General features: G+C 39.4%; 1 protein-coding gene across 1 annotated transcript; it reads right to left on the bottom strand.

Annotated features, from left to right (window-relative positions):
• Nucleotides 1-40,920: 40,920 nt before the first annotated feature.
• On the bottom strand, nucleotides 40,921-48,732 carry LOC149203934 (putative UDP-arabinose 4-epimerase 2). Its single transcript, XM_089403619.1, has 10 exons — nucleotides 48,106-48,732; nucleotides 46,733-46,857; nucleotides 45,053-45,166; nucleotides 44,777-44,884; nucleotides 44,587-44,678; nucleotides 44,293-44,434; nucleotides 44,029-44,123; nucleotides 43,725-43,854; nucleotides 41,617-41,761; nucleotides 40,921-41,512 (listed from the first exon to the last, which is right to left on the bottom strand). The coding sequence occupies exons 1-10, from the start codon at nucleotides 48,164-48,166 to the stop codon at nucleotides 41,271-41,273; spliced, it is 1,254 nt and encodes a 417-aa protein (XP_089259745.1). The 5' UTR covers nucleotides 48,167-48,732; the 3' UTR covers nucleotides 40,921-41,270.
• Between the last annotated feature and the right edge of the window lie 23,357 nt (nucleotides 48,733-72,089).

Below are 72,089 nucleotides of genomic sequence, written 5' to 3'. Positions count from 1 at the left end.
ATTTAAAGCACATGGAGGGTCATTTGTAGTGTAATCCGTGCATGAGAGAAACATATGTAAATTCTCATTCTTTTATTAATAAATTGCCTGAAGTGGCCGCGTTGGCTCAGGCCGTGGACTGTTTCCCTCTTTGAGGGTTTTAAGCACGTCAAAATACTGGTGTATTGATCTGCGATCTAGTTGTGAGCGGTGTCCTTTTGGTGTTCTGTATGAGGAACTTACCCTGTAAATTCCTACATGGTATCAGAGCTATTTGAGGGTCGCGTCCGTTGGTGATCCAAATCTGAAGCCGGTAGAACTGCATCCGAATGTCGTTTCCTAGATCTGTTGTTTCTGACTGCTTTCGGGCCGAGAGGATTGCTCTGTTGTGTTCAGAGCATCTGTTCTAGTGAGGAACCCCTTTCGTTTCACGCGAAAAGGTTTCCGGTAGCCCTAACTGCGTCATTTTTAAGATCTGGAGGTATACAGTGTTTATTTGCAGTTTACTGTTATTTTCTCTCTGTTTATTTCGGTTTCGGTTTATTTAGCCTTTTTATTACCGGATCTATACCTTTCATTTCTGCGTATGCTCTTTGCCCTGCGACTCTGTGCGATCTGGGCAAATCAGAAACAGAAAGGAAGGATTTTTCTCATGCGTATGCTCTTTTCCCTGCGCCTTAGGGTGATCTCGGAAAATCAGAAACATTGAGGAAAATATTTAGTTTCCGGCCAAAGCTAACTTTGAGCCGCAAGGTTCATTTTTGAAAATATTTAGTTTTTCGGCTAAAGCTAACTTCGAGCCGTAAGGTTCGTTTTCTTTGCATGTCCGTGTTGGGTTTTGTGTTTTTTGTTTTGTAGGGAAAAAGAGCCTTCTCAAAGCAAGCACGCAACCCAAAGCATCAACCCCCCCCCCCCCCCTCTCTCTCTCTCTCTCTCTCTCTCAAATTTTTTGTATAGATCAATTGGTTCAAAGCTATTCTAAGGAAGTAGAGGCCTTGGGTTCAAGTCTCCATTTTTTGTGGGGGCGGACTTTTTCATTTCCGCACATTCCCGCACTTCGTCGGCAACTTCAACAACTTTTTTTCAAAAAGCCATAACTTCTTCATCCGGAAGCCGTTTTCAGAGCCGTTTTTTTTAAACCAGCCTAATTTTTTGAGATCTATCCATTGGAACACTTATTTTCAGCATCTTTAGCTTCAGTTTCCATTGAAATGGAAAGTCAATGCCAAGTTACCCTTGACAGCACCAACTACTTCCAATGGTTGGCTTACATTGAGGATTTACTTAGAAGTAAAGGTATCTACAGAATAGCCTCAGGCCAAGAAAAGAAACCGAAGGATGTAGATAAGGCTGCTAAATGGGAAAATAGGCAAGATCAAGCACGTGGATTGATAGGGATGTCTATTTCTCCAGATCTTAGATTCCATATTGCAGAAATTGATACTCCTGATGAAGCAATGAAACAAATCAATAAAGTTTTTGGGATTAAAAATGAAATTAGAGCCCATCAACTTGAAAATGAGGTGCTTACATTGGACCCTAATAATTTTTCTTGCATTGAAGATTTCTTGTCCAAGTTCAAGACCCTTAGATATCTTTTGGAAGGTGTTAAAGTTAAGAAAGAAGATAGTAACCTTATCTATTCCATTCTTACAAAGTTGGGACCAGCCTACTCTGTGTTTGTTTCCACCTTCCATTCCACAAGAGAAGCCTTCATTTCTCAAGGAACAGACTACAAGCCCCCTTCCTTTGACTCTTTTTGTGATTCTTTAATAAGAGAACAAGAAAAACTCTTACACCTTGGTCTTCTTAATCTTGGAAACTCTTCCAAGAAAGCGTTAGCCACCCAGCAGCAACCAAATTCAAAGAATCCCAAGAAGTCATATCCTAAAAAGAATGGTCCTAAACCAAACAAGGGTCCTAAGCAATTTCAGCCCCAAAATGAAAAATCATTTCAACAAAATGATAAGACAAATAAAAACAAAGGGAAGAAGACTGAACACCAAAAGGACGCCGCTCACAACCAGATCGCAGATCAATACACCAGTATTTTGACATGGTTAAAACCCTCAAAGAGGGAAACAGTCCACGGCCTGAGCCAACGCGGCCACTTCAGGCAATTTATTAATAAAAGAATGAAAATTTACATATGTTTCTCTCATGCACGGATTACCCTACAAATGACCCTCCATGTGCTTTAAATAGAATTCATGGACCAATCGGGTGTCAAGCCACGGATCAAGTGTCGGTAATACCGAGGAGAGAATGAACCGTCGGATCACTACATATCGTGACCGTCGGATTGTAAGTTACAAAATGTACAACGGTAAAGAAACACACTTTACCTAACTCTATACCTAACTCTACACTAGACCAAGTTGTACTTAACTATTTCCTATGTGTCGGAATATCCTAACATCCCCCCTTAAGAACAACTTGGGATAGGATTGAAGGATTTAAAAATATGACACAATAGGAGAAGGAAGGAGGCACTAGAGCCTATCCCCCCTTAGTGACAACTTCCTGAACTCCAACCATAAATCGAAGTTTAGTGAACTTCGCCTCTGTGAGAGCCTTTGTGAAGATGTCTGCAACTTGATCATCTATTGAACAATATTTCACTTCAAGAACATGGTCGTGAATGAGCTTTCTGATGAAGTGCATGTGCAGTTCAATGTGTTTGCTGCGCTGATGTTGGACAAGATCTTTGCATAGCTGAATGGCACTTTGATTATCACACCAAAGTGTAGTCGGATGCTGCTGCTGAAAGCCAAACTCTGACAGGATCTGACGAAGCCACAAGGCTTCCTTACTAGCTTCTACGGCACCACGATACTCTGCTTATGCTGATGAAAGAGAAATGGCACCTTGTTTCTTGCAAGCCCATGCAATAGGTCCTGAACCAAGAGTGAACACATAACCGGCAGTAGACTTCTGATCATCAGGGTCACCAGCCCAATCGGAATCAGTGAAACCAACCAATAGAGGAGATGCTTCAGCACTGTAATGAATCCCAAACTGAACTGTACCTCGAACATAACGAAGTATTCTTTTAGCTGCTTTCCAATGACTTTCACAGGGGTTTTGCATGAACCGAGCAACAAGGCCAACAGCAAAGGAAAGGTCAGGACGAGTATGGGTTAGATACAAAAGTTTTCCTACAAGTTGACGGTATAAGGTAGCATCAACTTCAGGAGAAGTACAAGTGACTGAAAGTTTGACTCCAGACTGAAAGGGAGAAGGGGCTGGCTTACAGTCTTCCATGTGAAAATGACGTAGAATATCACAAGCATACTTGGACTGGGAAAGGGAAATACCCTCCTTGGATTACAAGACTTCAAGACCGAGAAAATAGTGTAAGTGTCCTAAGTCTGTTATTTCAAATTTCCTTTTAAGGCTAGACTTCACATGGTTTATAAGGTTGGGATCACTACCAGTAAGGATAAGATCATCAACATAAAGAACAAGGATGATAAGAGAGTTGCCCACTTTCTTGGTGTAGACAGTATTGTTAGAATGACACCTAGAAAAGCCAGATTCTAAAAGAAAGCTATCCATTTTGGCATACCAAGCCCGAGGAGCTTGCTTGAGACCATAAAGGGATTCCTTAAGTCGACATACAAGGCTGGAGTCTGTTTGTATGAAGCCAATGGGTTGTTCCATATAGATTTCTTCATGCAAGTCCGCATGCAAGAAGGCAGATTTAACATCCATCTGATGGACTTCCCATTTGAAAGAGGCAGCAAGGGAAAGAACAAGGCGGATAGAGTTCATTTTGGCAACAGGGGAGAAGGTTTCAGTGTAGTCAATGCCTTCAACCTGTGAAAAACCTTTAGCAACAAGATGAGCTTTATGTTTATCAACTTTCCCATCTGGTCCATACTTGGTTCTGTAAACCCATTTGCATCTAACAAGTTTTCGTCCCTTTGGTAGAGGAACAAGATCCCATGTATCATTTGCCAATAATGAATGATATTCTTCATTCATAGCTGCTTCCCAATCTGGATGGCCTGAAGCTTCTGCAAAGGTGTCAGGATCATAATTTACTGGAGCTTGAGCCAGTAAAGAAGAGGCTCTCTCGAACTGAGAACGTGTGCGTCGCTGATCTGTAGGATCATCGGCAAGATCACCTGCTGCATCTCGAGTAGCACGAACCCATTTTGGAAGCTCAGGAGCTGAAGGAGGATCCTGAGATGGTGGGGGAGGATTGTCATCCTCACTTTCATCATCTGAAGAAGAAATGTTTTCAAAAGTAGAAGAGATAGGGAGAGGTGGCACAACCGCCGGACTAGGCTCGCAGGCCGATATATTTTCGTCAAATTTTACATCTCTTCTAATGATAACATTTTTGGACTTAAATGGAATAAGTCTATAGCCTTTGACATCTTCAGAATATCCAACAAAAGTACATTTTTCACTCTTAGGTTCTAAAGCTTTATGCTTTTCATCTGGAATATGGGCCCACGCTTCACTTCCAAAAACACGAAAGTGACTTACATCTGGTTTGATTGAGCTCCATGCTTCTTCTGGAGTGATATTCTTTAAAGCCTTAGTAGGAGTGCGATTTATTATGTAATTTGCACAGTTAATTGCTTCTGCCCAAAAACTAAGACAAAGTCCTTTAGATTGTAGCATACAATTAGCCATTTCCTTTAAGGTGTGATTCTTCCTTTCAGCTACACCATTTTGTTGTGGAGTATATGGAACAGTATGTTGCATTTGAATTCCATTCTCAGTGCAATAGTTGATGAATGTGTTTTTAACATATTCTCCACCATTATCAGATCTTAACTTAAGAATTTGATGTCCAGATTGTTTTTCAACAAAGGCATTGAAGGCCAAAAAAGTGTTAAATACTTCACTCTTGAGTTTTAAGAAGTATACCCAAGTGCGTCTGGAGAAATCATCAATAAAAGTTAAGAAATACTTGCAGCCAGAGAATGACACAACTGGAAGTGGACCACATAAATCACTATGCACAAGCTGTAAAGGGGCTGAGGCATGCCAAGAGGCACATTTTTCAAAACTGTCCCGATGATGTTTTCCGAGTACACATCCGGAACAAACACCATCTCTGCAAGATACCATAGGAAGACCTGTCACCATATTTTCTTTACATAGATGCTGAAGGGAGCGATAGTTTAAGTGACCAAATCGCTCATGGCAAAGTTTGCTCACTTCATCGTTATGAGCAACAAATACTGAGGGAAGATTTGATGACCCAAAGTTGTGAAACTTATACAACCTTGTAGAATCATCAGCGATGCCAGTAGCCAAAATCTGTTTAGGATCTCTTAAGTCCTTGATTACAACATCATGAGGTGAAAATTCAACGATTTTACCTTCACCTGAATGAGTTATCTGATATACAGATAGAAGGTTGCAGGATAAGGTTGGAACACATAATACATCATTAAACTGACCATTGTCTAGATGAACAGTTCCAGTCCCTACAACATTAAGAGATCTATCATCACCAACATATATATTTTTGGCGTTACAATCAGTTAAAGAAGAAAACATGGCTTTGTTTTTGGCCATGTGATAAGAAGCTCCAGAATCAATGAGCCACTCATGAGAATGAGAAGAAGAAGATACATTTAATGCATAGCCAAACCGAGATGCTTGACAACCACATGCAGAAAGTGCCATTCCTGAAGATGAAGTTGAAGTTGAAGATTGCCCCAAATGGATGTTATGCTTCTTCATTGCTGCTTCCAAGGCTTCCATCTTCTTAAAGCATTTTGATTCTAAGTGGCCATCTCGATTACAAAAATTGCAATGTCTATCAGTCTTCTTCCCTTTGTTTTTATTTGTCTTATCATTTTGTTGAAATGATTTTTCATTTTGGGGCTGAAATTGCTTAGGACCCTTGTTTGGTTTAGGACCATTCTTTTTAGAATCTGGCTTTTCTAGGTGTCATTCTGACAATACTGTCTACACCAAGAAAGTGGGCAAATCTCTTATCATCCTTGTTCTTTATGTTGATGATCTTATCCTTACTGGTAGTGATCCCAACCTTATAAACCATGTGAAGTCTAGCCTTAAAAGGAAATTTGAAATGACAGACTTAGGACACTTACACTATTTTCTCGGTCTTCAAGTCTTGCAATCCAAGGAGGGTATTTCCCTTTCCCAGTCCAAGTATGCTTGTGATATTCTACGTCATTTTCACATGGAAGACTGTAAGCCAGCCCCTTCTCCCTTTCAGTCTGGAGTCAAACTTTCAGTCACTTGTACTTCTCCTGAAGTTGATGCTACCTTATACCGTCAACTTGTAGGAAAACTTTTGTATCTAACCCATACTCGTCCTAACCTTTCCTTTGTTGTTGGCCTTGTTGCTCGGTTCATGCAAAACCCCCGTGAAAGTCATTGGAAAGCAGCTAAAAGAATACTTCGTTATGTTCGAGGTACAGTTCAGTTTGGGATTCATTACAGTGCCGAAGCATCTCCTCTATTGGTTGGTTTCACTGATTCCGATTGGGCTGGTGACCCTGATGATCGGAAGTCTACTGCCGGTTATGTGTTCACTCTTGGTTCAGGACCTATTACATGGGCTTGCAAGAAACAAGGTGCCATTTCTCTTTCATCAGCAGAAGCAGAGTATCGTGGTGCGGTAGAAGCTAGTAAGGAAGCCTTGTGGCTTCGTCAGATCCTGTCAGAGTTTGGCTTTCAGCAGCAGCATCCGACTACACTTTGGTGTGATAATCAAAGTGCCATTCAGCTATGCAAAGATCATGTCCAACATCAGCGCAGCAAACACATTGAACTGCACATGCACTTCATCAGAAAGCTCATTCGCGACCATGTTCTTGAAGTGAAATATTGTTCAACAGATGATCAAGTTGCAGACATGTTCACAAAGGCTCTCACAGAGGCGAAGTTCACTAAACTTCGATTTATGGTTGGTGTTCAGGAAGTTGTCACTAAGGGGGGATAGGCTCTAGTGCCTCCTTCCTTCTCCTATTGTGTCATATTTGTAAATCCTTCAATCCTATCCCAAGTTATTCTTAAGGGGGGATGTTAGGATATTCCGACACATAGGAAATAGTTAAGTACAACTTGGTCTAGTGTAGAGTTAGGTATAGAGTTAGGTAAAGTGTGTTTCTTTACCGTTGTACATTTTGTAACTTACAATCCGACGGTCACGATATGTAGTGATCCGATGGTTCATTCTCTCCTCGGTATTACCGACACTTGATCCGTGGCTTGACACCCAATTGGTCCATGAATTCTATTTAAAGCACATGGAGGGTCATTTGTAGGGTAATCCGTGCATGAGAGAAACATATGTAAATTTTCATTCTTTTATTAATAAATTGCCTGAAGTGGCCGCGTTGGCTCAGGCCGTGGACTGTTTCCCTCTTTGAGGGTTTTAACCACGTCAAAATACTGGTGTATTGATCTGCGATCTGGTTGTGAGTGGTGTCCTTTTGGTGTTCTGTCTGATGAACTTACCCTGTAAATTCCTACACGCTAAACAAAGGTATTATGTGATTTTCATTGATGATTTTTCTCGTAGATGCTAGATCTATTTCATGCAGAAGAAGGATCAAACCTTCTCAAATTTGTGTGAATTCAAAGCTTTGGTTGAGAAAGAATCAGGAAAGAAGATCAGGGCCTTAAGAAGTGACAATGGTGGAGAGTATGTCTCTCAAGAGTTTAAGGGCTTCTGTGTAGCAGAAGGAATTAAACTGGAGTTGACAGTACCTCATAACCCACAGCAAAATGGGGTGGCCAAAAGGAAGAATAGAACAATTTTGGGGGCAGCTCAGGCAATGTTGCATGACCAAGGCCTACCACTTCATTTGTGGGTTGAGGCATACAACACAGCAGTCTATTTGCAAAATAGAAGCCCACATCGCATACTTGGGATGAAGACACCAGAGGAAGCTTTCTTTGAGAAGAGACCATATGTGAGTCACTTCAGGATCTTTGGCTCATCGATTTATTGCCATGTGACCAAGGACGCCCGGAAGAAACTTGAGCCGACAGCTAAGCTGGGGATACTTGTGGGATACACTGATACACCCCACAACTATCAGGTGTATTTTCCTACCAGTCAAACAACAGTGGTTTGTAGATATCTTAAGTTTGATGAGAAAAAGGCCATGCGAGTTTCCCTTGAGAGGGAGCTCCAACTATAGGCTATGGAGGAACTTTGGTTCCTAAGGAGGAGGTGCCTCAGATTGATGTGGAGCAGCCGCATGCAAAGGTCCTAGGAGTGGAGACATCCACTCAAGCAGAGTCTTCCAAAGATGGGCGGAAGCGCACGAGAGAAGTTGACAGATTGTTGTTGGATGCGAGAGAGAATGTGAGAGAACCATATTCTCAGCACAGACAGAGGAGGTCACCTGATAGGTACACTGGATACATGGCCCTTGTTGGGGAATGTGTTGAGACCTAGCCATCTTCCTTTGAGGTATCAGTGTAGCAGCCGATTTGCGTTAATGCTATGGTAGAGGAGTATGACTCCATAGTTCAGAACAGTGTTTGGGATGTTGTTCCAAGACTGGAGAACAAGTTAGTCGTGAGTTCCCGTTGGCTTTACAAGGTAAAGCAATCTTCTGATGGTAGTGTGGAGAAACATAAAGCAAGGTTTGTTTCCTGTGGTTTCTCACCAGTCGATGGGATCGACTATGATGAGACTTTTTGTCCTGTAGCAAGGTACTCATCTATCAAATCGATGTTGGCACTATTAGCACAGATGGGTTGGAAGATCCATCAGATGGATGTGAAGACTGCATTCCTCAATGGAAAGTTTGAGGAAGAGGTGTACATAGAGCAGATGGAAGGTTTTGATACCTTCGATCATGAGTCGCATGTGTGCCGACTCAAGAGAGCTTTGTACGGGCTGAAGCAAGAACCTCGTGCTTGGTACACCATGATAAACAACTACTTCACCGGGTTGGGATTCACAAAGAGTGAAGTGGATGCAAACTTGTACCACATCATGGTGGAAGGTAAGCAGTTGATCACTGTTTTTTATGTTGAAGATCTGATATTGACAGGTGATGATCAAATGATCATGTCTAGCAAGGAGGACCTTGCAAGAGAGTTCGAGATGAAAGACATGGGTCTCATGCACTACTTTCTAGGCATGGAAGTGTGACAGAAGGATGGGGAGTTGTTTGTTTCTCAAGGCAAGTATGCCAATGAGATACTTAGGAGATTCCACATGGAGAAGTGCAAGCCCATGCAGACTCCTCTAGCAGGTAACTGGAGGAAGGAGGATGCTACTTCGGGAGAAGTAGTAGAAGCTACTATTTATTGGCAGCTTGTGGGTTCACTGATGTATTTAGTGAACACACAACCAGATTTGTGCTATGCGGTGAACCAGCTGAGTCAAGCTATGGTTCAGCCTACCAAGCTGTTTTGGAAGGCAACGAAGCATGTTTTTAGATACCTCAGAGGCACATCTCAGTATGGATTATGGTACAGACGGTCAAAGGGAGTGAAGCTACATGGCTTCACAGATGCAGATTGGGTAGGGAGTCCATCAGATCGGAAGAGCACATTAGGATAATTTCTAAACCTTGGTTCATCTGCAGTTTCTTGGTACAGTAGGAAACAGAGGTCAGTTGCACTCAGCTCATCAAAAGTTGAATACATGGCTGCAAGTTAGGCAGCGTGTGAGGCCATTTGGATGCGGAAAATTCTAGTTGGTTTGTTTGATCAGAGGATGGATCCAACTGTGATCTATTGTGATAATCAGAGTTGTATCAAACTTTTGGCTTATTGGGGCCTAACCGAGATTCGAAAGAGTTATTAGCCAAACAAATCCCGTGCTACCAACCCTTTCGGCAACAGTCTGCGGAGCGTGGACTGAAGTCTCACCCGAGGTAGCAGGGGAGGGTGCTGGAACCAGGTTTCCGCACCCTTGGGATGTCTAGATGTGTTCTGGGAGGTTCGCGAACCGATCTGTGGCCTCGCGCCACTCTGCTTCTGCGTAGATCCGGAACAAGGCACTTCCTTAATACTTATTATTAATGAGTTTGTTATAGATCAGATCTACTTCTTACAGTCTTTAAGCAAACATTTAATAGAGATAACCAGTGCGTGCACCCAGAAATGTTATAGATTTGCATAAACTCAGAACATAAGCATAAGCGCATAGATCAAAACAGATATATAAACTAGAAATTAACCAGATCCACAATATTTCAGAACCAACTTAGCTTTATTGATATCTTTGTTCAGTACAATCCACTTTCCGCCCTACACACTTAGCTGCAGGGGTCCGCGCACATAGTTGTGGACTCTACCAGGCCTCTACGCACACAGCTGTAGAGCCTACTCCACTAATATCCAACTCGACTCCGACTTACAGACTCAGATCCATTATTTTCTTCACAAACCCATACATTCAAGATCAAAACCAAGAAATAAAAACTTTGCTCTAACCTTAGAGCCTTGCTCTATTTATACATTTCCATGGTTTGCGGACCATGGGCTGGCTGACTCACTTTCTATTTTCTTACATTATTTTCAGGCGGACAACTCTTTGACTTGACTCATTACAATTCGCACTCCATGCATCTTGTGGAGCCTTCTACCATACTATTACCAAAATTGTGGGCTTTGATCCCTAAAACCCATTACGTGAGGCCTCTACTACCAAACAGGCCCCCAACATAATCATCGTGACTCATCCTAAGTCACTTGGTTAGTACGGCAAGCCTTGCGCGAAGTTCCATCAGCAACTTCTACGATTCGCTGACGCTCGCAACAAATTCTTCTGCCATCTGTTGCACCCTTTGTACGCGAGCCACTGACGTATCTGTTTCAGGTGTTTGTCTGGGTTCATACACTGCCTGCATGTGTGCTAATTTCCCCTCAATGTTGGTGGAGACTGCAAATGCCTCATCAAGCCAAGGCTGTATGCATTGTTTAAGCACAGCTTCCTTCTGGCATGCAGTGTCAACTTGTGCCTTGAGAACCTGGGCCTCCCTCATTTTGGCCAACTGTTGCGTGATGGTGACCGTTTGCGCAGTCCCCCGGACTTGGTCATAAGCCTGCTGCAACTCCCGCGCTTCTGCCTCTGCCTGCTATAGCGTTGGGTCTTCCTGAAGGGATGTGAGCGTAAGGAGGGACTGATCCAACAATCCTGAGCAATCTTGGATAGCGCACCCTATTACTTCCAATCCTGCTTGAATTTCACCGTGGCATTGTTCCCGTACTTCTGGAGGTGTAGGTGGTTGCGCCTTCATCCTTAGTTCTGCAATTTGTAAGTTTAATTCCCACTGAGCTTTTGCTACTTCCTCTTGGGCCGTACGAAAGCTTGCTGCCATGTGATGGATCTTGTTGGCTATTGGAAGTTCTGCTAGCACAGCCAACTCTAGTACCATGCTACAAACCTCTGCCATGGCCTGTTCCAATTCCTTGTTGTGCGCAACCAAGTCATCACATTGTAGACTGACCTGCTCCAGATTTGTCCTGTGCTCAGTTAAGATTTGGAGGGCGCGACCTTCCCTGGCACGGAGCTCCGTGGTTACCCCATCCTGTAGTTGATATAGGGTTTCTCTAGGAAGAGCGGCCAAATTCAGCCCCCAACCCCTCATGTCACCTTCAACTTCTGCTACGACGGCACCGGCTAGTAATACTAAAGTGTGCATAGTGGAGGCACGCACCATCTGCTCCGCTGCAGTTATACCTTCTGCAAGGGTCGGAATCATTCCTCCTGGGGTTCGCACCTGTAACGCCTGCAACTATGCCCTAAGCTCCCCCAACATAGTTGTCTGCGCTATCATCAATTCCTTCACAGCACCTGGAGTGACATCACGCGTCGGTTCTCTGCTGTCAAGAAATTCTTTCTCCAAAGTCTTTACTGTTTTTTACTTTTTGCGTGGCTATGACGACTCATTGCTACGTGGCTTCTTGGCTTGGGTCGATTTTGGGGGAAGTTTTGTGCATTCCTGTGTCTCTGACTCCTCCTGTATGTCCTGTTCCAAAGACACTTCCTGATCGTCCCTGATCTCCTGGGTGGTTACTTCCTTGGTTGCCTCCTGCTGCGAAGCTACCTTTTGTCCCTGACGCGTCTTTTCCGCCAGTTTAGTGAGTCGCAACTGGATTTCCTTCTTTCACTGCTTGGCGGCTATCCTTTCTAACTCAGCCACGTTCAGAGCGCGCCACTCCGGAGGCCATACTGCCAATACCTCATAAATTGCATCGTCTGTGGCAATGAACGGAAGCTTTACCCATGTTCGCTGCAGATCCTTCCGCGCTCGGATATATAGGTTATGCATGTCCGCTTTGAACTCGGTTGTGCTCTGCAAATTGTTATATATTGTCAGGGACAACCACGGTCTACGACCAATCCATGTCTGGATACTCGCCTCCATGAATATCCAGAATACTTTGATCTCACGAACCCTCGTGGCGTCCTTTGTAGCCCAGAGCGAGTTATATTGCACGGCTTTAGGTAGGTTCGTCTCAATGCTGGGAAACCGACTACCCTGCGAGAGTTCTCCTGCAACCAGAAGGATTGATAGAAGCAACCATGGATAATGGAAAGTCTTACCTTTCTCCTGGGCTTCCTTGCAATTTGTCAAAAATTCGTTGCATAGAAACTGTGCCCAGTTGAACTGAACCCCTTCTGCACACTGCTCTGCAAGCGCAATGATAGGGGCTGGCACCTCATCGGCGCAGCATTTCCTCATGAGTTTACTGGCCAGTAGCTGGGTGGCGACTCGCACCCCTCGATCTTTGATGCTTGCTATTACATACCCGCACTTTCGCTTTTCCAGCTTATATTTAGCCTTCATTACTTCTGTGAGACCTACATTGCTACTTGTTCTAGCTATGTCTGTGGGGTCATTCCCTTTAATAGGTAGGTGGGTAATGCGGTGTACTAAATTGGCTGTGATAGGAATCGGCTCCTCCAACCAGAGATACCCATCATGTACCAGACATAGCAACTGTCGGATAACAAAAATGGTGATGGTCGCGCGGTGATAGTGGGGTATCCACCTCAGATTGAGTAATCCTGCCTTCTCCACACCTAGTAACCACTTCCGCGGCAATAATTTGTCTTCGGCCAACTGGGGGAACTTCTCGCTATCCGCAAGATCCCAATATTCGAACTTGATGCTCGGTACTCGGCCTAGCGGTAGACCATCAAACCTTATTTCATCCGAGGTCTGAAGGATACTCTTCGTAGTGTCCAAGTCCTTCGGTATCTTGGCCATCCCGTTCCATGGAGAGATATACGATGGTAGTGAAGGTATTTGGAAAGCATCCTCTTCTTCCTCATCCTATGCTTCAATCTGAGTGATCAGGGCCTGCAAGTCTTCCTTGTCCTCATCCATTTCAGTGGTGATTACTTTTCCCTTCGCGGCCACTGATGATTTACTGAGTCGCGGTGATGTTCGGACAGGTCCCATAGTTTGCTTGTTTTTCCAGGGTCACGGTGTGCGTGGGGTCTTTAGAATAGCAGTCGCTTCTTCTGGCTCCTCCTGGATCGGATACATCTCTTCCACGAACCATGCTCAGGTTCTAGCCATGGTACTCATGGGATGCCTTGTGATGTTCGGTACTAGATCAAATCTTGCATATCCCAGCATTGGCCAAGGGTTTCTATAAGGACGCATGATTTTGAATGTAACCCTTCCCTCCACTTCTACTTCATTAATATCTTCTGGGCGGCAGATCTTTTCGTATCTAGCTCGGAACTCCTGTCTTAATGGCCCACCACCTGCTCCTCTTTGCCATAACTCAAACTTCTTGTCATGAACAGTATCTGCAACAGTCACCTTCCATCTTTCCCACGCGGCAGCGCAGTTCCTGGTATGCGGATGCGTTCTTTGCTTCCTACGGACCCTACGCGCCACATCCAAATCGTGCAACCTTCTGACAACCTTGTTTATAGTCCTATGCTCTCTTCCAATTGCGTGGAGCGCTGAGACTACGCCTCCTATGGATAGTTAGGTGGTCGTACTCCTCGTGCGAGCCTTCCTCTGCCCTGCTAGCCTGGGCTGCGGGCAACCTTTGCGTACCTTTGAAGCAAGTCGCGTCGCGCGTTCGGCTTTCTCTCGTTTAGTAGGGTATGGTGGCAACCATGATAGCAGGGTCACGGTGCGTTTTAGCATCGTAGGAGGGCCGGCCAAGTCCGGTCCCCTTATTCTCACAGTCGCGTAGCCCGTTTGTGTAACTCCCATGTTTATTTTGCTGATTTCTTCACCCAGTAGCGCATGTTTCCTCTCTAGCCATGCCCATTCTTCATGGATTTCACAAAGCCTTCTGTTGTCACACCAAATGGCTCTAAGTACCCATCATATTCCTTCGTTCCTACCATCTGCGATGGTTGTTATCGGGGAATTTTTCTCGGTTCCATCTTGTCTCATTACCTTTGCCCTCCTTCGTTTGCTGCTGGTCTAAGAGTTACATCGAACCCTTGGTATGGCAGATTCTCATTGGCTCATCTTATTGTGCGAACGTTGTGCATGCTTCCCCCTATTGTCCCGATTGCTTTGATGCGAACAGCTGGAATACGTCACTTTTCCTGTTGTTACGACGGACTCAGGTTTTTGATTCTTAGTCGGGTGGGCGTTCGCACACCATATTTCTGCACCCCCTGCGACCGGCGGACGTTTTTTCCTTTAACTTGTACACGTGTCCGCCCTCTATATCCGCACCTAATCCTCCTAGTCTCATGATGTGTATTAAACCCTGATGCAGGTGACGCGCGCGGCGCCCCTGGTTGCGCATCGTGCCTCTTCTGTTCTAGTATCACCTTTTCGTGGTGGTCTATGGATCCCTACACGTGCATTGTGTCCTCATCGGTTGGCAGTTCCCTTGCTTTGGTCATCATGCATCACAGTGATCTAACCATCATATTACAATTTAGTGTTGTTACTTCATGCAATCTATTCTGCCATCGCTCTATCTCGTCATCAGAGTCCGATGTGCAGGAACTGTCGCGTTCCCATGAGATTCTCCCATCCTCTGTTGGATTCACCCGGTCCTGGTCTTGCGCTGTTATCTGGTAGATGTAGTCCAGTTCATTGTCACTGTCCTCATCATGCATAGGTTCAATGTAGCGCGCCCCTTCAGCTGGATCCAGTGGAACGATTACGTGTAGGGACTTCTTCTCAAATATCATCATCCGATTCTTTAAATTAATGACTCCATTCATGTCCATGGCCCAGTCTATTACTAATAATGCAGGCTAATGCAGGGTAGGGATTACTGTCATCCACAATTTTTATAACCTCAAAGTCTGTTTGTGTACTCACGCCTTCGATGTCCACTGTGACTCCTTGTAGTCTCCCCACAGGTAGGATCTTTTGTTGGTTCTCCATCCGTAGTTGGATAGGAGACCATTGTAGTGCGGGCCTACCCATGCGCTCCCAGGTCTGTTTAGGTAGGACATTCGCATCTGACCCCAAATCTAGAATGACCTGAACCATCTCATAGTCCCCAATCTAGGCAATCAACCGCATTTCCCGTCTGGTGCGCAAAGCATGGTTGCCTAGTTTCTGGACCATGAGCGGTTCGTCCAACCCAGAGCACCTAGTTATCAACTCTTGCAATCCCTTCACCGCTTTAGTGTCCCGTAGTAGCTTCATGCATGTCTCTAAAAAGGTAGTTAGCATAGAAGCATCCATCTTCGGCTCAGTTTGATCCTTGCTACTCGAAGTAGAAGCCTCCATGAAGCTCTTCTTAGCTTCCATAAATGTTTCCTTTGCGCGCTCCAAATCAAATTCAGGTTGCTTTGTAGGGGCCTTGTGAACCCATGCATCCTCCTTCAGTTGCTTCCCCTTATCCTCTCTTGTATTTGCACCACTTCTGAGCATCATGTTCACATTAGGATCCTCCTCGTGCGGTTCAGCCTTCATCATTTGGACGTTCTGAGTAGGAGTAGTCGGGAGCACCCCCTTTTCCCGCATTTGTGCAATTAGTGTGGGGCACTCTACTGCTTCATGATCAAATTGGTAACAGTACAGGAAACATGTTTTGGTTGGATTCATGCAATCACACGCATAGTGCCCCGATCCTCCACAATTGTAGCAGATTAACTGTCCCTGCCCTCGTCCGGGTCCCATTCCTCCTCGTCCCTAGAATCCACCCTGCGCTATTACTGCAGTGGGATCCTGACCTCCCACCTCAGTCTGCATCCTGTAAGCAGGTGCCTGATCCATCAGCAATTCATAACTTCGGCAAGTTCGTTTGTCATGGCCCATCGATCTGTAAAAGTTGCAAAATAGTTGTTGAGGGGGTTGTATAAGTTTCTGCAATAGATGACAGTTGTCCATGGTGTTCTTTCCTCCCACATGGCAGATTGCGCACCAGAGTGCGGGCACCGTTCTTGGCCCCACTTGTGCCTCTGGTCGCAATGGCATTGCCCCCCCCCCCCCCCCCCCGCCAAATAGTTCGCAAATATCGGACAATGATCCTTATCATGGCCTTGGCCTTTACACTTTATGCACCCACCTCTGCGCGTGCCTCTGACCGGGGCGCCTTATCTTATTTCATACTTTTCATCTCTAGGCATAGGTTTTGTAGTTATGCGTGGATTTGCTGAACTCCCAACCCCGGATCTTGTATTGGGGTTTCATGCAACTTCATTGTTGTCTCTAATGCTTCAGCTTGGGTTGAGATCTTTTGTTGTGATAGCGTCGTCCTTAGATGTGGTGTCAACAATGCTACAAACCACGCGCAGTGTTGTGCATCCGTCAGTGTCATGTTAGCTTTGCAGATCGTACTCTTCAATCTCTGATCCAGATCCCAAGGGGTTTCACCCTGTAACATCACAATCTCTTTGAACCCGATGATCGACTACGTCTCTGATTTTGGCCGGCTAAATTCTTTGTTTAACGCAACCTGGATCGTCACTATTCCTGCATTCGGATGATCGCTCGAGTAATTTATATAGCACATCAACGCGCAGTCTTACAGTGTGCTAACCAGAGTAGCCTTTTTTATATTATCATCTGTTACACCTTGGGCTTCCCATACAACCTTTACCATGAACCAGAACTGACCTGGTTCCTCATTTCCTACGCCTCTAAATACCGGCAACTTTATTGCACTCACCATTCCAACCTTTGGTGGTGGTGGTGATGGTGGAGGAGGGGTCAGTGAAGATGGGTTTGACGTAGGTAAAGTAGGTGATGGCATGGAAGGCAGTGGGATCAGTGGAATGCGTTGATTTATCAGTCGAACGGCGCTCCTTGGAGAGAACCCTGCGAGCTCCTCCTCGCTTTCTCGCGAGAGTGAAATTAGAGGACTATTTTCGAATCCCTCAATCCCTCGATAGCCTCTTCCACTCCTCGTTACCCTAGACATTAATGGATGCGCATAACCCATTTTTCACATAACAGCATTTTAATCCAAGTATTCAACAATTTTATGTACTTACCCTGCGATCCTGGGGGAAATCGCCTTTCTGCTTCGATGTAACTCACAGTTGTGTCTATCGTGAACTCAGTGATAAACCCTCCAATTATCCAATCCAACCAGTGATCTATTGCACATGTGATTTTATCTTCGGATGCCTCTAGCCTACGTACCAATTCTGGAGTCCACACAATGGGTTGATCTAGTCTGCACCTTCCCACGATTTCACCTAACCTCGTGATCCACTCGTACAACTCCAGCGAGAAGGTCGTGAAGAAGATCTCGTGTATTTTTTTGTATATGTATCGATCCAGCCATCTTTCCTCCGATATCCGCAGATTTTTGTTCTCTTGTACTACGAACTCGTGCAGTTTCTGATCCAACCACTCTTCAAGTTATTTCTTTGTAGGGTTCCAGTGTTCAGACATCAAACATCCCTTAGGCAGATCCCGGTCCCGGCAACGGAACCATTTGTTGGCTTATTGGGGCCTAACCCAGGTTCGGAAGAGTTATTAGCCAAACAAATCCCATGCTACTAGCCCTTTCGGCAACAGTCTGTGGAGCGTGCACTGAAGTCTCACCCGAGGTAGCAGGGGAGGGTGCTGGAACTAGGTTTCTGCACCCTTGGGATGTCTAGATGTGTTCTGGGAGGTTCACGAACTGATCTATGGCCTCGCGCTACTTTGCTTCTGCGTAGATCCGGAACAAGGCACTTCCTTAATACTTATTTATAATGAGTTTGTTATAGATTAGATCTACTTCTTACAGTCTTTAAACAAACATTTAATAGAGATAACTAGTGCGCGCACCCAAAAATGTTATAGATTTGCATAGACTCATAACATAAGCATAAGCGCATAGGTTAAAATAGATATATAAACTAGAAATTAACCAGATCCACAATATTTCATAACCAACTTAGCTTTATTGATAGCTTTGTTCAGTACAATCCACTTTCCGCCCTGCGCACTCAGCTGCAGGGGTCCGCGCACACAGCTGCGGGCTCTACCAGGCCTCTATGCACATAGCTGCAGAGCCTACTCCACTACTATCCAACCTGTCTCAGACTTACAGACTCAGATCCACTATTGTCTTCACAAACACATACATTCAAGATCAAAACCAAGAACTAAAAAACTCTTCTCTAACCTTAGAGCCTTACTCTATTTATACATTTCCATGGTCCACGGACCATGGGCTGGCCAACTCACTTTCTATTTTCTTACATTATTTTCGGGCGGAAAACCCTTTGACTTGACTCATTACAATTCGTGCTCCGCACACCTTGCGGAGCCTTTTACCTTATTATTACCAAAATTGTGGGCTTTGATCCCCAAAACCCATTACGCGGGGCCTCTGCTACCCAACACAAACTCTCTGAGAATGCAGTATTCCATGACAGGTCCAAGAATATCGACATTCGGTATCATCATCTCAAACACTGTGTGGCGAGGAGGATCATGTTGTTTCAGTATATTTTGATCGAGGAGTAAGATGCTGACATTTTGACTAAGGCATTGTCAAAGTGTAAATTCGAGTTCCATAGAGATAGGATCGGGGTGGCAGATAATCCCTTTCTTGTTGAGAGGGAGTGTTGAAAATAGCAACAAGAAATGCTAAAATTAGCATTGCTATAAGTAGCATTTCAGGATATATTCCAATTTTAATTTGTCCTTGGATTAAAATTGAGAATTAAAATTCAAATTTAGTCTCACCAGTTGTTTGAAAAATAATTAATTAATTCATCCTGAGTTAATTAGTTGGAGAAATTCAAACATGAAGTCTTTGTAAAGCCATGCAACAGTTATCCCTTTGATTGAGGAAGTTATCCCTTAATTAAGGAGATAAGGATGAGTTGTATTTGAGTTGTAATTAGTTAGCTCAGTTAACTGAGTTAAGTCCAGTTAGATTAGTTCCAAACATTTTGTGGAACTGATTGTGAGTTCAGTTAGTTAATGCATGCATGCATGAAACTAGTGTACTCCAGATAACTGAATATTCTCTCATAAATAACTCATGCATGTTAGTTCAGACAAAGACCCAGTTGATATTAGAGGTAGGGATAGTGTACTATCAATTGTAAGAATTTTCCTATAAGAAAATCTCTTGCATGCAGAAGGAATTCATTCCTTGAGATTTGCGTAGTTTTACAGTGTGTTGGAGCAGTGTGTGAGACCAGTTTCACACAAGGTTACAGCAGGAGCACCCAGGGAAAACAGCGCAAGGAAATAGGAGGCTTGGAGGATAGAGGGAAAGGCATATGAGTTGTCTAGTCTATCTATGAACAGTGAGAGGGATTGTACTAAGAGTTGGATAGCTGTGAGAGTTAAATCTTTGTGTAACCCTGAGATATTTCCACTTGTATGATAATACAGATAGCGGAGTTTTTAGCTGAGGCTTTCCCAGAATATTCTTCTGTGTTTCATGTGTGATTGATTCATCTTCTCTGTTATATGTGTTCTATTTGATCTTGCTCAAAATCGATTAAGCTTCCACAAGTTTGATAGTAGAAGTAGATCAAATATTTTTCTTTAGTTACATTGCATTATCAGGTGATCTACAGTGAGAATTTCTACAAACCCTTGTGATCTCTCTCTAGCTGAACAGTGACAATAGGCATAACCATCACTTTTACTTGTTTATACAACATTGTCACCTCCAAGTTTGTACGAACCCCGGGCTGATAAAGTAAAGCTGGTAGCTCCAGGAGTTCCGGCATTCTTGTTGTAATACTAGTGCTCGTCACTTTTCTTTGGCGTCGTTGTCGGGGAGGTGTCTGAGTATTGTGTGATTACTGCCTTCTTTTTTCTATTTCTTATTTCTAATATTCTGCTCTTAGTTTCATTTCTGCAAAAGTAATTTATTTTGCTTCCTTTTCATTCTGCATTATTTGCTTTCCTTTCCATTCTGCAAGTTAGATTTCAATCAAGTAATTAATTTTTTCATTCAGTCAGTAGTTTTCATTTAGTCTGCAATCACTTTCAAAGTTTGAAAAAAAAAACACAAAACCAAACAAAAACATTTATTTTCATGCCTAGTAGGAATAGGGATAACTTAGGGAATTTTTTGCCAAATACCCCCACTGCTCCCAACAGCCAACCTTCCCTCTTCTTTGATGGCTGTGAACTAGAGGAACCCTTAGGTGAGCAACCAAACATATTTGAAGAACCTACAAGAGAAGAAGAAGGAGGAGAACCCATTCCTACTAAACCTATTGCTGAAAACAGAAATGATAGGGGAAATAGAGAAAGAGTTGAGGGTGCCTTCCCCATCAGGGAAACCAATGGGGATACTAAGATGAAAAATATAAGCCCTTCTTCCCTTCCTCATTTCCATGGCCTAACCACAGAAGACCCAGACACTTTCTTATTTGAGTTTGTTGTCATATGCTGAACCTATGACTATACAAATGATGAGCAGAAGTTGAAACTATTTCCATCCACTCTCAAGGATGCAGCTTTGCACTGGTTCATGGGTTTACCTAGAGATAGCATTACAACTTGGGCTCAGATGCAGCAAGCCTTCAAAAACAAGTATCAGGACTACTATAGGTCTAAAGACACTAAAGAGGAAATTTTTAGGATGACCTTAGGCAATGAAGAAAGATTCCAACATAGATACAAAAGGGCCAGGTGCACATTTGACCCTGAGTCACTAAAGCTGGTCCTGCTTAGAGGAGTAAGGGAAGACCTTCTAGATACCCTACACTTGTTAGCAGGAGGGGATATCTACCAGTTACCCTATGAGGATATCAAGACTGTCTTTAGAAACCATTCTAGGGCAGCCAGGAAAAAGGGTAGGGGTATTCAACCTATGGTCAACCCATCCTCTTCCAATTCATCCATCAAGGGTGGAATTGAAAATATCTTGGAGGATTTCAAAAGTGAGATGTTGCAAACCCTTGCCCTGCAGATGGACACTATGCACATTAAGAGAAAGCGGGAGGAAGCAAAGAGAGCCTTGGCCATTTTTTGTCCTAGATGCACTAGGAGGCACCCTAGGAACGAATGTCCATTGAATTCTATTGAAATTTTCTCAGTCTGTGAAGAAAACCACTCCACAGACAAGTGCCCTTGTTTACCTGGACTCAAAGTTGTATATTATGGATCAACAAGAAAACCATCCAAAAAAAAAAAAAAAAAAATAGTTCATACTCAAGTAAATAACATATTTACTATCAATTACTCCTCATCATAATTTAAAATAGTTCATACTCAAGTAAAATAACATATTTACTATCAATTACTCCTCATCATAATTTAGGAAGTCATTGCATAAAAAATGGATGTGAATAACATGTAAATAAATATACTTACCAATAGTTACTTTCCGCCATTATTGATGTTTTCCTCGACATTTATGTGGGTGTAAATCTATAAATGTGTAGACTTACTAGTGGTTACTACCCACCAAAATTTATGCAATTTATTTTTCCTTAGCAAGCAATTTACTTATCCACTTCACATCTCAATTTATTAGTTCCTGCCAAAGCAAGGCTATTATTAGGATGATTTGCCTATGGACCACTTTAATTTAGCATTAACCAATGTAAGCTATAATTATTTATGCAGTTGTTCCCATAGCATAATTTCTAACTTGAGTTGTGGGGTAGGATGATTTGTACCACTATTAATTTAGCATTATAAAGTGTAAGTTATTATTATGTATGCAATTGTTCCCATAGCATAATTTCTAACTTGAGTTGGAGGGACTAAGTTGCCTTGCAAAACAAAATTACAATATAACAAATTGAATTTTATTACTTTAATTACTTTTAACTTGTTATTGTTAATTGAACCAACATTTAAATGTTTACACTCATTTATGTACACTACAACATCTCCCTCATACTGGGTTTTATATTACTTTTAAATTTTTATTATTTTTTAATTGAAACGACATATAAATGTTAAATGTTTGTGTTTATAAACATTTACGCCTACACATATTCCCCTATACTGGGTTGTAGAGCATCTATCAATGCAATTAGGATAAGGAATATAGGAATTAACATGACTAGCTTATCTAGCCAAAATCTCCCATCTATCCCTCAATATAAATGGAGTGAAATTCCATCCCATTTCAACATTCAATATGAAACAAATTAGTCACACATACATGAGCATCATATACATGGAAATTAAATGAAAAAAGTTCATATAGCATATTTAAGAATAGAGACACTTCTCTAGTAAATTTAAGTTTCCTGCAAATGATGAAGGGTGATCATTTTTCCACCCAACCATATGATTTGTTATCTACTTGACTCTTTTGCAACTAGCCACCCTCAAACTAGATCATAATGTCATCAGGGGAATTCTTTACTTAGACAATAGAAGATGGAAGAGTGAAGGCCAGTCTCCTTCATAACTAGAAATCAACCCACTACAACAAGAGCATGCTCAGATCCACTGGTGGTTTCTCAATTGGCTTCCATAGCACAAGGGAGTCCATTCATTGGACCAATAGTCCCTCAATGACCTCCCCACTAAATGCCTCCATGTTTTCCCAACAAGCACCCAAAAACACAGTTCTCTTTTACAACCAGGGTTAAGGACACTTTTTCTTGATTTTCTTAATGGAAAAGGGTTTTCACTATCTGTTGTTATTCTACAACCAACCAAAACATTTTCTTGGCACCAATTTCATTCATTTTTCCCCATAACCATTCATGTGCACCCCTGCTTAATGCTCCTAAATTTTATACCCTATGGCCCTCTCAACATGGGATTCCATGGGTCAAAGTTGCAATTTTAAGGTGGGTACTTTCCCATACCTCAAAGGGACGTTTTTGTGCAATTCCACTCTACCTTTTATAATTGTGGGAAGTTTTCAGTTCAACTACCAACTCTCTTTCTAACTTTCTAGGAAATTGGGAAGAAATGGGTTTTTTAATTTCAATTCAACAAAAGATTTATGGGCAAGTTTATTTTAGCAGGAAGAAATTCCCACCTTTCCTCCTCACAAGCTCCCATTCATGGCATCATGGTTAGTGTAGGTGCTCCACCCATTCAGTCAATTGTTCAACAAATTATTCACTAACAACAAAACTTAATTTAGCATTAAATGTGTTTAACAAAATATCCATGATGAAATCTCTTTGCAATACATGTCAGTTATATATAGAAATTGGGGTCTAAAATAGGGAGTTACAAATGTTCAACCTTTTGATCCTCTCAATCATATCATCTAATGGATCTTTCTGATTTGTCGAAGTGGTTGGAACTTAGATGGTGCTTCAAAATGAGATTCCAAATATTGTTCCAAGATAAGGAGACCCCCTTCGAGATTTGGAATCCCATCATTAAATTCGTAATGTATTTTAATAGTAAGTATATCCAGATGGTAAAATGTCACTCAACAATTTTGTCATTCTTGAATGATTCAATAAAAATTACATCTCTAAAAAGAATAAACTTCTTGTTTACCTCATTTTAAAGATGATATGTGTTGGTGTATTTGATTACCCCAAGAAGATGCACTTTCAACTCCTTACATCAAGTTTCTTTCTTTGCTTCTTAGAAATCAAGAACCAAAAACCCTAAGATCCTCACCAGAGTAATGTATCCATACCACATATCATATGGAATATTATTTCTAAGAGCATGAGATGGACACCTATTTTTCACATATACTACACATAGAACTACATAAATCCAAAACATCAACTTTGAATTTTTGAAAAAAAAAATGGAATGAACTATATTTCAGATAGTTTTGTTCATCCTTTCAACTACACCATCATGTTGATAACTGCATGGAACTACGGTTAATGTTGAATCCCATGTTGGCAAAGATAGTTTTCAAATTCATTATATGTATATGCTCATCCATTATTATTATGAAGAGAACCAAAGTGTGAGTTTTTTCATTTTGAATCCATGATACATAAAAAAAATTAAAAGTTCCAAAATCTTTTGATTTATCTTTCAACAAGAAAACCTAACACATCTTGGTGTAATCATTAATAAGAGACATGATATATTTTATTACCATTAGAATATGGAACGAGTATGGGAACACAAAAATTAGAATGTATCAGTCTAGGTTTTTTACATGCTCTAGAAGCGAAATCATGAAATGGTTGTTTTTTATGTTTTCCAAAGATACAAGCATCACATTGCTTCAATTTCCTAAGAATATGAGGAAAACCAAAAACACCATTATTTTCAACAAATTAAGGTTTTCATACTTAATATGTCTAAATCTAGAATGTCACAGAAGACTAGATGGATATGTTCCTTCATTGTGGTGAGAGAGATGTGAAAAATGTTTTTCAATAGTAGATGTCCCTTTCAACTTCAGCAATATTTCATCCTCCACTCTAATCATGACAACCATGTTGTTGGAATCCTTCCTTATTTAAACTTTACCATAAAAAATATAAAATAGAGTAGCTTGGTTGTTGAATGTGCACAAGGGGAAACAAGTTCTTTCGTAACTCCAAAAGATAGAGCACATCATGTAGAATAAAATCTAAGAATCCAAACAATTTACACCTAATGGTGTTAACTCATAAAGGTTTGAGACTTGATTTATCTGCAAAACAAATTATACCATCTACATTGTCATTGAAATATTCAAAAAAGTCCCTTCAAAAGGCCATGTGGCATGTAGTACCTATGTTAAGCAATGATGCATCTAACAAGTAGATTCAAGTGCTTTACCTTTCATTAAATATGTTGTTTTATCTTTGTATTAATTTTTATCTTGTTTGTATTTGATCTTATCCTATAGTAATATTCATTTATTTGCATCATGTTCATTTACATCACAACAAATACAATGAAGATTAAATATTTCACCATGATTATGTCTACATCCCCAACCTCTAAAATTATTTTTTCCACATCTTCTTTCATTACCATCTTTTCTAAAAGAATAATGTGATTGATTCTTCCCTTTTAGAGAAAGGCACATAGTCTCTCTAGTAGGATGAGTTTTTGTTTTATTCTTTCCAAATGCTTTCTTGTGTTTAGTAACTTTTTCCACTAAAAAGTCAAATATGGTGGACTTCAATTGGTCACTAGTTTGCAAGGATTCAAGGTAGTGTGACTATGGAGGGTAGAGGGCCTTGTTAAACGCTGAGAGAGGAAGGTATATATTCACTCCAATGACATCTAGTTCATGTATGATGACTTTGATATTAAAGGCTAAAGTCATTTATTATCATCCTTAAATCTATGTTGAAGAGCTTCACCAACAGTTGTACAAGTTTAAGTTTTGAGTGAGTCTTAAAAGTCCTTTAAAAAAAATTGAGAAACATAAAAATCTTTAATGGAAACAATATTACATCTCACCTCTTCATTTATTGTCACAAAAATCGGGGCATATGCTTTCTTATCTTTGGTATTCCATATCACTAACTCCTTGTATAATGTAGGTTTGTTAGGTCCATTGTCCTTTCCTCTAGCAATGTTAGATTCTCCTTCATAGATATCATCCCACAAATCATTAAAAATAAAAGTGTGTTTGATCTTTCTAGACCACTCTCAGTAGTTCTCCTTGTAGTCAGCACCATTCCAACAATGAAAATGAGAGAATGCAACTTTGCCACCAATGCTTTGAGCTAGGTCTTTTAAATCTACAAACTTCAAGAAAGAAACTCAATCTCAAAAACCCCCAAAAACTTTATTTTTTTGTATGCTCTAGAACAATAATGTTTTATGTATCTCATAAGATCTCATGTACTCACATGTTTGATCCAAGTTAGGGCTTCTTCCTCCTATCCCACACTTCTGTTATTAAGGGTTTTACCCTTTTCAAATAGTGTTGTGTCGGTGCAATTATTGTGCAAAATATCTCATGTGCCATGTGAAAAAGAGTCTCAGCGCGCACATGAAGAGGGTCGCAATGGGTACAACATTTGTAATGGAATAGGAAATTTGCAAACAAAGGATACTAGGTCATGGATGAGAATAGTATATCAAGTTGTAGACATGAAGAAGATACCAGGTCATAGATGTGAAGAAGCCTACAAGAGAGGATCAAGTAGAGGATAAGTTTGCAAGATGAGAGACAATCAGTTTTTTTGTACTCATTCTCTCTAATACCAATATGCATAGAAAGAATGGGCACAAATAGTGAGTTACAATTTCAAAGAGAGAGAGAGAGAATCAGTTTATTTGTACCCATTCTATGTAATACCATTATGCATAGAAAGAATGGGCACAAATAGTGATTTACAGTTTCAAAGAGAGAGAGAGAGAGATGGAAGCATGTTTCTAAGAAAGAATCATGGAGTTATTCCTTACGTTGATACCATTGTTGGGCATAGGAATTAACTCCATGCTTGATTGCATTCCATTAACTCAAAACATTCACTTTTACAAAGCTTTATGACCTTTGGTTTCACCTCCCACGGTTTGATGTCTCTTTGTATTCTCCTAACTCTTCAGATTTCCCCTATTTTAAATATTTATAATTTACAATAATCCCTAAGGATTAGGTGTCTAACATACTATTATATCAAAGGAGAGTATTTCTAGAATATTCAAAAAAAATTATTTTATATTTGTATATCTCCATAATTATTGGGCTTTTGGATTCTCAATTAGACTAGTTACTATAATCATCTTAGATCCATTTTAAATAATCATAAATTTGCACTTCAAGCGACTTGATCCCTCTCAGCGCTTGATAGAGCCAGGTTAAAATGGATCTAATCTGATATCATTCCAACTATGTTGTAAGAGTCCCAAAGAATTCAATTTGATTCCCCTATTTCATCAAATGATCTCCTATGAGCACTTGATGCCATGGAAAATGGAAAATACCCTAACCTTGATGTGCAACATATATTTTGATTAAAACAACCTATAATCTCAATAGATTAAATTGTTAAGTGTATAGAAATACACTGTGATCATAAACCATCCTTGGAAAATATTATCAACCAAAACTTCAAGGCAAGGAACTCAAAGCTAATTTAAGACCCATAACATTGCTTCTTACAAAATATTAAGCGAAGTTTTAGTTCTACAATTAAAACAAGATGTGCCCAATATTATTTTTTTTTAACCATGGTGGATCGGTAACTTGTTGGAGTGATCTGGGTTAGGTCCAGGATCAAACCTTCTAGCTGCCACACTACCACCAAGAGTATATCCGATCTTCATGTAAGATGAATATACCAAAAATATATGACTTAGCAAGAACCAAGACGTATCGTATTGACCATGAATGAAGAAACTCACTGCGACTGCCTATTCCTCTAGCCTCATCATAACAAGCTTAACATGTCATTTCAGGGAATTGAACTTGGGTGGAGAGAGAGTTAATGTTTCTTCTTAATGATCTGAATCGGATCCATGAAGAAAAATCAGAGAACCATGACTGTATCAAATCGGGATAAAACTTCAAATTCAAAGAACATGGAGCGATTAGAAACACCTCTAAACAGTTGCTGTTAGCAGCCAGCGTGGAACGACGAGGACCCTGGTCAAAGCGCACTGACCGAGGCCCATGGAGATTACGCAAGAGGCGAAACTAGCCCCTGGGAAGCTCGGATCGGGAAAAGGAGGCAGTTTTTGATACGCGACTGGGCAAAACCCCTTGAGAAGGAGAAGCCCTAAGCGCTCGGTCGCATGGGAGCCGGGAAAACCGTGGGGAAAAGGCTAAAGGCTAAGGCGGGACCCGCGCTCCAAAAACCAACGGTATTTATTGGGCGCACCCTTGGGCGGTAAGCAGATTTGGCGAAAACAGAGTGATTCCACTCAGCGCCCGACGCGTGGCAAGCGGAGGAGAGAAAAAACCGCCGCTCATCACACGCTAACGGTCGAGCAAGTCAACCGTGCGAAATGAGCGAATGGCATCGGATCTGGGGGATCCAGATCTAACGGCTGAGATCGCACCTGATGGGAAAGCCAGAATCGACAAGGGATTAATCCACGATCTATAAGGATTTGACGTCTAATTTGACCACCAAAGTGGCAGATGACTCATTCCATGATGTAACTGAAAAAATGAACCGACGAAGCAAGCTGGCGTAGTTGCATGAGGACAAGTGGCCACGCCCTGTGAGCCTGATGATGATGCCGAAACAGGGAACTCCAAGCGAAGCTGCAGTAGGTGATCCGACGGAAGTGGAAGGGGAATCGAACAGTCATGAGCTCGAATGACTTTAAAGCCATGAACAGACAAAGCAAAAGACACCAAAGACGGGGAAGACAGAGGACAGAGAAAACGAAGAAAATACAGTGAAGCAAAAAGCAGAAAGAAGACAGAGGGTCGAGCTGACCAAAGGCAGCGTCGAGCACCAGAGAGCTTGAGAGATTCAAGCCATCCCTTAGGGGATCTGTCAAGAATGAGCACCACACTTGGCTCCTTCCATTAAAGACCAGAGAGTTCGAAGAGCTGGTGAGGAAAAGAGTCTGTGCACTCTAGTGGCTTGGGGAATCCAAGAACCACCCTGCCAAGCAAATTCTATTTCAGGAGACTCATATTGAGCTCCTTCATTGTAATTCTCTGCTTTAAGACACAATAAAAGAAGGCCACCACTGAGAGCTGGACCGGAGATGTAGCCCTGGAGGATAGGGTGAACTCCTTATTAAATTCTTGTGTTCTTATATTTGCTTACTGTATTTCTCTGCTATTTTCCATTTCAAGTGTCTGTGTATTTGTAATCTGAATGATCCGTTGCCTAACTAACAGACACACACCAACACATGAGTCTGTAATACCTTCATTTAATAAATCTTTAACTGAGATCACTCATAGGGTGATTTCCAGATCAAGTGGTATCAGAGCTTTAGGTTGTAAGGTTAGACAAGCTTGTGTTGGTTTAGCTAATGAATGCTCACTAGATCAAAGCTCAAATTAGGAGAAGGAGAGTTGGTCGAAACTAATCCTAAAATTGAGAGAGTCTATCCTCGGAAGACAATGTCAGAGGAAGGTTCTGTAGGGCCAGACCCTCAATTCCTAGAGAGTTTCCTAGCCATAAAGGCCATGGTAGAGGAAATGTACAAGGATTTTAGAAAACATAAGGATGAAGATGCATCTGGCTTTAAACAAGACAAAGAAGAAGATGAGTCTCACTTCCATGACCACTCAAAAGGAAAAGGGAAAGAGGAAAACTTTCTCACACCTCCTAATAGCCCTGTGCATAACAAGAAAGCATCTTTGATTAAGCTAGATGTTAAATTTGATTTGCCTATATATGATGGAGAGTTAAATGCAGAAAATTTCGACAATTGGATTAGACAAATTGATGTTTACTGCAGAGTGCAGAACATCGACTCAGACAAGAGTACGATTCAATTGGCAAGCCTACGCCTAGGAGGCACTGCCTTGGTTTGGTGGGAAGGAAAAACCCAAGCTGACCTGGAAAGGCATGGTAAGACCATCTCCGTCTGGAGTGAATTTGTTTCTGCAATCAAAAAGCAGTTCTATCCATTGGCCTACATGCAACAAGCCATGATGAGTTGGCAAACTCTTTGGCAGTTGAAAGGGCAAAATGTGCAAGGATACACTCAAGAATTTAGAAAGAGAGCATTGATTCTAGGAATCTAATTAGACTCACCAGAGACTCTGTTGAAGTACATTGGTGGTCTACACAGCTAAATGAGGCATACCATCCTCATGTTTAATGCCACTAGTATAGATGAGGTATCTGTACAAGCTACTCATTTAGAAGCTAGAGGAAAGAATGGAAATCCAGAAGTTGGGGAACCATCCCAACCTACTGTAAGCACAAGAGCAAGGAGAAAAGAAAGCAGAAGTGGAAAGCAAGGAAGGCTAACACTGCACAGAAAAGCAAAGCTTCATGCACTCACTGTGAAAAGGATGGGCATGATGATGAGCATTGTTGGATTCTGCATCCAGAGCTGAGACCTAAGAAGTTCGAGGGCAAGAAGAAGAAGATTGTTGCAGCTATTCAGAAAGATTTGGGGTCAGACTCAAGAGATGAAACAACTATTGCAGCCACAGGTATAAAAAGTAAGAATTCTGAAGCATCTACTAGTAATTTTGCTCAATCTGTTATTGATGAAGAAAATAAGAGAAAAAGACATGAGCTTTTCCATATACGAGTTGTTTCCAAATATCAAAAGATTGATACTTTTTTTGATAGTGGCTCACAAGTAAATTTAATTTATGAAGCAATTGTAAAGAAAATTGGATTAACAACTACACCTCACAAGAAACCATACCCATTAGGATGGTTAAATGATAAAACACAACTACAAGTGACTAGACAGTGCAAACTCAAGTTTTCTTTTGGGTCAGCATTTGTAGATGAGGTTGAGTTAGACATAATTCCTTTGGATATATGTGGAATTGTTTTAGGAAGTCCTTACTTGTATGATAGAAAAGCTATTTTCTATAGAGCTGAGAACAAGTATCTACTTGTTAAAGATGGAATCGAATACTTTGTAAGAGCTCATAATCTCAAGAATAATTATACTCTCATGAACTCAGGGCAGATGATAAGAATGATAAATTCATGCAAACAATTCTTACTCATGGTTGTAAAGGAAAAGAAACCTAATAAAACCAATGTATTTGAGGGCTCTAATGCTAGACAGCAAGCTGATATAGAAAAGGTTGTTTCAGAGTATGATATCTTGTTTCAAGAACCTAAAGGTCTGCCACCCAAAAAGGAAATAGTACATGATATTATTTTGCAGCGAGATGTTCCATTGCCTAACATTGGAATGTATAGGTTGTCTGCTTTAGAGAATGTTGAAATCAAGAAGCAGGTGCAGGATTTTCTCGAGAAGGTGTTCATCAGGCCTAGCACATCACCATGTGGGTCACCAATCGTTTTGGTGAGAAAGAAAAATGGCTCGTGGAGAATTTGCATTGACTACCGAGCACTGAATAAGATAACCATCAAAAATCGTTATCCCCTTCCTCACATAGATGATCTTTTAGATCAATTGAAGGAAGTTATTTATTTCACCAAGCTAGACTTGCACAGTGGATACCATCAGGTCAGAGTGGCAAAACAAGATGCATGGAAAACTACTTTCAAAACAAAGCAGGGATTGTATGAATGGTTGGTTATGCCTTTTGGCTTAACTAATGCTCCTGCTACTTTCATGAGATTAATGAATGATGTACTCAGACTTTTCTCAATAATTTTGTTATTGTGTATCTGGATGACATTATGATTTTTAGTAAAACATGGGAAGAACACTTAAATCATGTTAAGCAGACATTAGGTGTTTTGAAAAGAGAAAAACTTCATGTTAAACTCTCAAAATGTGAATTTGGCAAAACATCTCTAAATTATTTGGGTCATATAGTAAGGGGTGGTGAATTGAAAATAGATCCCTCTAAAGTGGCAGTCATTGTAAACTGGCCTAAACCCAAGTCTGCTACAAAAGTGAGAAGCTTCTTAGGAGCAGCACAGTATTGGAGGAAGTTCATTTCTAACTTTTCCTCAATTGCAGCTCCCTTACATGCTTTAACAGGATCGAACAAGGTGTTTCAATGGGGAGGCAAACATCAGAAAGCCTTCGACACCTTGAAAGAAAGATTTGTACAACACCTGTACTAGCACTGCCCGATCTTCAAAGACCATTTGAGATCCAAACAGATGTCGGTGACTATGCCATGGGAGCAGTGTTGACACAGCACGGTAAACCCATATGTTATCATTCTGATACTTTTAATCCTCCAGTAGTTAACTATCCTACATATGATAAAGAATTGTATGCATTAGTTCAAAGTGTGAAAAAGTGGAAACATTACTTAATGGGAAAAGATACAGTAATACATACTGATCATCAACCACTTCAATATCTACACTCCCAAACTAAGTTGTAGCAATCGAGACATTACAGATGGATGGGTTTTCTACAACAGTTTCATTTAGGCATCAGATATAAAAAATGCATACATAACAAAGCTGCAAACATGTTATCTAGACCCATTATAAATGCATCTACTATAATTAAGCATAATTATGTGCTACATGAAAGCTACATTGAATAGTATGCTCAAGATATAGACTTTAAAGATGTATATGCAACTTTTGAATCAAGGCAAAAGAGTAGAAGAATTGGATTATCATGTAAATGACCAACTCTTATACCATTGTGGGAAGCTCTGCATTCCACAAACTGAGAGAATAAAGATAATTAGGGAAGCACATACTTCTCTGGTATCAGGTCACTTTGGGGTAAGTAAAACAGTTGCACAGCTGCAAAGATTTTGTTATTGGCCAAAAATGAATGAGACAGTTTCTAGATATGTAAGAGGGTGTGCTATGTGTGCTAAAAGCAAGCCCAGCAACAGAAAACTAGGCTTGTACACTCCATTACCAGTGCCTTCTCACCCTTGGGAAAGTGTTTCCATGGATTTCGTTGGAGGACTGCCTAAATCTAGAAAAGGTCATGATTATCTATATGTTGTTGTGGATAGGTTCAGCAAAATGTGTATTTTGATACCTTGTAATAAACAGATTACAATTGAACAAACTGCAAAACTGTTCTTTGAACATGTATGGGTTCATTTTGGATTGCCCACTTCTATTGTATCTAATCGAGACACCCGATTTGTGGGAAAGTTTTGGTCAAGTCTGTGGGAACTGATGGACACCAAACTAAAGAAAAGCACAGATTTCCATCCACAAACTGATGGCCAGACAGAAGTAGTTAACATGACAGTGATCCAATTACTCAGAGGATATTGCAGCAAACATCTTAAGCTTTGGGATGAACATTTGTGTTATGTGCAGCATGCTTACAACAGAGCCAAACATTCTTCTACACAAAGATCTCCTTTTGAGACCTATTTTGGTTTCACACCAAGGTCTCCTTTGGATTTTGTCTTTGGTAAAGATACCATAGTTGATGGACACAGTGATGTGGACAAGGCAACTAGGTTCATTGAACAAATCCAGGAGATCCACTAGGCAGTACAGGAACAGTTGGAAAAGAGCCAAGCCAAATACAAGGCTAGGCATGACAAGCATCGGATGGAGCATAGTTTTCAAGTTGGTGACCAGGTCTGGCTGTATATCAGCAAGGACAGGATGCAAGGTGAAGGTAAGAAGCTAAAGCCTATTAGGTATGGACCTTTCAGAATACTTGAGAAGATTGGTGAGAATGCTTTTCGCCTTGATCTACCAGCTTACATGCACATCTACTCAGTCGTAAATGCAGATTGCTTGAGATTGTTTGAACCCTCACTAATTGAGGATCCTGAAGAGCAAAGTCAGTTGCCTTCTATTGATGACCTGCTACCTAAATATCTTAATGAATTGCAGGAAGACACAGTGCTGGACAGGAAGGTGAGGACGACGCGTAGAGGAGATGTTGAGTACCTCAGAGTAGGGCTCAAAGGTTCAAAGCCGAGTAGTGCAAAGTGGATTGAGATTGGACAAGTGAGAAAACAGTACCCTCATTTAGTCGATGCTTGAAAACCAACTTTTGGTCGTCCAAAATCTTTTCAGTGGGAAGGCCGTGATTCGAATCAGATCCATGAAGAAAAATTAGAGAACCATGATTGTATCAAATCGTGATAAAACTTCAAATTCAAAGAACATGGAACGATCAGAAACACCTCTAAACAGCGGCAGTCAGCAACCAGCGTGGAACGACAAGGACCCTGGTCAAAGCGTGCTGACCAAGGCCCATGGAGACTGCACAGGAGGCAAAACTAGCCCCTGGGAAGCCCGGATCGGGAAAAGGAGGCAGTTTTTGATGCGATCGCGCATCGCTGGGAAAAACCCCTCGAGAAGGAGAAGCCCCGAGCGCTCAGTCGCATGGGAGCTTGGAAAACCGTGGGGAAAAGGCTAAAGGCTAAGGCGAGACCCGCACTCCAAAAACCGGCGGTATTTATCGGGGGCACCCTTGGGCAATGAGCAGATTTGGCGAAAACGAAGTGATTCCACTCAGCGCCCGACTCGTGGTAAGCAGAGGAGAGAGAAAACTGTCGCTCATCCTACGCTAACAGTCGAGCAAGTCAACCGCACGAAATGAACCAATGGCGTCAGATCTGGGGGATCCAGATCTAACGGTTGAGATCGTGCCCGATGGGAAAGCCGGAATCGACAGGGGATTAAACCGTTATCTATAAGAATTTGACGTCCGATTTGACCGCCAAGGTGGCAGATGACTCATTCCGCGACGTAACTGAAAAACTGAACTGACGAAGCAAGCTAGCACAGTTGCAGGAGGACAAGTGGCCACGCCCTATGAGCCTGATGATGACACCGAAACAGGGAACTCCAAGCGAAGCTGCAGCAGGCGATCCGACGGAAGTGGAAGGGGAATTGAACAGCCATGAGCTCAAATGGCTTTAAAGCCATGAACAGACAAATCAAAAGACACCAAAGACGGGGAAGACAGAAGACAGAGAAAACGAAGAAAAGACAATGAAGCAAAAAGTAGAAAGAAAACAGAGGGCCGAGCTGACCAAAGGCAACGTCGAGCACCAGAGAGCTTGAGAGATTCAAGCTATCCTTGAGGGGATCTATTAAGACTGAGCACCACACTGGGCTCCTTCCATTAAAGACCAGAGAGGTCAAAGAGCTGGTGAGGAAAAGAGTCTATGCACTCTAATGGCTTGGGGAATCCAAGAACCACCCTGCCAAGCAAATTCTGTTTCAGGAGACTCATATTAAGCTCTTTCATTGTAATTCTCTGCTTTAAGACACAATAAAAGAAAGCCACCACTGAGAGCTGGACCAGAGATGTAGCCCTGGAGGATAGGGTGAACTCCTTATTAAATTCTTGTGTTTTTATATTTGCTTACTGTATTTCTGTGTTGTTTTCCATTTCAAGTGTCTGTCTATTTGCAATTTGATCGATCTGTTGCCTAAATAACATAGGCACACACCAGCACGAGTCTGTAATACCTTCATTTAATAAATCTTTAACTGAGATCACTCATAGGGTGATTTCCAGATCACTTAACCACACGGCCTACCCTTACTTGACAATGAGGGTGGGAGAGCCTGCTCCTTAGGCCTTATCACAAGGGGCCAAAGATTTCCTCCCATGGGATTTGAAACCAGGTGGAGGGGATAACATTTGATTGTGCCAATGACTCAGTTGTCCCAAGAGGAGACAAACGTGCCTAGTATTGTTAAACCAAAAGTGGAGAGTTTATAAGAGACATATACATTTCAAACAATGTCATAGATATCTAGGATGGAATTGAATAGGCCAAAGGAACAATGCAAATAAGATGATAAAAAATTATTTCAAAAAAGCTTAACAACATTATATGGTCATTCATCTTAGCAATCATGAAGCATTAGCCTCTGGTCCATAGTTTTTAAAAATAATAATTCTTTTATTTATGGAGACTTCAATTTCCATAATAAATAATAATCATTCAAGACGATTTAATCTCTTAGATCCATTAGGTAGGGATGTGTTAGTTCTTACACTCTACACCTTCTTGGCTAACCATTTAGCACTACTTAATAGCTTAAAATGTGGTTGACAACCAAAAATGACAAAAAGTCAACTAAAATACACTATGCTAAGAAATCATATTTAACATTGAGAAAGTAAAGCATGGCATATAAAGCATGTTTACAAAAATTCCACATCCAAAATTCACTAGCAACCCATTATCGTACATGGATAAAACTCAAGCAAACATTTAAAATTCTAAGAATCTCATTTGAGTTTAAGATGCACCATCAACTATTTAGCAATCAAATTGGTGACAAAGTGGAGAAAAAAATAGGATATTGGGGTACCAAAGTAACATAACTATCACCCAAATTTCATATACAAAATAACTACCAATTACATAAGTTTACTATTAATGACAATTTTCATCAAACTGAACTTGGAAGATGGGATATTAGAAACTTATTATAGGTCGTTATAGGAGGAGGAAAAAGGATTTCACATCTTGAAGACTTAATTAGAACGTGCAAAACTTATTATAGGTAAATGTATAAAGACAAAATGGTAGAACATTACAACTTTTGTAAAAAGTCAAGATACGTCATGATTATAGATATTAGATCATAAAGATCAAATCTTTATACCAAATAAACTATTAGGAGAATAGAATTAACCAAAAAAATATCATCATACTTTATATAATAGGTATGACATACATAACCTATGTATGAAAATGGTGACATGTTAATAAAGGAGCCAATCAAGGTCAAAGGCCCATGGTGGCGCTACAAAACACTCTTGAAATGGATTGATAGAAATGAGTTCAAATTGGTTTGATTTTTGCACCAAGAGATGTGAAGTGCACTCAACATTCCATGTTGGAAGATATATGTCAAGAGGTGGATAACACTAATAAAACCAAAATGAAAAAGTGTGACAAACTCTAGTGTCAAAAAAATGCATTGACCATTTATTATACTATAATGCTTATTAGTAATAATAAAGACATGTCCATCTTAGCCCTAGATCATGTAAGTGGCAAATAATTTCTCCTAGTTTTTCCATCCCTCCCAATGCTTAATATATCCATGGTTAAGACGGATCTATGTTAGTTTGGCAACACCAATTTCTAAACATGAATATTAGTTCAAGATGGTATCCCACTAGGAGGTTTACCATGGTACAACACATTAAGATCCAAATTAAGTCCCAGACCCAATGGGAAAATCCAAATAGAGTGGTTCTAGAAAAATCACAATTATTAAAAACAAAACTATAAATTGAAAATAGAACATAAAGGCTTGATAAACTAAAAGCCCATTTTTTGTTTAGTCTCTAATTTTTCAAAGCTTGGCTTTGGATATAGGTCGAACAAAATAAGCATAGGTCGAAACCTTGTAAATTTAATGGTTGATTCCTAAAAGATGACCCACGTGCACTGCCACATTTAACAATTCAAACACTAAAGGTTATGAAAAGAATGTAATATTGCCGAACATGGTCATTATATAATCCTATCTGTCACTACTTGTTTGTCATTATCAATAACTAATGCTATCATGATTATGAGATCAAATAGAGAAAGAGGCCCTGGAGTAAAGAGCATCTACTATGTGACTTTATAAGCAAAATCAAGAAAATAAGACATGTAAATGAACAAAAAGTACCATGTAATGCAAGGCATTGGAAAACAAGGGACTTCAATCACAACCAATCCCATCACAATGTCACATGGAAAGCTCACTTTGTCATTTACAAGAGATGACAATTTAGTGGGACCTATAAGATCGCCACATTAAAGTCACCGTCCTAGTATTAGGTCATCCAAAAAAGAAAATAAAGGTGGAAGTTTAGAATCTTCCAATCCTTGAAGCACCTTTAAAGAAATCCATGGAGTAATGATGACATAAACCAAGATTTATAGTGTTGTTAAGCCCATGCTAACCTTTTTTCAATGGGTTTTTCAATAATTGCAATGATCAAAAGATATTTAAATTATGAATATTTGTTATTATGTCAAATTTTTGGAAAAAAAAAATGTATTTAAGGGCACTTTGATATTTTTATGATTGGATGTTACAACAATGGCACTCTGACTCCTTTTTCCTTAAAAGGAATTCCCCATCTTTGAATATTAGCAAATATAGTAGATAAGGTTATCAAAATACATCTTTCTTAGGCAAGTCACATTTTATTTTTGATACCATACCTGCAATGATTTCACACGGACAAGGTTTTACATTTGTCAAATTCATTGAACATGCATAACTTGATTGAAAGATTTATCTTGATGCTTTCATAACACAGTGCATCCCCAATGTAAAGATTCCAAACTGTATCTTTCAATTTCGGTTGGTGGTTAAAAAATTACACAAAACCTCTAAAGGAATGCTACACATCAATTTGAAGTTGGAACATCAACATTTAACCAAGCATACCCATAACAGTTATGCAATAGTGGCCTAGAAAGGGACTACTTTATTAAAACTAACCTTCTTAAAAGCAACCCAACCATGGAATCTAACAAAAGAAAGGTTATATCATGGTTCCCTATTGTGCTACTTTAGAAATTAGCTTTGGATTGTAAATGCCGAAGTTGATTTAAACAACACCCTCTCTCAATTTTGAAATTGATATTGTTAACAATTTCAATGTCAAGCCTTGTGGACCATCTTGAGAGGGTCTAATGGTTAAGAACATGTGTTCCCTTGTAAGAGATCATAGGCTCAAATCCAAAGGAGGGTAGATATGCACATCTATAGACTTTTTAGTAGTCAAATTGATGTGCAAAGATGTCCACAAACATGGGGTCCCATACATCAATTTAGTGTCTAGCATAGCAATAACCTTAAAATTAAATATTATTATTATTATTATTATTATTTAATTTGTAGTTGTTATCCATTTAATCTTTATATCTGCAAGTTTATTCCATAATATCATATAAGATTCTCTCTTATCTTAAAATACTTACTATATAAACAAATATAAAACAAGGTTTAATATAATCCAGATAACATGATACCTAATTATACACTAAAAACTTTATAACAAGAGACCTGGTAACCCAAGCTTTATACTCGTCTCTCATTGCAATATGGAAACAAAGTAAATACCAAGATCATAGCAAATATGGAAACAAAGTAAATACCAAGATCATAGCAAATAAATGGTAGTCAATTACTCCAATTTTAATATACTGTAAAAAAATAAAGTGCTCAATATGATAATTCCAGCTTAAGATTATTACTTTTGGTTGGGTTTTCAGTAAAAGAATGCTAAAATGTTCATCATGATGGAGATGCTTGGGTAATTAAGTAAATTTTCTTGAAAAAGTTTTTAGGGTGTTTAGTTTTACTATTTTTGGTTGGGTTTTTCCGTAAAAGAATGTTAAATGTTCATCATAATGGAGATGGTTGGGCATGCTTAAAAGTTCGTCATAAAAGAGATAATTAACAGTTGGAAGTAAATTTTCTTGAAAAAGTTTTCAAGGGTGTTTAGTTTTCATGGAAATAAAATAAAATGGATCAATAATGGCCTAAAAGACTGGAAAGGCTTTTTGTTGGGCTTAAAAATAAATTGATCCCTAACATAATTTTGATTTTGAAACTTTTGATTGGCCTTTCGATAAAACAAATGTTTAAATGTTGTCCTAATGGATATAACAGATACAATGGTGAAATGAAAGAATTTTCTTGAAGTTCTAAAGATGTTTAGATTTAATAAAGCTAGAATAAAATGGATCAATAATGGCATTGGAAGATCATAGAACAACATAATACTTGGTTTTATTTAATAAAGCTAGAATAAAATGGATCAATAATGGCATTGGAAGATCATAGAGCAACATAATACTTAGTTTTATTGAATAGACTATTTTTGTTATGTTTTACTGTGTTAACTGAAAATGGGTGATGGTCAAGGGCAAGATCATAGAGCAACATAATACTTAGTTTTATTGAATAGACTATTTTTGTGATGTTTTACTGTGTTAACTGAAAATGGGTGATGGTCAAGGGCAATAAGATATGACATTAGATTACAGGGTTTTTCTGTTTTTTTTGAGAATTTGCTAGTGTTTATCTTTTCAGAAAAGGCTTTCGAATGCTGATTTCAATCCAATTAAGGATTCAAAATGTTGACTTCTTTGAAATGATGAACACGGTATCAAATTCTCCAGAAAACTTGCAATCTAACAACTTTTCTTACGGGAATTTTACATTTATCTCATATGCAGATATATTATTTTTCCATTCAACATTAAAAATGTCTTTGACCTAAGCTGGAAAAAGCCACATACCCTTACCTTAAAAAAGGCAAGATTGTCCTTTACACGCCTTAGTTGGCATGGGATTGACCGACTTATGGAGCTAACAACAATCATAACTTGTCTCAAAAATTGAGAAGATATTGTTCAACCAATTCTGCATGACTTTGTACTTCAATGACAAGAATGAAGTTTAGCCAAATGTAAATCACAAAGGGTGTCAACGTGGAACAAGAGGAAACAGATAATATGAAATAATAAATAACTGAATTCTGTCGATGATTGTCTTCCTTCCTTTTGTCAAACTAGCGGCTTCTTTTCCTCTTGGCCATTATCAAAGTAAACTATACTCACAAATTGCTTCATTAGATATCTCTCCAAGCTCAAAGATTTGGCAAATAATTATGGGTTTGTACCATTTTATGAAATTGGATAGCTTATCCCAAACCTCTATTCGCAACAAGGGTTGACCTTGAAGTCAGTTCCTGGCTGGCTGGGTTGACTCGGGACATGATGAGACCTTTCAGACCCTTGTTAGCTGGCTGAGTTGACTCGGGACCTTAGAATACCTTTCAGGCCCTTTGTGCAGCTGGTTATAGTCATGTTATATAGAAAAATATATTACCTAAATTATTTAATACAAGTTTTAAGCCTCCCAGTTGAAATCCAATATTTTAAGATGATATGTACCAGATTTATTAAGTTGAGAAGGATTGGTTATCATATCTGAAGGCCAGTTTTGAACGCTTGATTTACTCTGCCCCGTGGTTCAATTATATTATTCCATTGAAAGTTTGAAACTTGACCATGTTCTGCCTGCAAGAGATTCCAGGTTTCTGACATTTTAATATATTGAACTTTATGCTTCCACTTGAAAAATGATTTACTCAAGGCTCCAAGCTTTTAATAGACATCAAAAGAATTCCAAGAACTAACTTTTATTGACCAATTCTAAAACTACATAACATATTGAACCTTATGCTGCCACTTGAAGAATGATCCAAGCTTTTCATAGACATTAAATGAATTCCAGAAACTAACTTTTATTGACCAATTCTAAAACTACATAAAAAATCAATAGGATATCACATAAAAAATCAATAGGATCTCCATCTCTATTTAGATTATGTACCTCCCAGCTATGAAATTATGAAAAATGCTGCTCCAGCATCCTTGCTGGAGAGGAAAAATAAGCTCAATAAATATCCTAACTACTCTTATTTGCTACAGATGCCCGCAAGTACTTTCCTCGTATACTGTACAATACGACCAGATTTGGCATGTTCCCACATATGGGATAACCAAGGGCACTGCTTTTGCTTCAACAATGAATTGCAGCATATAGATATCAAACTGGGCACCACATAGGAAAATCAAATCACCGCTACAGGGGATGATCCATACCCATTGGGGTGTGCTTTCTGCCATTTCCAGGCTACAGTAAGGCTTTCCTTGAGATTTGTATATTTTGCAGACCAGTTTAACTCTTGGTTAATTTTGGAAGGATCACTATATACTTCTGCATAATCTCCTGGCCTCCGACCAAGATACTCTACTGTAATATTGACTCCAGTTGCAGCCTTGCAAGCTTCTACAAACTCCTTGACTGACCTGCCTGTGCACATCAAAACAACACAGATAAGAAAAAGTTACAAAATAAATCAGGTCTGACACAACAGAAACAATGACAAGAATTACTGAACGTTCAGACTTACATACCTTTTCCAGTGCCAACATTGTATATCCTTACTTCACCAGGACGAACATTAACCAATGCTTTCACATGCGCATCCACCAAATCTGTCACATCAATGTAGTCCCTGATACAGGTACCATCAGGAGTACTATAATCTGTTCCTCTAACCTGCATTGACAAAAGGCAGAGAGCACCACTAAAGTCATCTATATGTTGATGAATAGCCTGATCTATTGATGTTAATAATTTCAATCATTGTTTCAGTTACCGACAGGTTTAATGTTTAATGTGGGCTTGCTATCCAGACTACAAAAAAAAATAGTGAAAATTCTAAATGCAACATAATTCAGCTAACAAGTCAAGCTTCAAGGCGTTAATTGAGAACACCAAATCTGTAAACAATTAATGTCTTAGATTTAGCATCGAAAAGATAGCCCTACAAACTTCAACGTTTCAAAATTAGTCTGTACACTGCCTCTACGTTACTTAGACCATGTTAATAAATTAATCTCTCAGAATGCATGTGAAGTAATCATTACTGGACTCCCAAGAAGATGAACACCTATGTTGTAAAAAGAGGACCAGGACGACAAGTGTCAGGAACAGCTGGAGAGACCACCCAAATTTCCTGGAATGGAAAGATATGAGATCCTGGACATGGAGAACCCCCATAAGTATAGAAAAATAGTAATGTTTTAGCCTTTGGGATTTGAAGATGCATATTAAGGGTTTTGACTTTTAAGGTATAGATTATAGAGGGCCCTCCCTCAAAAGAAAAGAAAATAAAATTTGAATTCTTCGTTGGGCAGGCCCATCAGACAGGATGGATCAAGGACAAAACTCATCTATCCAGCCCTGGGGACGTCAATGATCGAATTATGGAACGGATGCATTAATAGCATCGTTCTTAGAATTAATGAAATTAGAAAATATGTATCTAAAGAGGCCCACCCATGAATCACAGTATTGCTGTGAAAAAAGGAACAACAACATCAATGTTAACAATAGGCATTGTTAAGAATAGGCATTGGAAGTAACAAAGCTGGATGCTACTGATTTATTGCATCCCAAGAAAGATCCACATCTCATTTATTTCGCTTAAGTTTCATTTGTAATTGTAACCATAGATGCAGTAAGAATCCGAATTACCGTTTAGTTTGAAATACTTTTAAAAAGACCAACCAATATGCTATAAGGAAACTGTATAACATAATAGATCTTTGACAATGTATTTGGTCAGAATATTTTCTTTCGCAGAAACCTTAAACAAATTGCATCTTTTAATTTATATATGATTTTAAGAGTAAATTTGGGGTTTAAAACTGACTTCATAAGAAAAATTATTCTTGAGTTAGAATTCAAAACTCAATAGAGTTTTGAGAGATTGGATTGACAATTGTCAATAATCATTAAATTGAATCTATAAAAGTCAAACATAATTATATATCATATTTTTAATTGATAATATTCAACTACACAAAAACCTCACCTTAATTAATATTTTGGTAACATTATCTCAAATGGTAAATATAAAGCATTTTATATTATCTCTATTTACATTAATAAAAATCACAGTAAAATCGTCTTAAATATCTCCTAGAAAAATATCATATATAATAATAAAATTACATATAACAACTAACATATATATATATATATATATATATATATATATAACTTGAGATGATTAAAACATATGTTATATTATATAAAATCTAATATAACTACTTATATATCATATAATTAACAAATATATTTATACAATAATAAATATAGAATAATAGCATTATAATCAGATATATATAATATAATAACAATGATTAGAATATAATTTCAAATATAAATATAATAATATTATATCACAAGTATATACAATATATTAAAATAATGTATATATATATATATATATATATATATATATATATATATATATATATCCAGTAATTATTAATAATGGACATTAACCTTTAGTACATATCACCCTAACATAAAATATATGTTTTTATTATTTTAATATTTTCTTCCAAAATATATTTTTAACCTCATATTTACTCCAGAGATATTGGTTGAAGCATCCAACGCCTCACTAGCTGAAATCTTTTGAACTTAGAAAATACTATGTAAAACATACCTTCAATCCAGGAATAATTCCCCTTGCTGCATCGAAGCATGCACCCGAGATTCGTCCATGTTCCCGAAGTTCTGGTCTTGGTGCTTCCCCTAACCTGCCCTCTGGATCTGAACCAATTACATTGAAATACCTGAATTTGAAAAGTCGGTTAATGATATGGAACTGAATATTTCTTCCTAAAACATAATGCTATAATTCAGACAGTAAGTGGGTTATATAACTAGAAATACTAAAAAAGGCAGTCTACATAAATGATTCCATTCTTAGAAAGATAGATGAAGGTTTATCAGAATTCTAGCCATACCTCAATAGCATAACAGCCATGTTTGACTTTCTTGAAAAATCTTGGATAATGTCCTCTGCCATTTTCTTTGCTTTTCCATATGGATTGATAGGAACCTGCAACAGGTTGGCTATACGGCATAAATAATTGAAACATATTGAAAGCATAAATCAAAAGGTTGATTTCCCTTGAACAATTGAAATACATTATGGAATTCTGAAAGCCAAAGATAACATGTCCTCAAACATAGAGATCGTACTAACTGAAAAAATGCTGTCAATTCACCTGAGGAGTTTCCTCTGTAATAGGCATTTTAGCAGGTTCCCCATAAGTTGCACATGTGCTTGAATATATCAGTTTCTTCACCCCATGCGCAGCCATGGCTTCTAATACTGTCAATGTATTGGATGTAATGTTATGATAGTACCTAAAAAAATAACGAGTTAGACACTGTCCCAAATTAATACTGTAAAGATTTACACTTTATTTTCAAACAATAATCATAATTTGATGCACTCATTTGAAAATCAACACAATCACACCAAAAAGCAGAATGAACTAAAGCTATGGAATATATACCTAAGAGGATCCATTGTGCTCTCGCCCACATAAGCCACAGCAGCGAAGTGCATTACTGCGTCAAATGCATTTTCTGCAAATATTTTATTTACCTGCATTGCAGTTAAGTAGTGATAAGTATTGGAAGAAGAATGGTGAACAAGCGACTTCAAAAGATTACTTAAAAAAAAAAGACTAATTTAAAGGATACCGCTTTGCTATCACCCAAGTCAGCACAAATAAACTGCAGCCTTCCCGGTTCTGGAAATTGCTCTTTAAGAAGCTTTACAGCCCCTAGATTTCCCCGTGAAAGATTATCCTGTCAAATTCCAATTCCAGTATCATTGCCAAGTCATATTGACGAAAATCTATTATTTACTGAAATTAGTAAGGTATTAAAAATTCAGACAATTAACCATACACCATAAAAGCGGAGGCATAGTTCTACAATTTTACATTGTTTAAATACATTTTTAGCAACTCATACCACAATGGTTACTCTGTAGGAATCCTTTAGAAGTCGAAAAACAGCATGTGAACCAATATAACCAGCACCACCTGTTACTAGCACATGAGTGACCCCCAATTCATGCCTAGAGAACTGGAACAAGAAACAAATAGCATTCGGTTAAAAAAAAAGATGAAAACACCTTTGACTGTTTAAAGATCCAATATTACATATGAAATATTCTTGCTAAGTGAATCAGAGTATAATATAAGAATACAAGACTCATACAATGAAGTACATATTGATATTGGAATAAGGATCTAGAAATCACTGAACAAGATCCTAATGTGGCAAGTGATAGATACATAGATTGATTTTCATTCAATTCAGGAGCGACCAATCTTAACCTTGGATCTATTAAATACCAAGAGGGATCAAAAAGAAATGGAGACACAGCCTATCGCTGTTTAAAAAAATCAAGGTTAAGATGGATACATGCTGGTTTAGTTTCTTATTTATTATTTTATTATTTTTAGTCAGCTTTTTTTAGCATTTTTGCATTATGAACCTTGACCTTTACTTCATTTTAGTTTATTAGCATTCTCATTCACATTGAGCTGGATTACACCCGACTTCTCTCAAAATGCACTTGACATAGACAACCCTTGATTTCCTCTATTCCTTTCTCTCAAGATCAGATCGTACAAATAGTCCAAACATCTTCAACCTGAGGATATAGAAGTAAACAACATCGGTGTCATTAATATTCAATGATAAAGAATTTCATTGCCAAGATTATGCATGTTGATGGGAAATTTTCCTAGAATCATTTTGCCTATATGTTTTTGAATGTCCTGTTCACCACTGCTCTGTGAAGACAAAAATGTACAGCAATTTTCCTTAAAGATACAATCTGGCACAAGGTGGTATTATCCTTGGTGTATGTTTCTGCTCTAAGAATGATATCCTGGTGGTAAGTGTCCAAGAGATGCCAGCCCTCGTCAACAGTTTAACTAGATCCTGCCCGAGTAAAGCCACGACCTTCTGTCAAAAGGTGAGCTGATTTGAAAGAACGCATAAGTCAAGAAGAAAAATATTAATTGGCCTTCCAAGTTACAACCCAAGCAAACGACACTTTCCTATTAATATCATAGATCCATCTTAAGTGCATATTGATTTAACAACACTTTAAAACCAAAAGACATGAAAGCCTCATTTATTTTCCATTTTAAATTTTTATTAGCATTACACACATTAAGTCTGTTAATACTGTTAAAGTGACATGCCTCTTCCACCTGGATGCAAAAGATGGCCATGGGCCGTTCAGCTTTTCAATAAGGTTCTTAACTTATAGGAGATTTATATCTAGATCTCACCCTCTATCTGATATGCAATCTCAATTATTCAATTATTATGGATTTTCCTCATTAGTGATTTTAACTTTGCTAAGACAGGAGAAGAATGTCCATCTGACTTGTCATAAACAGATATAAAGTTAAATCGATCACACTAAACTGTGAGTACATTAAGTTGCTCAATGATACAAAATATGAGGTAAGGAAGATCCAACGAGCACTCAGTTGCCCAACGTAATATGATAAATCTACATGCTCAAATACATGATTAATATCATAACCATCATAAACTGGTTGATAAAAATATGTTCAAACTTGGCTGAAAAAAGAGTTATACAAGGAATAAATGTTTAAGTATACTTACCACATCTGAACCATTAAAACCAGATGACTGTCTCAGAGCAACAATACAAAAAATGGTAAGACAGGCAGCCAAAAGAACTTTAGCAATGTAATGATGTCTTTGCCCTGAATCTACATGATCCATTCCTGTAAACATATTTGCATCAAATTAGTTACTTGAAATTCCATAGATTCTAACCAAATAAAGAGCCTATTTTGCAAAATGAACTCACATGGGAAACTCAAATACAAAAAGCTATGACAACTAGAACATTCTCATGAATAACTAGTTGCTAAAAATGATAACACAAATGTTCGAGTCATGCATAAATAAATCACTGCTTTCAGTTAGGTAGCAAGCAAAGTGGATTTATGGGAGGAAACTTCAAGGTTAAACACACTTGATCCTGGACTCCTGGGATGAAAGACCTTTCCAAGAAGTCATGTTTACTGGAGTGCAAGCCCTAGAGCTGATTATTGATGCTACTTGATTCATTTTGTTAATTTTAATCCCACTTTTTCAGCCCAGGTGATGCAGTAAGTGCTGAATGGACTATTCAAAATCATGTAAAATTGGCCTTAATAATTTAATTAATCCACCATGTAAAATTGGCCTTAATAATTTAATTAATCCACCAGTACAAACTGCAAACTTTGAGGTCAAAGATGATATAATGATCAATCCTAATGATTACTCAATGTCTTTGACACAGAACCATCTCCACTAATGTTGCTTCCACTGAAAGAATCTTGCAAGCAACAAAAATATAGTGCATCTAACCTCCATGATGTTAACTTTCTAAATCACAGACATTGTGATTTGAGTTTGTTAGATTCAGGCTTAACCATAACTCTATATTAAGCCCATGGTGATTTGGTTCATAGGTGAGGCCAACAGAATACTAAGCCATCTACCATTGTTCAATTATTGCTATGATCTGTCCCACCTTAATGGTATACATGCCTCAAACAGGGATGCAGTGAGGGCAATTTTGGCATAATAGCTACCAGTCAGACTTGGCACCTAAGCAAAAGGAAGCCCATGTTATGAGGTGCAGACATCGCCCTACAAGTGAGTTTCACAAAAACAGAAAAGGGAATGTGCACTTATTAGGTGCCCACGTTCTGGCATGATTTGGGGGGTGTGCAGCAACATCATAATTCCAAAAGCTGTCATGATAGCATTAAATTGAAAGGGGTTAGTGGGAGAAAATTTCACAAAACACACAAACAAACACAAAACAGAAACCATACGAACTCATCCAAAGGACCTGACTAATTTCAACCCAAGTTAACAAATACATTTTAGCAGTTATTTGCATACAAACCGTTGACAGAAGGAAACAGACAAACAATAATCAAGACCCTTGGAGAATACTAGGCATGCAAAATTACCTATGAGGCCCGGGGATCTCGAGGCTCGGGGCTGAGTTCTCCGTCGACCGAAGGGGAACATGTGAAAATACTGGTCCTGCTAACTCAATTAAAACCAGAGAATGAGTCCTTCACCGCCAATTCCTACAGCAAAACCAAAGCATACAACGCGCACAGGGATCCGGCCAATGAAGGTCGCTGATCTCGGTTTGCTGCGTATACTTCTTCGACTCAATACTCAATCGGGATCATTAAGAGGGATATATATAATTTGAACACATCACGAAATTCTCAATGACCCAGCTTGCTGATCTGAATGGAAGCACAAATTTATAGCGGGGCAGAATGAATGAACCCACCGAACAAACAAGTGCCTAGGTACTCCAATCCAAGTAAAAAACCCAATGGAAAACGAGGAATAATATATTGGGGAGGCTGAAGTCAGTCTTGTCTTTATTAGGTAATCAATGCTGCTTCGCCAGAACCGTGAAGACAGGAGCAGAAGGACGGGGTCTCCAGATCATTAAATATTCTTCGTCTGATTTTCTAAATGATTTTTGTGATGTGTCTACTTTTCCGGTAGTAAAGATCCGAGGTCGCCGGTTCGGCCGCCCACGGCGTTAAAGCGCTCCTTCTTCAGCTGTGCCGGCCCGAGTTTCGACCTGGAGACCTTTTCGATAATAAAAGATACAGCCTGTACATTACATCGTAAATAATAATAATAATCGATTGTTAAGCCATGGTCACATGCTAGCAGAAACTGTTTATAAATTTACCCCTGAAAGTACGCGCAGTAAATATTTTCCAAAACCGTTTTTTCCTCCTCGTTTACAGTTGTGCACAACTCCTGTCCTCTTGCAGTCGTGCTGGAGAGATGTTTAATTTTGATTGTACAATAGATGGAGAAAAGCTGGGGGCTTTGACTCAAAAATCAACTAAAAAAGAAATTAATGTTAGTGGTGGTTTAACAACTCACAAACTAGCGATAATAGTGGCTTTATGGGCCATGAAAGTGGGACATTGCTTTCAATCAAATTCAGGTTTTTAATTTAATTATATTGTTTTTATGAAGTGTAGTATAATTAATATATAAAATATGTATTTGTTTTTTTTATTTATTCTAGGAAAAATTGTGACAAATTAGTAAAGATTTTCAAGAATCATAAGTTTTTGGTAAGTTCGGTATCATGTTTAATACATCACCTAGATCGGGGTGGGGAATTGAATCGGTGACTTCACATCAAGGAATATTAACCGGTGGAATACTTCATCAAGGAATCTTAACAAAGCACCCGGTTACCTTCTATCAAAGACCCCATAAACCAAGAATCATAATTTTTAAATTATTTAATTTGCAAAATTTTAGTGCTTCTAGAATTTTTCAAGGTTCTGAATTCATTTATGCATTGAAAAAATATTTTAAATAATCATTAAGGAATCTTAACAAAGCACCTGGTTACCTTCTATCAAAGACCCCGTGAACCAAGAATCATAATTTTTAAATTATTTGATTTGCAAAGTTTTAGTGCTTCTAGAATTTTTGAAGGTTTTGAATTCATTTATGCATTGAAAAAAACGTTTTAAATAATAAAAAAAATTAATGTGTTACGGGAAATTACGTCCCCAAATTCCAAAAAGAAATACCATTTTTCTATTAATTAAACTACATTATTTTATATATGATATAATAATAATATAAATTAAAATAGATTTGTTTTAATTTTATACGAAGAATGTTAACCATATATAATAATAACATAAATCATTATAGATCCAAAATTTGAAATTGCATTTTTTTATGATGATTAGGATATCTTATGAGTTGAACCTTTTTTGTGGTTAATATTTCTCTAACTACCATCATGGGTGAGCTTAAAGTCCTTTTGAGCCTTAACTAAGTTATTGTTTAGTTGTAAGTCTAAATGCCAAGCACTAAGGTTGGTTAGAACCTTAGACATTGTTGCTATGAAGTATTTTTGCAGATAGAATGAGAGACTCATCTCAGTTTAAGGGAGGTATTCAATTTTTTTGTTCAATTTCCATAAATCAATCAATTGAAAGTGTCCAATGTAGATCAAATTTGTAAAGTGCACAAATACTATCATCTTGTATAATAAAATATTAAGCTCCCAAGATCCAAGTTGTGGCTTTTTCTTGTGCTTGTGGTCATGGATTTATATTTTGATCTTCAATGGTAAGGAGGAGTGAGATTTGATCTTTAGATCCAATCACTATTTCATGGGATTGAGGGGAATGTTCTTTCGCATTGATCCCTTGACTTTAACTTGGAAATGGAGATCTCTATAGCTCTAGTGTATTTCAGGTTGTCATATCACCTTATAATTTTCTAGAATGAATCCTCTCTCATAGTCATTAGAGACAAGTTGATTCAGTTTACTCATTAACCTAAGCCAAAAGGAAATATATATTCATGAGCCAAAATATGTGTGGAAGTAGACTTAGAGAAGGGTCTTCTAGAGAGTGCAAATCAACATGGACAATTGGAGGTACCTTCAAGCACTAGACTATGAGCAACTACCTTTCAATATTTTTCATGAGTATGGACATGTTGTTAACAGCTTCCCAAGAAATCAAGAGGCTCAACCTCCTCCAGAGTAACCTTTGAAACCATCCAAAGAAATAAAGAATGGTGTTGGGAATCAAGAATTATTGAGGAAGGGAAGAGGAGGAGGGGAGTGGTGGGGGTGAATCATTAATTATAAAATTTTACAATTGTTTAAACAAATCATTCATCAATATGCAAAATATACACAACAACAAGACATTCACATCACATATAGACACGGAGATTTAATGTGGAACCCCTTATGGAAGAAAAACCACCAAAACCTTGTTTATATTATGGTGTAAGTATGAACACCAACTCATAGGAGGCTCCAACCCCCTCAAATAAATAAGCACCAACTTGCTTAGAGGCACTGACCTCAGATCTATGTAGGCACCAACCTACTTTTGCCAGTTTGATCTACTATTTCATGGGATTTTCAAATTGAGATCACTGTCAGCATTCTTTAGTTTGAATTTGCTATGATTTTACTGCTCTTGCATAGGCAAATATCCTATGAAGCTCTGTTGCCTCTACAGGCTTCTTAATCTTCTGCAGGCACACACACTACCTCTATCAAGAACATTAAACTTCAGCAATTCACTCATTATCAGGCTATGTTGCTCTCTATATCTGTTTGTTCCACACACATTCACACAAGTTTCCTCACAATTGCAGATACTTCACTATTGTTCTTTTCTTTTCATGTATTTTACACATTGCTCGAGAATAATAGCTTCACTTACTCCTCATTAGGCTCAAGAGAGAACTTCAATTAACTTCTTGCGACTTGGGATTGTGCTCCATCACCAAATTAACTCATGTCCAACCTATGAACTTACAGTTCTATAATTTTGGCACTCTATTTTTATCTACAGAGTGTCAAATCTCAACCTCCCCTTTTTCACCAATCGCAATCCCTCACATCTCGTCTTTCTCTTTTGAACCTTACCATCCTTTAAACAATCTCCATCTTTTTAAGATTGCACATGGTTGGTTGTTATCCATCACTTCTAATTATGAGATCAAACCCCTTGTTCTCTCATTTCTCAACTATCCAGTTGCTCAACTATTTCTTCAATTTTTTCAAGAGATATAGCATCAAATCCGCAATTGTAAATTTGTTAAAGTCTCATCCCTTTCATCAGTGCCACATGCCTGAGTCCAGAATCATGGGCTTATTGCACCTCATATCTTAGCCAACCAATGGGATTTTTCCATTTGTCCTCTTTTCCTTGGTCCATGCTATCACCCTATTGACACATCTCTTTCTTGTTATTTATCATCATCCAATGGGAGAGTGCCATGTGTCACCTTACTAAGTCATCTTTTATGGGAAAGAGATCTTGGGGATCCTTGTTCTATGACATTTTCCTTTGTAATCAAAAAATGATTAAGGTGAGAAATTTTGCATTGATCGCCATGCTTGGGAAGAATCATCGTCTCTTGGCTTTTGTTTTGCACCCCTATCCATTACCATGACATAACACATCCTCTAGCTCCCGCGGCAGGACGTGAAACTTTTATGTCACTTGGTGCACTTTTCTCTGTCTCTTAGGTTCGTCAATCATGACAATGCTCCTTCACGAACCACTTGTGTCCTTCAGCCATGCTCTTGGGGTGAGACATGAAAATTTACGTCTGTTGATGGGAAATTCTTCCTCCTCCAACCTCTGTCTCCTGCAGGCCATCCACTTTAACTCATGATTTGACTTTCCCGAGGCGAGACATGAATATTTCCAACATCTAACAGGGAATTTTTTGTGTCTTGGGCTTTGATATTTGTGGGACATCATGATCATGGGACAATTACCTCCACACGCTCACCATCATCTAGGCTCCTAGGGCACAATGACATGGCATTGGTGGAACCATGAGACCTATGGAACCCTGCCATACTTCAATTGGGCATAACTCCACAACCCTTGGGATCTTTTCAGACTATCATATACCATTGGAAAGGTCTTTCTGAGGACCATCCAACCATGCAATATGTAGGGGCATTTGACTTGATCTTCTACAACTGAAGTGCCTTCAACCAATAGGTCAATGAACCATACATCCAGTAGCTACAAAGATAATGTTTTTAAGGGTTCTTCAATTATTCTACTGCTGTGATGGTTCTTTACCAATGACATAAACAACCAGCTTAATTTTGCCCTTGACATCAATGACTGCACAACAACAATCTCCAAGACTAATCACAGGTGTCAATCAATGATAACAATATGTCCAACAATCTCCAACATTGTGTCCAACACATGACTCATTAAAACTATAAACTGAAAGGCATATAGATTTGAAGCCCAGGGGATTTTAACAATCAAAGAAAACTAAAATTAGCCAACCCATCACATCTATTAATAGCTATGAAACGCTTGGACTAGAAGACTTGGAGATGGAAAATGAAAGAATGGAAAAAGCATAAGAAGAGGGACCTAAAGTTGTTGTAGAATCATCCAAGACACTAATGGATCTAGATATTTCCATTCCAAAAGTGTCAATCAAAGGAACAACTCGGGAATTTCTATGGAGGGGGAGGCAAATCATGGTTAGGATAAACCCTCAATGTAGCATGTTAATTTGCTCACTCATATGGATGAAAAGCAACCATCAGGAGTAGTAAGGAAGTTGTGTTAGGAGGAAATGCATTCTATGGTGCGACACATTCACATATTTGCGTCTATAAAATCTCCAACAATATATGTTATAGCTTTGAAGAAACCTTGCCCTTCTCTCACAATGAGCAAGAAATCAAATCGGGAATTAATAGAAAAAGAGATGGAATCCAACCTTCACTTGGGTCATTAGTTCACCCTAGATTCACCTCTATTCAAAGGGGGGATAATAGTTCATCTTCATAAAAAATGATGTTCTATTTTTGTATGCTATTATGCGATCATTTTGTAAGAATTTATTCATGTAGCTAAGAGCAAATAAGAAAGAGTAATTGTAAGTGGATAGGTAGTCTACAGGATTTTTGCAATGCAAACTTAGAAATTTGGGAAGTTAACTTTGACCTTCCTCTGTTTGTTTTGTATTACACAATTGGATGTTTAGGTTGCAACCTTTTCTAATATAAAGCTCTTGATTATTGTTTAAAAAAAATAGTATAAATCCATCTTAACTCAATATTTTAAGTATCAAGGGGTTTGTGATTGATTTTTTTATCCCTCTCAGATTTGATAGATCTAATGTTATAATTGATCTACATTGGTTTAATAAATATAAGGTTACAATGGATCTATGTTAATAGGTTATACTACATAATTCATGTATAGAAGTATATGTTGATAAATCAAGTAATTTAAAAGATGTGAATTACTTTCTTGGTCACCTATATTTCCTCTCCTTTTGTGCTTACCAAAGAAACATCAAGCAATGAAATTAATTATTCAACATCCAAACAACCTAAGAAAGGTTTAATTCACATAAGTTTTTTGTGGTCATTCAATTCTTTTCTTTTATAAGGTTGTTGAAACTAACTTTTCCCATCATGTTGTGTGAGTGTGTGAATAATAAACAAGATCACCATGTTTGGAAACTAATATACAATGATATTTATGCCAGTGCAAGAGTCCATATAGATAATGACCCTCATACTAAAATAATTGTTGATTAGTTGTGGGTTGAATATGTGAGCTTAATCAGGGGTGGCAAGAGGGGGAGGGGTACTTTATGGCCCCGATGAGGACAAAGTGTTCAATTTCTCATGGGGTCTTGGTTATATGACAAATAATCAAGTAGAGATATATGGTCTCTATCAGGGACTTTTGTTAGCCAAAGAACATACGGTTGACACGCTTACGATTATGGGAGATTCTCTCCTAAGCTTACATCATTTGGTCGAAGGATCCCTCCCAAAGGAGAAACCTATGGAAAACATGATTAAAAGAATCAGGAAAATTGCGAAAGATATCCCATCCAAAGCATATTTCCATGTCCTAAGAGAATTTAATAGAGAATCACACAAATATTTTAACGAGGGATGTAAATTAAAGATAGGTGAATTTAAGATCAATGACCAAATCAGGCTTTCTAGAATTCCCCTAATGGTAGATGAAGTCTATTAAAAAATTCCCTAGTAGTGTTATGTATTGTAAATTTTTTGTTTTGTTGGGCTATTTTGTAAGGTACTCACTTACAAAACCCCTTTTTGTTGTTTAGATATATTACCCTTAGGAAAATCATGTATTCCTATTGGAAAGGAGAAAACAATTGGAAATTTTTGATAAATTAGCTTTGTAATTCCTAATGTATTTGTTATAAACAAGGTGCATAATTATATTATACAAATACTCTTTCTGGTTTAAAAAAAGAATATGTGAGCTTAATCAATCACCCCTCTCCCTTTATAGGTTGTGTTTACATGGATTGGAATAAAATAAATAATGGATAATTAATAATATAAGACATAGTTGAATATGTCATGTTTGGTTTCATCTAATAATTTCCACAAATTTAAATTCTCCTTTACACTTATATTCCATCCCACTTAGTTTGTGAGATATGGTCCATGATGATATATAAGTCTCAACATACCATGATCCTTATGCCAATGGGAAAGTCCATGGTAGTAATGGCCATCATACTAACATGATAGTTGATTAATTTTGAGGTGAATAGGTGTGCTTGCTCAACCTTCCGCTCCTCCTCTATGGGATGTGTGTGTGAATGTGTGTGAGAGCAATAAATAACCAAATACATGATGTTAAGCATTTTGGAATAGTTTCTCCAACTTTAAAATTTCCTCTCCTTCTATTTTATCCCACATTGGTTGTGAGGTTTGGTCTTTGTTAGCATGTAAGTCCCGACATATCATAAACCTTATGACACTAGGGTGTTTAGATAGATAGTGGCTCTCCTACTAACATAATGGTTAATTAATTATAGGGTGAATATGCTAACTCACTAGCCTCACCATTTGAGAGAATTATTATTTTTGTGAATATAAGCTAAATAATAAGATACATTATATTTAGCGCCTTAAAATAGATTTTATGACTTTAAAAATCCTCTCTCTTTTTATATACTTTTTATGACTTTAAAAATCCTCTCTCTTCTTATATACTTTAAAATTTTAAAATCCTCTCCCCTAATCTCAATGGGGTGCACAAAGACAATAACCTTTTTACTAACCATATGGTTGATTAATTTTAAAATACACATGTATACTTACTCCAACCCTCTCCCCTTCACAAATTTGTTACAAAGGTACATATCGGATAGAAAGGGAAAAAAAAAAAAAATACATACCATTTACATTAACCATCCATTTATCCCATATGTCATGTCATATTGTTTATGTCCATGTCCCCTTCACAATTTTGTTACAAGAGTACATATCCCATAGATAAAAGAAAAACCCAACATGCAAAGTGCATACCATTTACATTAACCATCCATTTATCCCACATGTCATGTCATATTGTTTATGTGGTTAGTAGAAGTAGTAAGGAATTTGGTTTTGATTTTGGTTTAGAAAAAAAAGTCACTCGTTTACTTTCCTACCATCAACAATGTTTCCTCTCCAAATTGAAATTATTTTCCCGCAATCAACTCTTTCCCATCAAGAATTTGTGAGAGCCGTAAGATATCAACTTACCATAAAGCGTTTGAATTTTCAAACATATGTCTTAATCACCCATCTCTATCAATTCACATGTATAATCTACACCTTGTGAATCTTGTGCTTAGGGTAGTAGACAAATTATAAGATAGCTACCTTAGAGGGTTTTGTTTTTTATGTGGTACAAAATGTTCTATGTAATATCTTGCCAATTGCTTTCCAAGTTGGGTGTTTCCAAATTTTGTGGTGTGCTTTCTTGTTCCTTCACCTAACAATACTATTGAAAAATATCACATTGGGTGTACTTGAAAAATATCACATTGGGTGTACTCAATGTTAAAGCTCAATCTCTGGGATCTCTTGTCCTTTCCAGACAAGGATTCCTCCACTTATTTGATAGGAAATTGGATTTTTGTAGGTATATGGTTAGATTTCTTATAAATTTTTCAAGCATAATAGAATAACGATATTGATTTCAAAATCTTTGCTATAATTTTTTTGAAAGGGTAACAAAGTTTGATAAGTAAATTATATGAAAATTTGCCACGAATATAAATTGTTATATGATTTTTTAATTTAAAAATTATTATATTTAATTTTTAAACCTTAAATTATATTTTAATTTAAAAATTATTATATTTAATTTTTTAAATCTTAAATTACACAAATTGTTTAAGTTGCATTCTTATTATTAGGAGTTGGTCCATTTTGGCACTAGGAAAAGACAAAGTTAGGTGAAGACCAAGTTAACCATTTAAATTTTTTTATAGTTTTTTATTTCTATTTTTAAGATCAAAAGATTTTGTCCCAGAGTTCATCGTGTTCGTTATTGGTTTGCTGAAGTTGACCCATTTAAATAATAATTGTTTTATATATATATTTTTTTACCTTGCACGATTCCCATTTATTTATTTAATTTAGTGTTATAATAAATAGATTTTTATAAATTGATTTTATAGTAAATAATTTTATTAAAAAAATAAATTTATAAGGATTATTTAAAACTTTAAGTACGAACAAGGTTTTATTATAATTTAAGTTTTATAAAATAATGTTTTTAAAGTTTGATGGAATTTTATATTTTTATATGGCTGGATTTTAAGTATATATTATTTTTAAAGGCATTGTTACTGATTTCTATTAAAAAGATAGTATGGTATTTGGGCCAGAACCCTTGCATTCATTGTGCTAATCCATTATGGTTCTGCCTTCAGCAGTCCAAAAAAAATGTAGCTATTCTCGTGATAACTTTTACCTAATGTACTCAAGAGATGCCTACTATAATTTTCGTAGAAAATTACTTGGAACGAACATAATTTACACAACATTAGATAAGACTAGACAAAAATTTACCAACCTAACACTAAACTGCCAAGCCATATTTTCTAGACGATACATGAGTTAAGATTGTTGCTTGATCCAAGTGTTATCACTCAGGTTGTCCTTAAGCTCCGGAAAAGGATACGGCCGAGGTAACCATAGACCAACTTTGGACTGCAGGTTCTAGCCCACCTGCAATCAGAGAGGGCTCTCTCTTTATGATTTAGCTTTGTTTGGAAATGATTTTAGGCTAGTTATTGAGTTCAGGGGTTTTTGTTCTGATTTTGGTGGGAAAATTGATGTTCTCAGGTAGAGAGGCAGAGCATACTCTGAAATTTCAAACCATTGGGCGTGGAGTCGAAAAGGAGGACTGCTGGTGCGTTTTCTTGGTCCCAAGAGAGAAAATGGAGCAAGGTAGCTGCAAATGAAACAATGTTTCAGGTTTAAAGGATGGGATGAATGCTAAGTAAAGAGGGGCAGTTAAGAATCCCTCAATCAGCTTAACAGGGGAAGATAACAGAGCTCTACCTAGGGGCAGTAAAGAATCCCTAGATAATCAGCACACACAGGTGAATCGGGTTAAATATGAGCCAGAAGGAATTCATATTCATTACCAATTCATTCAGAGGAAAACATAAAGAAACAACAGAAATTGAGCATAGAGTGTATTTAAACAAATTCTAAGCTAATCTTTCTTTCTGCTATTTAGATAATGGTAAACAGTAAACAGAGGTAAGAAGCACTTATTGTATCAGGTTGCAGCACAAGAATTCCATCTTCAGTCTCCAGAAAAACATTAACAACACATCAAACAGTCTCTTCTCAGAACTTTCGGCAATCTTTGATTACAGAAACAACTTTAGGTATACAGTGCGAGTCTCTAGTGAAAAATACCAATTTACCAACCCTTGAAACAATGTTGAGGGCGGTATATATAGGGAAAACTCTCTACAATTTGTTTATTGCATCTTGACCTAAACAAGTCCTAGAGAATAATTAATTTGACCTAATCTTATCTGAAATAAATGCATGAAAATATCTTTGGCTGCACTGAGGGCTGCCGTATCAAAATGAAGTGAATGTGTTGTCCTCGGTGGCTTGGTACAGTTGCCTCTGCAATCACTGTGCATGAGTCTCTGCTCCATTGTAGTTTGGTGGCCTTAAATGCTTCAACTGTGATTTGAGAGCTGGGATGGGCTTTCACCGCCTGATTTGACTTTGTTGGCGGCCATTCAATGTTAACCTACTTTGAGAACTGAAGGTTTGCATTAAACAATTTAACTGGTACACTTTGCTGCTTCTCTTTCCTCTGATACTCTCTAACAAATGAACTGGGTTGCTTTTCTCCTTTGCTGTGGGTCTAATCACAAGTTAATGGTCGTTGTTCGGCCTCTGTTTCCTCTAGAACTGTCTTCTGCTCCTTTCTGCATGCTTCGCGAAGAAAAATGGGTCATTCGGCGCCTTTCGGGCTTGCTGGGGGCTGCGCGATGAGAAGATTCCCCATTTTGGCTCATTTTACCCAGCCATCAAAAACTGCCTCAGAAACTGATTCCGGGGCTCCAGAGTGCGATTTTCGCCCTTCGCGCCAAAATTGCTGATGACGTCAGCATGACGGACCTCGTATGGCGGATGACGTGGCAGGATGTACAGAGGAGACGTGGCAGTGCGGCGGGTCTGATGATGTGGCAAGACACGTGGCAGGGATGTGGCAGGGTGACTCAGCGGTACGGTGGCAGGAGGCCACGCAGGCAGATGACGTGGGGCTTACGTCACAGGGGGGAGGGCGGTAAGTGGTTTCTGGGCGCACCGCCTTTGGGCATGGGTGGTTTTGTCAGAGGGGGCTCCGCCACAGCCCAGAAGGCGACGCGTGGCGGGAGTACGGCGGGAATACCGCCCATCTCCCGGACGCTAACCTTCGGGCGGCTTGGGAGAGGGGAAAGCCCGCCCACCGTTGATCTGTGGGGCGGGTGATCGGACGGTCGGCGGCGAAGGTTAGGCGGCGGAGGGATAAGGGGCGGGAATATACACGGAATATTCCAAATTTAATAAAGCGCGGCGGGGGGGGTCAAAACTATGGTTTACGTGGGTTATGGGGGTTATAAACGGGCGGGTTAATATATTTACACTCGGGACTTTGGCATACGGGGTAAAACGTGGTTTTTTGAGGGTTTATGAGCGGGGGTTTAATGATTTGTGCACAAAACTTTAGGTTAGGGGCGGGAAAGAGGGTTTTTGAGGGTTAGGACTAGGCAACAACAGTTATTAGCCTGACCAGGTGCCAAACTAATTCCTGTAAGACTCGGATGGGCTAAAAACAGCCCCAGATGGACTGCCTTTCCCCGGACTTTAGGGGAAATATGGCTATAGTGCCAGGGAGGGGATATTTAATATTTTTGGGATTTATATACATAGTTTTAGTAGGGGAAGGGGATACAGATTAGGGATTTAGATAATACAGTCAGTAGTTAATATGGAGATGACCAGAAAGTGCTAAGTTAAGGGTCCTTAGGCTAATTTTGGGGAAAAGAACTTGTAAAGAAATGAAATCCTTGAGCGAAGCAGATCTTCACCAAGGCAGATGATATGGAGAATGATGGAACTGAGAGGAATCAAGCAGATCTTGACCTCTTTGGGGAAGTTAGTAAATGACTTGGGAAATGAGAAGAAGGGGAAGTTAGTTATGTCTAGCTCGAGCTCCTCCAGATGAAAAACTGCCTGATAACTGTGATCTGAAAAGATATAAGACTTTAAAACACAAGATTGATCATGAATCATCATTCTGCAACCTCACAGCTACCTACCCAGCCTACCTTCCTAACATTTTTTCTTCTTTTTGGGTGGGTGCACTTAGACTTGCAGACCCTGATTTACAATTTTTCTTTTGAATGCTTTCCTATCTAAATCTACACTTATTTTTGCCAAGGGCCCAGATTAAGCAGTTGGGTCCCTTTGATTCTCTACCTATCTACAAATCTGCCAAGATTAAACTGTTTGGACAGATACATTCTCTATATTCTAAACAGGAAATTGAAACCTAGGGAGACCAAGATTAGACTGTTTGGACCTCCCTTAAATGAAAACTCTTCAAAACTGGAACAACTCATCGAAATTGGAATATAGCAGTGCATTTGGACTAAGCACACTTCATGGCATCTTGTGGAAATATGGAACACTGCAGCCTGCAAAGTATGACATATTTGGCATGTAAAATTGTCAATCATGAAAGATGAAACCCTGTTGCAACAGGAGGCTAACACCAAGGACCTGCTTGCCTTTTCTCCATGGAGTGCTCTCGCTGGCTTCAAGCTCTGTCATCGCCATTTGAAAGCTTGACGCATATAATTCTTCCAATTCCAAGAATTAGCAGTGCATTGCGGCAAACTCAGTCCAAGTTTCATGTTGGAGGCGATCCAATTTCATTTGCAGTAAATCTAGCTTGGCATTGATTAATGTCTAGAAGGAATTTTGGGCTTTCATTTCTGCCTCAACCCTCTAGTTGAAGGCACACAGGAGGCTAGCCATGGCATCAATAATTTTCTCCAGAAATACATTGACATCCACCTACATAGAATCATGGGAAGAGGTACTAGTATTTTCCATGGGATAACAACTCCTTAGCAACGCTTGACCCGCTCTACTCAATGCACAAAGTATAGCACTAAGACTGCACCTTCCTTGATTCGGCAATCTTGGCATGGATAAAGAGAGCTTGCATGGCAATTTAAAGGCCAAGGGAAGCTTGAAATCGGGCCTGACAGTCCCTCCTCGACCAATGAACATTTTCTCTAAGGAACTTAAATGAAGAGTTATATCGCCAGAGCCCAACATGCTACAAATTCCTTGCTGGATGTGCAGACTAATACAGAGTAAGCATGGAAATAACAAATGTCTTGTGCGAAATGAATGGGAACTAAACACAAATATCCTCAATATTTTAAAGGCCTGACTTCTAAGGTGATTCAATGAGCAATCAAAACACCTGTGCAATGGAATTATTAATATCATGTGCCATATGTGCAAGTAGGAGGAGGGGTGAGTGAATGCCAGCCACCAGACCGTGGGAACCATCATCAAATGGTGACTTGGAAATTTAATCAACCAACAATGTTGCCAAATTTTGCTTTCTTCTTATGCGTGAGAGTCCGCTAGGGCCCTTCATTATTTTATTAATGATTATACTAAGGGTCATGGCAAATAGATATTTAAATAAATCTAATTATTCAACAGTAATGCCCCCTGATCCATATTTGTATCTTTGTTGGCTAATGAATCTGCTGACGATTTAAAATATTTGGGTACTTGATTCTAATTATTTAAAATAAGTTTATTACAAAATTAAAGTGTTTTTATAATTTATTTATCGATGATGGTTATTAAGTTGGTGGAGTTTAATTGTTCTACAATTTTGCCTTGTTTTATCATAATTTAGTGATATCATTTTCGGTGAGATCCTTATTTTTTGTTGTCGGAAATGTATTTTGAATGTATAAATAAATTTAGAGCCTTGAAAAATCCATGAGGTATTGAGTCTACATAGCTTTAATAACTCAAATATACCATTCCAACACTTCTTTGCTAAATTTTAACTAAAGCTCATAAAAAAATATACTTGAAAATATCAAAAACATAAAATATTTAGCATTTTTTTTCTCGGTAAAAAACTAATCTATTAAAATATGTACAAAGGTCGAAAATACATCATGGCGGAACCAGTGTGAGACAGGCTCTGGGCATCACACGCAAGAGCCGATAATGCACCAGATACAAAAGCAAATTCTCGCCCACGCAGGGGCACCAGACTAAGACCGAGACTGACCGTCGCTGCAGGCCCGCGCAGGGGCGACAAACTAAAAACCAAGACTCGACGTAGATACAGGCCCACGCAGGGGCATCAGATAAAAAGGAGACTGACCACCATAGACTGTTCTTGCCCAATACATTAGCAAAAATTACAAAACAGAGATGACATAACAGAAAACGCCAAAGACTATAACTGAACCAAAGACAAATTGCCGATAAGACTAGTAGACCAGGTGAAAAGCCAATAGAACCTTGAGCGCGGGCGCCCTCATTCGTCCAATTGCTCTTCCACAATTCGGCACCACCCATAGGTTTCTCCTTCATCTTCAGTTGGAAAAGTCGCTGCCTCTTCCCCAGTTTCCGCCTGTTGCACATTCTGAGTGTGCTTAGCTTTTTCCGGGTCTGTAGCCGGTACCTCTGCTTTCGGTTCCATAACAGCTTCCAGAGCCTGCACTTCTTGCCCTGGGTCGACCTGCATCAGTTGCCCTTGTTCTACCATGGGGTCGTCCTCATCCTGAGCGTTCTCAATAAACAGTATAGAGACGTGCGCGCTGATCCTTGGGTTGTTTGTTGAGCTGGTAAAATTGAAGATGGTGGAGCCAAAGGCTGGCAAGGTGGCCGAGCCTGATGCCCCTACATCCATGAATTGTCGGGAATGTAGGGGAATGGCTCCAGTGGAGCTAGCCAGATGGCAGTGGCAGCAATGGCCAACCCTGTCCCCTTCATGCCTGCGTGAGACCCCTCCTCTGGAAGAGCCTCGACGGCTGAGCATACGCTGTCGAGGTCTCACCATTGAGGGATGAGAATTCCAGCAAGCTGCTAAATGAACCAGACTTTCTGCTACCAGAGACGACTGCGTGATGAACCCGTCCGTTTGAGAAGGGATCACAACACTGACAGAGCGGCCATTCGTCTGCATAACTACCAACATTCCCTGCTCACACCCTGTTTTATTCCCAACCTCCTCACCTACCCTGCTCGGGATCACATCCGCCATTACTGCTGCCATCCGCTGGGTCGAATACGCTCTCCGGGCATTAACTATCCCATGCCCTCGCGCCTTAAACCTCCCTCGTCCTTGCCCTCCGTTCGCTGTGGGTGCCACGTGATGGCCGAGGGGCGGCATGTGTCCAGCCACCCACTCCTGTCCCGTCTCAAATATCACCCGCATCCGGGGGAGTTGCATCTTTTTGGACCAGTTGAGAACATTCTTGAGCTTCCACATGCGTTAATATGGTATTTAGCTATCCTGTGATCAGAGAGTGATTGCTCCCCACCCCTACATTGGCCATGAAGTCCGCAACCTTGTTGCCCTCTCTCCTTGTGTGTGTGAAGGTGATGGCTCTATTGCTGTGAAACTTCTGTTCTATTGCTTCCAATCTTGCTTCAAGCCTCCAACTGGTGGCTATTTTTTTAGCCTGAGATCCATTTAGGATTTTTTTGGCCATGTTGATGAGGATTTGGGAGTCTCCTTCTACCTCCAGAGGGTGGAAGTTGAGCTCCCCAGCTAGTTGAAGTCCTTGCCATAGCCCTTCCAACTCAGCTGAGTTGTTGGTGTCCCAGCCAATGTTTCCGAAGTAAAGTGTCATGGGAGCCCCTTCATGATTCCTAATTATTCCACCAAAGCCTGCTAACCCGGGATTCCCTTTTGAGGCTCCATCAAAGTTGAGTTTGAATGTGTGCTTTGGCGGAGGTTTCCATGCGACTTGACTTTCAATGCTGGCTGCAGAGTGGTCCTGCTGGTGCATGCTTTTAGTGCAGCTGATTTGCCAATTATCCATGATAGTTTTCTCGTTGGCTAGTGTAGGCCAATCCTCCTCCTTCCAGGGTCTTAGCATCAAAGTCTCTTGAATATTTTTGCATAGCATATTCCAAATATTGTCCATCGAAGAGCGTTGATTTTTGAAAATGCGCTTATTTCGCTCCTTCCATATACTCCATAGAATTAGCCCGGGGATCAATCGCCATAGATGATTGAGGATGTTGCTCTTGTACGGGTCCTTTTGCCACTGTCGTATGGAGTTCGTAATTTCATTTTCAAGTCTACATCTTCTTTGACATCGAAAGCTTGCCTTCTCCCAAATCTGATTGGCTAGGGGGAAAGAGTCCAGCAGATGTTGGAGCGTTTCCTCATGGGCATTGCAGTTGAAACAGATGGAGGGACCATGGAAATTTCTTCTTCTGAGCTTGTCCCAAGTTAGGATTCTCTGATGTCCTACCAACCAGAGAAAGTGACAGATCTTGGGCCAGGAGCCAGAGTTCCATATTTGGCCCCAAATTGGATCCTGGGGAGCAGAGTCATTGCAGATTATCTTGTATGCTTCAGACGTAGTGAACGCTCCTTTTGGTTGATATCCCCACCTTAGGATATCTTCCCTTTCGTCACACCTGATTTTTCTTTTGCTGAGCTCCGTTTCCAATGCTATGGAAGCTTGGCGATTTTCATTTGTGAGGATTTGGTTACCCGATTTCCAGATTCTGAAGCCTTTCTCCATTTCCTGGGTCCAATATTGCCTGGTCTTGACTTGTTGTGTCTCCTCCGCAATGTTGTTTAGAGGCAGGTTCAGTACATTGCTGAGGGTAGGCATTTGATTCCACGCGTCCATCCAGAATCTAGTGTTATGGCCATTTCTTACCTCCCAGAAACTGTGCTGCTGGATCATTTTATAATGTTCTTTGGCTGCATTCCAAATTAGTGATCCTTTGACACTGGGCTCTAATCTGATAAGCTCTTCCTGGGGTCGCTGATTGGCATACTTTGCTGTCCATAAAGTGACCCATGGCTTACCTGTGTTGGTGAGCCACTGCCACCAGATCTTGGCTCCCATGATGGCATTGCTGTGCTCCGGATCTCTTAGACCAATTCCTCCTTTTTCCTTCGGTTTGCATACTGTGCTCCATTTTACCAGAGCCCATTTGCGATTGGTTGCATTGCTTCCCCAAAGGAAATCTCTCTGAATTTTCCTTAGTCTTTTTAGGACCCATTTTGGCGCTGCCAGGATGGAGAAAAGGTACAACGGCATTGCTTGAAGAATGGCTTTTATAAGTACTGCCCGGCTGACTAAATTCAGGGTTCTGTGAGTCCATTGGTTGAGACGTGATTCAAGTTTTTCAATTAAATTGCGCCAAGAGGAATGGTTGATGGCCGAGGCAGTGAGGGGAGCTCCGAGATACTTAGAAGGAAGGGTGGCTATGGGGAACCCCAGAATGTGGACTATGGCAGACTTGACGACCGGGGGGGTATTGAAGAAGAAGATCTGCGATTTGGAGCAGTTGATGCTAGTTCCAGAGGCTTCGGTGAAATCATTTAGCACTACTTTAAATATGGAGGCTTCTTGAACAGAAGGATATCCAAACAGCATCGTGTCATCAACAAATTGCTGATGGGAGGTAGCTGGCAGATGGTGGATGGAGATACCCTTAAGCTGGTGTGAGTGGAGGGCGTTCTTAATGTGACGTCCCAGGCCCTCAGCCATTAAAACAAAAAGGAAGGGGGAAAGGGGGTCACCTTGCCTTATACCACGGGAGGGGGAGAAGGGGCGAGAGGGGATCCCATTCACTAAGATGGAGAAGCTGGTGGAGGAGATAAGGCTCATAATCCATCGAATCCAGGTGGGGCTGAATCCAAAAGAAGATAACATTTGCTGTATATAATCCCAGCTGAGTTTGTCAAAAGCCTTGGAAAGATCAAGTTTAAGGAGCATACCTGCCTGCTTTGAATGCTTGAGAGTGTGGGTGATCTCATGCGTGTGGATGATTCCGTCCAAAATCTGTCTTCCCTCCACATATCCTGACTGTTCCGGAGAGATGAGCATAGGCAGGAGGGCATTTAGCCTGTTTGCAATAACCTTAGAGATGACTTTGTATATGACATTGCAAAGTGCGATTGGCCGGAATTTGTCCGGTTTGAGCGTGTCCTCCTCTTTTGGAATCAGTGCTATGAAGGTGGTGTTGAGCGAGGGAAGCAGCCAATGTGAAACTCGCGACTCCTCCACTACTTCCCAGACTTCCCGCTTTATTAAATCCCAAAACTTGTGAAAGAAAGTAGTGATGAATCCATCCGGGCCGGGGGCTTTTCCTTCTTTAAGCTGTGTCATAGCATTGTCCACTTCCTGAATTTGAATTGGGCTGAGAAGGAGTTCATTATGCTCCGCTGTGATTAATTTTGGAATATTGCGAGTGATTCTTTCAATTGCAGGATGTCTATTGATGTCAGGTTCTTGATGGACCTGCTTAAAGTGTTCGAGGAGTTCCTTCTCAATTTCCTCATGTTGTTCCACCCTTTCTCCTCCTGATTTTTGAATGTAAGGGATATTGTTGCCCATTCTGCGTTGCACTGTGGTTCTGTGGAAGAATTTGGTATTTCTTTCTCCCTCTTTCAGCCATCTGATTCTAGATTTCTGTTTCCAATATATCTCCTCCTGCTTTCTTCTTTCTTCAAGCTGATTGTGGATGCGCTGCTCTTGTTCAAGGGTTCTCTCTGTATGGCCGCTTGTACTTATTTCTCTCTGCATATCCTCCAATGCTTTTTGAAGGTCATTTTTCTCTTTGAAGATGTCTCCGAAGGTCTCTCTGTTCCATCTCTTGAGACTAAGCTTTAGATGTTTGAGTTTCCATTGAAACTGAAACATCTTGGATCCTTCTGGAGGGCTGAAGGATGTCCATGTGGAGTTAACGAAGTCTCTGAGTGAGGGATGGGTGAACCAAAACTCCTCAAATCGAAAAGGTCTTCTTATGTTATTGCCAGGACGTTGCCATTGAAGGGCAACCGGCCAATGATCAGAGCCAGAGTGTGGAAGAATGGCCGCCGAGAAGTCTCCCCCCAAGTGGACCGAGTTATCAGAGATGAGAAAGCGATCCAGCTTGGAGGCTATTTGATTCATGCCTGCTCTGCGGTTGCTCCATGTAAAAGTGCCATTGCAGAACTGTAAATATATCAAGGATGCATTCTGAATAAAGTTTTTGAAGTGGGTATTTTCCTGTTCCAGCCTGTTTTTGCCTCCAATCTTCTCCTCTAATTTTGTTATCATGTTATAATCCCCTCCAGCTATCCAGAGTGGGTGCCTTCTGTTGGCATTGAGAGCTTCTAAGGTATGGAGGAGAGCAATCTTTTCCCTAGCTTCCTGAGGGAAGTAGACATTCGAGAGATTCCCATGAATATTTGTGCCAACTATGTGGAAGGTAGCCTGTATTAGATTGTGTGAAGCATGAAAGTCCGACAGAGTGAGTGCTTGAGAGTTCCATGCAATGGCTAATCCCCCAGAAGCGCCGGATGCATCTACAGCAACTGATTGACATCCTGGCCAGGCTTTAGAGAGGATCATTTCTAGAGTTGTACTATTACATTTTGTCTCTTGGAAAAAACATATTTGCGGCTTTTCCATTTTTACCATATTTTTAAGCATTCTGAGTTTTCCTGGGCCGTTGAGCCCTCTTAGGTTCCATGAAATGAGCTTCATGAGTCACTATTGGAGGAGGGCTTGTAGTACTTCGTAAGCTTAGCATACCTACCGGAGTCTACCAGAATCTTCCCGACCGCTATTGTTCTTTGGAGGTCAGTTCTTCTTCCCCTTTTTTTGGAATCTTTTGGGGTTTGGCTTAAATCCCATTGACTTCCTGGCTGGATGCCAAGCTGATTTTGATGATAGGCCCTGGAGATGACCATTTCCAGTTTGTCAAGCTGTAACTCTGGGATGCTTTCATATGCTTTCTTCTTGCATGCTGCTTCTAGTTCGAGTATGTCTAATCCATGTAGATCTATACTTTCCGGTTCTTCCTCCATTTGTTGCACCTGATTGTCGCCTTCCGTGGGTATGTCTGGACCCTGGAAGGGGCCTGAGGTTCCATCAACCTCCATTTCATTGTCTTTTTCCTGCTGCTTTTCTTTGCTTTCCGTGTTGTGGTCTGGGGGATCTTTGGAAGGAAGGGGATTGGATGGAGGGGCCGCGGGAGGTGGCTGGGAAGAGGAAGAGGGGAGATCAGCGTTTGGAGGAGAGGAAATGGTATGCTCGTCTGTGACATGAGCCAGGATTCCAAAGCTGTTCCTGACTGTATGATCAGAGGCGATGTTCTGTTTGGGTTTCTTCCCTGTTGATGGTTTTTTATGCGCTCGCTTGCAGGTAGGGGCTTTGGTGAAGCCATCATGGGTCTGAGAATTGGTGGAGGAGGGGATTTTAGCTTGAACATTCAGGGGACAGTCTCTAAAAAGATGTCCTATGGCATGGCATTTACGGCAACGAAACGGAACATGTTCATAGTCTAAAGGCTGGATCCACTCATAGTCACGGTGAGAGAGACTTACCGATTCTGGCAGGGCTTTGTCTAGGCGCATGAAGACGCAGATGCGGGCGTAAGATGTATATCTTCGTAGTTTCATTTCTTCAGCAGTCCTTATGTATTCCCCCAAACCATTTCCAATGTTTTTCAGAATGTCCTCATCCCAGTATTCATCTGGCAGTGAGTATAGTCTTATCCAGACTGGTGCCCATGTGAGATCCTCCTGATCCGGGTTGAATCTGGGAGCCCAGTCCCGTAAGTATAGGCCAGCTGAGTTGAAGAAGTAAGGTCCCTCAACCAGGATTCTGTATTTGTCTTCCAGACAAAAAAAGATTGCTGTGAAGAATCCCTTTGGGCCTAACTGCAGAGTCACATCTCCCTTAGGTTTCCATTTCGCTGCGATCCAACTGTGGAGGGCTTTTTCCGTCGGCCAAAACCCTATAAATTTCCCAATGAGCGCATGATCCATCATATATTGGATTCTTGCTTCTATTTTTTCCCCCGACAGTTCGATTCTGGGTCGATCTGTAGCTATAGGTTTGCAGGTGGTCGAAGAGACCCTCTGGGTACCATCTGTTTGGTTTTGCTTCCCATTCTCTCCATTTACCTTAGCTTCCAGGTTTTCTTTTCCCTTGCGCTCATTCTGGCGTGGGATTTCTTGATTGATGTCGTTCTCATGGATCGATCCAAATCGTATTGTTCTCTCGTTTTGGTGCTGTACTTTGTGTGCGATGGGGGAGGTTGCCGAGGCCCCCCCCTGGGGGTCGCCCATGTGCCCTGTGACCTCTTACAACACTGTTGAGAGATGCATGTTCGTTTAGTCAGGTCCCTGTTGGTTGCCTGCGCAGAACAGTCTGCGCCGTCTGAGCGTGGTGCAGAACCCTAGCAGCTGTCTCCAGAGCTCCCGTTTTTGATGTGCAGTGAATGTTCAAAATGTCAACTCCATAAAATATTTAGCATTAACTATGCTAATAAATTTTATTTCATTGGAATTGTTCTTATGATTGAATAACTTGTAAACTAAAATTAATGAATTTCTTCTCATAAATTTGTAAACTAGCAGTTGCCCCAAAAGGTGCAAAGAGAGGCCGATAAGTTTTTTTAAATTGGAAAAATGGTATGAAAATTGGAAAAATGGTATGAGAAACGCATTTGTAGATGTGTATGCCATATGCCATATGTATTGGCAAATTTAAATTCTATATAGATATTGTAAAAGATGATATTTTAGTTTTATGGATCTTTATTATATATATATATATATATAATTTCTGGAGCTCAAACTAAAAACACTAATTTGATATATTTCTAATAAAACACTAAAAATAGAAAATAACTGTGATTGGAAACCACTATTTAAATTCAATTAAAATAATGATTAGATTATATAATTGGAGATGTATATGTTGAATGTGTTTACCGAAGTGGAGATGAGAATACACATGAACTGTGGTTTATGCCTCAACATGTTAGCACAAGGCATGGCGATGTGGAATATGCATATAAAATTTATTAATTTTCACTGGAGATTGGGAATGGAGATACTTTGTATTAATCTCCTTGGTGGGATTTGTTACTACAGCTTTAACGTGAAATTGAGTAGTATTTTTAGATGCAGATGGAGCCATAGTATCAGTTCCTGTATTTGTTTCACCCTCTGTACCACCACTTTTTAGCCCTGATAAATTTCTACGGTCATTTCCCATACTACTTTGACGGTTGCCATTTTGTTTGCCTATCAACGTCTCATTAAGCTTGGCTCTCTCCCCTGAATCTACCAACTTGTCATCTTGGGTAGCCATCCCAAAACTATAAATACCATTTTGTACCTGCAATCAAAAGTCATCATCAATGGACTAATAGAACTCGATAGTATGGACTTCAAAAGAGAAACTTCCAAACATTCTTAATATGCCCGTACCTCAACTATGCTTATTCCAGGCCCTTCAAGGATCAATCTACGAGTTAGCATTGGCGTTTGGAGTTTTTGTTTGTCAATAAGTGGAGATTCTCTCATATTCTATAACTGTGCTACTTCTGCTTCTTTCCTCACCAACGCCTTTCAAACTGTCTACCTGCAAGTAAGGCAAAGGATAAAAGCTGAAATCCGAAACAATATATGATATTTTTAATGTATGAAATAAATTGTTTGTAGTAAAAATGATGATAAATGCAAGGCTACAAACTTCTCCACTTTCTCTATTCAAATGTGCATACCTGCTCTTTAAGCTCACAAACTTCTCCACTTTCTTTATTCAAACGTGTAGCACCAAGTTCAACAGAGGACACCTATTCAATGAATTTAAGGGTACTTATTGTCTCTCCATATGAATCCGGTTCAGGACTTATGTGCACAAACATCAGAGTTTTTTCCTTGCCCCCTGGTGTATGGATTTGCATAATTCACAATGTCAAATAATAAATTTGAAAGAACGATCAAACATAAAGGAGAAAGTAGGACTTTTTAAGGATTTGGTAAGCTTTATAACCTAATGAATCCTGAAGCAATTGAGTCAATTTTCTATTTCGATATGGCACATGCGAATTCCTCTGTGCCAATGCTGCAATAACATCTCCTAGAGATGAAAGGGAGTTGTTTATGTATTGTGCCTCCTTCAAACGATCTCCAGTTACTTCAGATTTATCCACCCTCTCACTGCCAGCAAGATCTACTAAATTAAGGCATCTATGAAGGTTTCACCCAGAAACACGATCTGTACCTTGCACATGCACAGTCAACACACTGCAAAGAACACTGTTAGCAATGTACACCTTCAAACAAATTACTAAAAATGAAGATGTTTTAGGATATGTTAGATGTTATAGAAATGGTCCTAAGTTCTCAAACCTGTGAGAACGACTGTTGCGGTCATTTAGCACAGTATAGCTAACAATGCGATTCTTTTGGCCAAAATTCATCAAATCCAAAACATCAGAAGTTGCTTTAACATGCATAAGTATAACATCTGGTACATTAAATCCCTTATGACCATTATTTCGAATATCTAATGTGCAGTAAGTATAACATCCGGTACATTAAATCCCTTATGACCATTATTTCGAATATCTAATGTGCAGGTAATTAAGGAATTACTCTAGATAACATGACTTTTCTATACTGAAATCTCATGAACAACATCAAAATTTAAATAAAAACATGACAAAAGGATATTTCTTGCTTGAGGTGTATGCTCCGAGAAGATCCCTCACTTGTTCATTGTATATCTCTATTATTTGGACAAAGACATCATACACCATTAAATCTTTCCTCTTTTGAGACAAGTCGAAGAGGTCACTGAGTGCTCTATAGTTGATTCCCATCTCCTTTTCAGAAGCACATGTTGGACTGAATTGAAGCGCGGGTGAAACATATTGATTTCCATATGCATAATCGTGTTGGTTACTTTGCAGCTCCCCCTGTACTACCCCCCACCCCCCTCCTTGATATGTTGATGTCAGTTCTGGTTTCTTTTT

Source organism: Pinus tabuliformis, chromosome 2_1, assembly GCF_031772625.1.
Source record: "Pinus tabuliformis cultivar Carrire ecotype Pingquan chromosome 2_1, CPIR1, whole genome shotgun sequence".
Lineage (NCBI taxonomy): Eukaryota > Viridiplantae > Streptophyta > Pinopsida > Pinales > Pinaceae > Pinus > Pinus tabuliformis.
This window is presented reverse-complemented; position numbering and strand designations above follow the sequence as displayed.

Bases quoted from the DNA above. Each gene is read 5' to 3' on its own strand.
- LOC149203934 (XM_089403619.1), bottom strand. From the start codon at position 48,166: ATGTTCCCCTTCGGTCGACGGAGAACTCAGCCCCGAGCCTCGAGATCC. The intron at 44,124-44,292 runs GTGAATTGACAG...AACCTGTTGCAG, and splicing joins TTACAGAGGAAACTCCTCAG to GTTCCTATCAATCCATATGG. The intron at 43,855-44,028 runs GTATGGCTAGAA...TTTCAAATTCAG, and splicing joins ATGGCTGTTATGCTATTGAG to GTATTTCAATGTAATTGGTT.